The 72,089-nt window shown below is 34.0% G+C and overlaps 6 protein-coding genes, 1 long non-coding RNA gene and 1 other non-coding gene across 14 annotated transcripts; 3 read left to right on the forward strand and 5 right to left on the reverse strand.

Moving 5' to 3' along the window:
* The first annotated feature begins 10,312 nt into the window (after positions 1 to 10,312).
* Positions 10,313 to 15,866, forward strand: LOC122579212. Of its 6 annotated transcripts, none has more exons than XR_006320612.1 (10): positions 10,316 to 10,644; positions 11,418 to 11,482; positions 11,729 to 11,912; positions 11,983 to 12,120; positions 12,390 to 12,490; positions 13,106 to 13,174; positions 13,305 to 13,387; positions 13,915 to 13,955; positions 14,511 to 14,703; positions 15,614 to 15,866. It is a non-coding gene; the product is annotated as an uncharacterized LOC122579212 (long non-coding RNA). The 6 variants fall into 6 exon arrangements; XR_006320610.1 differs by having other exon boundaries at positions 10,317 to 10,644; positions 11,729 to 11,875; XR_006320614.1 differs by having other exon boundaries at positions 10,313 to 10,644; positions 11,729 to 12,120; positions 13,106 to 13,200.
* A 3,182-nt stretch (positions 15,867 to 19,048) lies between these two features.
* On the reverse strand, positions 19,049 to 20,110 carry LOC122610209 (ATP-dependent DNA helicase PIF1-like). The gene has a single exon (XM_043783201.1). It carries the CDS (start codon positions 20,108 to 20,110, stop codon positions 19,049 to 19,051), a length of 1,062 nt encoding a protein of 353 aa, XP_043639136.1.
* A 126-nt stretch (positions 20,111 to 20,236) lies between these two features.
* LOC122610210 lies at positions 20,237 to 21,250 on the reverse strand. The gene has a single exon (XM_043783202.1). It carries the CDS (start codon positions 21,248 to 21,250, stop codon positions 20,237 to 20,239), a length of 1,014 nt encoding a protein of 337 aa, XP_043639137.1.
* A 21-nt stretch (positions 21,251 to 21,271) lies between these two features.
* LOC122610211 lies at positions 21,272 to 22,495 on the reverse strand. Its single transcript, XM_043783203.1, has 2 exons — positions 22,441 to 22,495; positions 21,272 to 22,368 (listed from the first exon to the last, which is right to left on the reverse strand). Exons 1-2 carry the CDS (start codon positions 22,493 to 22,495, stop codon positions 21,272 to 21,274), a joined length of 1,152 nt encoding a protein of 383 aa, XP_043639138.1.
* A 12,127-nt stretch (positions 22,496 to 34,622) lies between these two features.
* Positions 34,623 to 39,642, forward strand: LOC122578281 (PHAF1 protein At3g51130). 2 transcript variants are annotated; one of them, XM_043750205.1, is made up of 15 exons: positions 34,623 to 34,852; positions 35,315 to 35,397; positions 35,496 to 35,570; positions 36,515 to 36,582; positions 36,939 to 37,044; positions 37,145 to 37,205; positions 37,288 to 37,454; positions 37,920 to 37,982; positions 38,098 to 38,145; positions 38,227 to 38,340; positions 38,415 to 38,514; positions 38,598 to 38,674; positions 38,850 to 38,954; positions 39,159 to 39,214; positions 39,308 to 39,642. In XM_043750205.1, the coding sequence occupies exons 1-14, from the start codon at positions 34,753 to 34,755 to the stop codon at positions 39,207 to 39,209; spliced, it is 1,218 nt and encodes a 405-aa protein (XP_043606140.1). In that variant the 5' UTR covers positions 34,623 to 34,752; the 3' UTR covers positions 39,210 to 39,214; positions 39,308 to 39,642. The 2 variants fall into 2 exon arrangements, with proteins under 2 accessions (XP_043606140.1, XP_043606139.1); XM_043750204.1 differs by having other exon boundaries at positions 34,626 to 34,852; positions 39,159 to 39,219.
* An 810-nt stretch (positions 39,643 to 40,452) lies between these two features.
* Positions 40,453 to 40,525, reverse strand: TRNAE-CUC. The gene has a single exon. It is a non-coding gene; the product is annotated as a tRNA-Glu (tRNA).
* A 1,936-nt stretch (positions 40,526 to 42,461) lies between these two features.
* On the forward strand, positions 42,462 to 44,658 carry LOC122578126 (fructose-bisphosphate aldolase 1, chloroplastic-like). The gene is made up of 6 exons (XM_043750014.1): positions 42,462 to 42,680; positions 42,762 to 43,031; positions 43,132 to 43,241; positions 43,320 to 43,410; positions 43,822 to 44,091; positions 44,172 to 44,658. The coding sequence occupies exons 1-6, from the start codon at positions 42,513 to 42,515 to the stop codon at positions 44,448 to 44,450; spliced, it is 1,188 nt and encodes a 395-aa protein (XP_043605949.1). The 5' UTR covers positions 42,462 to 42,512; the 3' UTR covers positions 44,451 to 44,658.
* Positions 44,659 to 45,336: 678 nt separating this feature from the next.
* LOC122578125 (probable serine protease EDA2) lies at positions 45,337 to 49,266 on the reverse strand. Its single transcript, XM_043750013.1, has 12 exons — positions 49,077 to 49,266; positions 47,647 to 47,772; positions 47,403 to 47,558; positions 47,105 to 47,287; positions 46,913 to 47,029; positions 46,775 to 46,828; positions 46,611 to 46,682; positions 46,329 to 46,522; positions 46,155 to 46,249; positions 45,988 to 46,062; positions 45,772 to 45,855; positions 45,337 to 45,682 (listed from the first exon to the last, which is right to left on the reverse strand). The coding sequence occupies exons 1-12, from the start codon at positions 49,230 to 49,232 to the stop codon at positions 45,567 to 45,569; spliced, it is 1,428 nt and encodes a 475-aa protein (XP_043605948.1). The 5' UTR covers positions 49,233 to 49,266; the 3' UTR covers positions 45,337 to 45,566.
* Positions 49,267 to 72,089: the final 22,823 nt, after the last annotated feature.

Genomic DNA, 72,089 nt, shown 5'->3' on the forward strand with positions numbered 1-72,089 from the left:
TGGCAAATCATGGAAGTGAGGGTGACGATATACGTACACCCAGGTTTCTTTTCTTTCTAGGTCACCAATGCATTGCCTAGCCCCCCCCCCCCCCCCCCCCCCCCCCCCCAATGAGGTGTTAGGCACCACCCTAAGTCTTACACACTTTGTGTACATGTAACGACTAGTTTTCCTACCTTTGGTTGCTGCGTTTATTTTCCATTTGCTTTCATTGAAGGACTCCCAAGAGACGTAACATCTGGAAAGTCATAAATCAGTCATAAAAATATATATAATTCTTTTTTATAAACCAACACCTGAAACCTCTGCAAAAAAAGAAGAAAATAGATGCTTGATACTACTTCATTCAAGGGAGACGGGGTGCATGATGCTCTTACCCTGATTAATACCACCGCTGCACGTGATGCATACAAAAACTGCCTGCCTTTTACTTGTTCAGGGAACATAAGTAACAGTAAAAGTCTGCTTTTTACAAAGAAAGTAACACACGATGCATTATTCTTCAGTAATAACACAAATCAAAAAACTTTACCATGCTATACAATAAGATATTTTTTTTACCAGATGATTCATTTTATGAGAGATCACCTCCAAGTTGATTGACCTAATAATTACAAACTTTGTGCATGAAACGATGAGTAAAATGCAAAAGCCCTATTGTTACCCATATGTAATATTCTAAATAAACACCAACACAATCGCACAACCATGATGAATCATTTTCCAGGTTCCATCAGCTTTTCGTTCACAAATGAGTAATTATCTACCAGTTTCCATCATACAAAATAACTTACAACCATAATGAAAATTAGGCTAATTTTAGTGAAAAAGAAGGTTACCTGGTTCGGTCATTAAAAAAAATATAGTCAAGTTCACCCGGTCTATCAAGAAACCCGATAGAGCCATCATCCTATATTTCATGCATCTAAATCCTCAATCTCTTGACAGCTTCTACAACTCCAACACTAAAAAGTAATATACCATATAATGTTATAAGAGCACAAAATAAGTAATTAATACAAAAACCACAAAGTTGATGATCACAATTCACAACTTATAAGAGCACCCAATCTATACTTATTCCAATAACTTCTGAATATCATTGTTTTCGTGAGCAATTTTTGCTATCTTTCCAACTAAAAACAGATTGGAAATTAGCTACAACTGCCACAGATTTGCAATGCTTCATGCCCCCCCCCCCCCCCCCCCCCCCCCCTCCCCTCCCCTTTCATCAAGTTAAAACACACATCAAAAAAAATTACCAAGAATATTAGAGGAAGCGCATGTAATTTTGGAACAACTATTGTGTAACCTTACAAAGATCGCATTCATGTCAAATATATACACTCATACACACACACACACTCATACATACATACATACATACCTATATTTACAAGAATCTGGCTCAAAAAAATTAAAAACCAATGAGAGAAAAGAGAAACTTGTGTGCTTGTGAATAAATGTGTGAATATTGAAAATTAAGTGAGTGTTTTTTAAAGACCAAAATTGCCGAGTAAAATGCTAAAGGATACCGAGTTATTGGATCTTTCATATATCAGACCATTAATCACCCACAATGAATACAATAACACCTCATTTAATATACAGGCATATGAAGCAACGATTACTTGCAAAGGATATCATGAATATTCGTTTAACCAACCATACCAATACCAATATATACACTAAATCTTGAATACCGTCATAAATTCTGGCCTAAAAAACCTTAAATTACTCATTTAATGATACAAATTAGGACCTATACACACACAATTTTATGAAGACTCGAAAGTATGATATCCAGTCAAGAAACCCTTAGATGTATACATATAGTATTTACCATCACTCAAATTTATCAAAAATCAGTTACAACTCTTGAACAATGAATGAGAAAGTCAATTCACAACACACAATTAACACTTACATTGAATATTAAAATCATAATTTGCCTCATTAATACCTTGATCAAGTTCTTTCACTCAACTTTCAAGAATCATAAACAACATACAAAGATGATAAACGATTATAATTAAACATAATAATATCAATGCATTAACTTACCTCATGAACTCCATCATAAATTTGAACACAACTTTTGTGCTAAATAACTTAACTTTATATTATATATATATATATAGATATAGATATAGATAATTTATGTCTTCTAAAATATCCAAAATACCCCTTTTTACAATTATCCACACAATCCAACCTCGTCGTCACCACCAACCCACCACAATTCCATAAATCGTTGTAGTTGCATTGCAATTATCCTCTTACTACTCCCTTATAAATCATATAACAAAAGGGTCCTTCAATTGTTAGATGGACAGGGACAAGTTTAGAGGCTAATTTTAAACATATCTTAACCGGCGTGAGTTATTTTGAGAGCCCCTAAAATAACAATAATTCAAGAACCATTCTGGACCACACATTCTTTACCTTTTTCTCTCTCTTCAATTAAATAATAAAATTCACCCAAATCATTCAAAATGTTCTAACTCACAAACCGTAATTGTTAGATGAAACAAAAGCATGGTAGTCTTAAATTTCATCCTCTTTCATTAGAGATCCATTCGATATACTTTTGACGACTTTTTAATTTTCGTTTTCTTTCTGGTAGTTACACATAACTTACACATGTGTAGGATGAACCTACACATGTGTAGGATGAACGCGATGGGAAAAAAACAAAAATTAAAAAGTCGTCAAAATTATATCGAATTGGAACCCTAATGAAAGAGAACGAAATTTTAAGATTACCCATGCTTTTTGTTTCGTCTAACGATTTACAGTTTGTGAGATAAAACATTTTAAATGATTTGGGTAAATTTTCTTATTTAATGGAAGAGAGAGAAAATATAAGAAAATAAGTGGTCCAGAATTATTCTCGCGTTCTTTTTTATTTGTGAGTTCTCAAATAACCCTTCCTCTATCTTAACCTTTGATTTGAAATCAACGGTTAAAATTTAAACGCCAAGTTTGAATTTTGACTTATGATTTTATTTCAAAGATTGAGATCCTTCTAAATTTACCTATAAAGTGTCATTATCCATGTTATATATATATGGAGGGAGTGAATGTGTGAGACAACACCACTTAACTTGGGTGAAAAACCCCTTACATCTTGATTTTTTTATTCCATAAAAATCAAGGGTCCATCATTTATTCATTAATATTAAAATATTAATATGTGAGAGGGTTTTTACTCAACTTAAGTGTGTGACAACCTCACACTCACTTTTCCATATATATATCTATTATAATATAAAGTTGAAGGCCTGATTGTTTTTTGACACTTCACTTATGATGTTAATTAAGGATTACATTAATGAGGTTAATGTTAATTTGGAGGGGTATATTTCTTTGTAACCGGTTCATATTTGAGATAATGATGCGCATGAAGTTTTGCATTATTATGTGATGGTGTGTTTTTAAATTGTTATTGATACATCGACAGGTATATATGTATGGTTGCTGGTCCTTTGAGCTTCTAAATTGAAAGTGCTGCATTAATTCTGGTTTGTTACACCCGTATGCATTTAGAATGAAGATATATAAATTAAAAGAATGACGGTGTAAACATTAAAGTGGGAAGTCTTATAGTCTTCTATAGGCTTGACGGCATAAAGATCTCCCCCCTTTCTAAATCTATATCATATACCCACTCAAAATTTCATTATTCAACCTCTTATTATACTGATTCGATTTTCATTATTTTCCCAAAAATTGTTATTAAATATAAATTTGTATTGTATTATTAATTAGTTATAGATTTAATAACGGCAATAATTTTGCAGGTAACTAATTTTTTGATTGGATTCGATCAACAATTCCTAACTGCATCTGTAATTTATTCACTCTATAGAGTTAGTGTTTCTCTATTTGTTACTCTCTTCTTTCATTACATTATCATCATTTCTCTTATTTGTATAAGATAGATGTTTCATATATTGAAGTAAATTCATGTGGTTAATACTGTATCATGAGTTCTTGGCTATGGTCAGCCGGGAAAATAGTTGGGGTTTGATTTTGAACCATAGAAAAATTTATTAAGGTTTTTTTTTGAGAAAAAAATGGGGGTTAATGCTCTTTCGCCGATTTCAGGTGAAACATTTGTTTTTTTTTTAACCAAGATTTCATGTCTCTGTTATTGTTTTCTAATTAGATGTTTGATGTTTGCATTTATGAAAGATGATGAATTGAGATGATGATATAAAGTGACTTTCAGTAGGAAAGACACCAGCACCATTGTGAGTACTTTCTTTGTTCTATTTTTATAAGAAATTTGTAGTTTTGACATGTTCTATTTATGTATGTATGAAGTGTTTGCTAAAATGCTTGAATGAATATTTGCAGTTAGACAAAGTTACATCAAGGATAAATGTTACCAAGGAATAACTCGAGGTTTGTAATATTAGTAGTAACTTTTATTTGCCAATTTAAGATTTGCAGTAGTAGTAAGATCATTTTTGGTACATTTTCGTTAAAAGAATGGTTATTGGAAATAGAATGAGATTTAATATGTTGGTTGTGGTGAATTCCTACAAAAGAAGAGAAAAATAGAGGATAATATGAATCATTGGGTATCCGTTATATGTCATATTTGAGCAGAGGTTTACAGATAAGTTTAGTGATGCATTAGATATATCGGGTTATTTAGCTATGCTTGATACAAACCATTGGGTCTGTTTAGTTAAATTTAATTCTGGAAAAGCATTTTTTATGGGGATTAGTTTATAATGAATAAATAGGTATTTAAGCTGGGTTGAAAAAGCTTGCTAGATTATCATGTCTACTCTTTTGAAGGTTATAAGTTGCTATAAACTAGGAGGGCTTCAATAGTAGAAATGACCTTTCAAAGTTACTTTTGTGAATTTTTGGCGGTAAGTGGTTTTGATTTTGAAATGAACAATATAGCTGAACATATCTAAAGATAGATGGCTCATGAAGAATATCTTTACCCAATATCTACCTGATGATGTGAAAGCATATGATAACTTTATTATTGTGAAAGGATATGATAACTGAAAATGAAGCTAGATCTTATGTAGGTGAAACTGTTCTGGGCTAATTGAGTCCTTTCATAAACATAACTATATTCATAGGTTATTACAACACTTTCTTTTTACATCCCGTTATACAAGTGCATGATGTATATTTTTCCAACTTTGCAGGGATATCATACGTGACAACTTGATACTTGATAAATTTGGTAGTTACAACACAAAAGTGAGCCGTAATGCTTAAGGCTTGGCACAATTGCAGCAAATGGTTAGTTTCTTTGAGATTTGACATTTTAATCATGCATTGCTATGGAACTATATTTTAATGTGTAATGCCTACGTCACTTCATACTTCATCGTTAGAATAGTGTTATGGGTTACTTGACCTGATCGTTCAGTTTTGGCCATAAAGTACATGTTATGCGTCCTCATCCAACAATGTTGGCCTGCCCATTGCCTCTTATGTAAATTAAGTTGAGCTTTGTATATGCTAATGTTACCAAAACACTTTAGTTTTAAAAGTTTTTAGCTGCTTTATTTTGCATCAAAGAGAGAGAAACATGTTCTTATGTTGTTGAACGGAGGGATTATTATAAAGTATAAGCTACAGGCCCGGATTAACAAAATTTTTATCTGAAATTCTTGTGATAGGAACATATGAGCTCGGATGGCATAATCTTCATGGCTTTTTATCGAGCCCATCAAAATATGCAGGGACTTTCCAGTGAACGAAATCTAGGTGCTCCTAAGGTTAGTGACTTTTATTCATTTTTCATTTTGAATATATTGGTTTCACACACATACGCACCACCCGCTGTGTCTAAACAACACATGATCCGAAAAATCTCCTGAATTTCTATAATTCTTTAAAATCACAAGAAAGCCCCTTTGAGGATAAACACACACAATCTTTCCTATTACTATCATTATCAATATCAACATGATTTAAAAGGCAAGTGGTATTAAGAAAAACACCCTGGTGGGTGGCCTCATTGTCAATGACATTGCGTTCTATTTTCTTTAATCACAAGAAAGCCCACATTGAAGAAAAACACACACAATCTTTCCTATTACTATCATTATCAAATATTAACCTGATTTAAAAGGCAAGGGGTATTAAGAAAACGCCCTGGTGGGTGGCCTGATTGTCAATGAGATTGCGTTTGGCGAAAATTAGTTAGATAAAGTGCTATATTTCATTGGGTGGCCTGTTTGTCGACGAAGTAATAAATTAGCTGACAGAGATACACGCGTATTTTATCACGTGAAGGTAAGTTTTTCTAGCAAAAGTTACCAAGAAACAAAGGCCAACATGGGAGCCACAACCATATGCTACTTTATGTTACAGCTGAACATGGTCCTTTAAAAATTTTTGTGCCATCATAATAAAATTTGACCCTTTAGTGTTAAAGTACGGACATCTTCTTAGTAGGTGTCAATCCTGAAAGTTAATAATTTTGCTGGTTTCCAAACAGTTCGTTTATGTCTTAATGGAAGCTGATGAAGGCCCTTATTAATCAACATACAAACCAAATTACTCCAGGGGAGGTAATTCTAGACAATGTGAACTTATCAGTCATGGGCTTTGATAAGATCAGTCACAAACATTGCCATAAAAAAAAAGTATGAAGGGCTCAAACAGAACAGTACACCCGCTAGAGCCTTCACCAAGTATGGTAATGATTCATGCATGTTATACAAGAGAATCAACTATCCCATATCTGTATAAAATAGCATCTTCCCGTCGTTTGCCGAGTATACTAAGTTCTATGTAAGGGGGAAAAGGGAGGGTCAGATGGGTTATACAATGGGGTCAAAATGGGTTGGATCAAAAATGGATACTTTGATAAGGGTAGGTGGTTTCTGACTGGTTGAGACAGTTTTATATTTAAAAAAAAAATAGTATGTCAAATATGATCATTGGTATCTGGATTTCAAGTATTTTTTTTTAAACTAAAGTGATTTAGGAGGTTTACCCAACAATTAAACTTTCGACAATATGTTTCTTCCGTTCATCCCATTGGTCTTGTTGAGATCAAACATAACCTCAACTTATCCATTCAATAGTTAATCAATTCATAACTAAAAAACAAGACGTATTTATGCTCTACTCTTTTTAAGAGTTTGACCTGATATGTATAGTCAATCTATATCTAAGGGAGGAATCACGAGATGTCAATCTACAACGTAAGGTAGGAATCCACTTGCTTGCTAAAAGATGAGTATGTTATCCACCTGTATATTTGTTTTTAAATTTCATCATTTTTTATTTTGAAACTCAATTTTATTGGTTGGGACGATACCTTTCTGGAATGTGAAGTTTTTTTGTTTTGTTTTTATGGTGACCTTTAATTAGACTAGGTTGATAGTCAATCCTGGTTACTACCGTCATTTTGATGTATGTTGGTAAAGGTACACCCAGGTAGCTGTCTTCCATAAGGTCACCTCGAGGTCAAATATGATCCCAAAAAGCAGTAAAAGAACTCATAGTATAAGTCTTGGTGAGATGGGTATTGAGGTCGGTGATGATTATATACGTTGACCCAAGTTTATGACCTGAACACCTTTTTGCCACCTCCAAATAGTACTTGGTATGCAAGTTGAAGTAGTTCAGGGTAATGTTTGTTCGAATTATGAACAATAAGAAGCAATTTAAGCTTGTGGGTTTTACCCAACTACTCAAACCCATTTACCGATCCTTCAGTAATGTATGCTCTGCTCCTCTTTTTCCATCTCAATTTCCATGGAAACAAAGTAGTTAAGGGGTTAAGTTGGTTAAATCTTCAACCAGTTTTAGATTATGGTTTCATCCTGCTTCTTCCACTTGCATTGAACCATTTTTTTGATTTAAAGTTATAGAATTTAGATGTTGGTATTTGTATTGGTTAAATGTTAACAGAATGAAATTAGTTCGATGTCCCTCCTATTCTTCATATGCTAAATTGCAACCGGTTTAGACCATTGGCAGTTATTTGGTTCAGATGAGCTATCAAGCAAAAGCACGACTTTAAGAAGAATCCAAAGATTTAATACGGGGTCAACCCCTAAAGTTTTTGATATAATTGTTTTATAATCTATCGATATACGTATCTAACTTTTCTATCAATCGATTAGTCTAAATATTCCGTTAGATGAGTTGTCTAAATTCACTTGGTTATCAGTTGATAATTACTTATCATTTGCATCAACAGGTTCTCAAATCCTGAAAAATAGACGTGGATTCCAACTGCATACTTAGCCGTGCAACGCACGGGTCTTCACTCTAGTATATATATATATATATGTTAAAATGAAAATCTTTTACTTTAGCAAATAACAAATCACTTTAACAAATAACAAATCGCATATATGAGCAACAAAATGAAAATCAATTAATATAAGTAAATTCTAAATAATCATTCATTTATGATATTGCCAACACCAGCCACTACACAAAGCTGATGTACTTGTCGTACGTTTTCTCACAACATCAATTCAAACAAAATAAAATCAAAATTCATGAATTTGCTCGTACATAAAATGGGACCAATATCACATAATAACACATTATAAAATGTGCGATATCAATTTTTAAAAGTTTATATGGTTAAAAATGTAAACTTTAATAAGTTGTGGATGATAGACTAGTGGTGACAATGCGGAGGTTGGTAGAGATTAATGGTGAGTTTTTGATGTGGCGGAAAGGGATTTTCTAATGTAACATCGACAAAAGCTAATGATGGATTAATAGTTAAGAGAGCGCTCTAAATGCTCTTGTAAGGATAAACATAAAATGACACGTGTATACATAATAGTTGAAATGTAGATCACTCAGCCATCTCTCTTCCTAATAAAACAAGGTTCCAACTTAAAGTTTATTTAAAAAATTAACAGGTGGCAGGCTCCCCTTTATTCCAAAAAATTCCCGTAAAAGTTTACAAGAAAAATAAAGACCACTACTAGAAAAATAGCCTTTAATGACACCAAAATTATGACACACACATTTTAATAACAAGCAAAAATGTGTGTCATAAAAATACTGTCATAATTTATGAAATCTAAAGGATTTATGACACGCAATTATTAGTGTCAGAAAATGTAATGTAACACGGGATACATTTTCGTTGCGTGTCATCCTAAAGGGTCGTCTTCTATTTTTTTTTTAAAAAAACATATATATTTGCTGATCCAAAAAAGACCCGAATCAACAACCCTAATGGCGCGTTTGGTTCGTGGATTTTGAAGGAATCTGATGGAATTGTAATCTAATTCCATTCCATTTGTATGTTTGGTTGGAAAATTTCAAATGAATCAAATTCTATGGAATGGGAAGATTCCTTTATTCACCGAATTGTCATTCCTTAGGTAATATGGGTGGATTTTGATTCCATGGCAACCTTTATCTTCAAAAGACTATAATACCCACATTTAGCCAAAATATAATCCACAAAATTTTGAGCATCGATGATAAAAACTTTATAATAATGATAATAATAAATAATAATAATAATAATAATAAAAATTATTAATTATTATTATTATTATTATTATTATATTATTATTATTATTATATTTTAAAAATGATGAATTCTTGGATAAAATTAAAATATATATGTGGTCATAACTACTCATTTTCGAATTTTTTCATGATAAACTTTTTCAATGTTTTGTTGAAGTAATCTCAAACATGAGATTTTTACGAAGATAGTATTTTTAAAATTTATAGCTAGATGGTGATTGCATATGTTGTTATATATAAAAGAATAAATTGGGAATATGTAACAAAAATCCTAATAGAAAAAAAAAAAAAGATGGCGCTTAGCTGTAGGTCGATTTTAATGGAGGACAACGGTGTTTGCCAATTTCGTTGCCGGAAAAATGAAGCGGTGGTTGGCAAACGCGACCTAAGGCACGACTAGCGACAATCTTTAAGTTGACTATTTTTAGGTTAATTGATAGCTAACAAGCAAGTAGCCATGGAGGTTGGTGATGTGGTCGGGAAATTTTTGACCGGAAAATAAAAGAAGGGAGGCTGGGATAAAAAGGAAAAGGGAGATAAATGTTTGGTGAATGAAAGTATTATTGATTAAATGGGAATTTGCTTTTTATCAAAAATGAACTTTGTTACTTCTGTATATAAAGAAAAAGGGCAAATATGTCATTTTAACAATTATGACAAAACATTCCTTTTATATTTTTGTAAACCAAACACATTGACTGATTTTAATTCCATTCCATTAAATTTCATTCCATCAAATTCATGATTTTGAAAAACATTCCACGAAGCAAATGCTACCTAAGTGTTCAAATTGAATCCATATTTCCCCCAAAATCGAGAGAGAGAGCGAGGTAGTGTTCCTATTTATGGATTTTATGATTAAATCTCAAAAAAAATAACTTCAATATCAGGCTAATTTTATGATTGTTGTTGCCGTCGTTCTTTTATATATATAATATAGATATAATATCAATCTCAGAAAAATAACTTTAATCTTAGTTTCGTCTCTCTCTCAACGTTGCTCACCATCGGATCTGTACATCTATGTCGCGCGCCGTTTGATCCCGTACATCTCCGTCGCTGTCACCCGCCGTCGGTCTCCGTCAGTCGCGATCAGCTCTCCGTCGTTTTTTGCGTTGTTGCTCATTGTAGATCACTGTAAGTTTTTCTATTTGTAGATTTCATGCTTAAACATTGTTATATATATATATATATCTGTGTGTGTGTGTGTGTGTGTAATGTATAGGTAGAGTATATGATTAAACATATATGTCATATTATCGATCTCATAAGTGAATTGTAGACAAAGTGTTTGATCTAATGCCTGAATGAAAATACACACTGCTAATTCTTTGTTCAGTCCACTAATAACTTACGTAATCTGCTTTCACTTTGTCCAATAGGATGAATAATGGGTGTAGTCTGCTTGTTACTAAAAAAGTTGAATTTATGTCATTTTGTATCAATTTTACTCATTTACTGATTAGGTTAGGTGAATTACTCATTTATATATTAATATTGTTTTGATTTTGGTGTTTTTACTAATAAATTTACTATGAAATATCGTAACGAGGCTAAAGCCAGTTGTCTAGTGAATGTATCAAATTCAGATATGCCTCTTGGAAAACAGCTCACATTGGAAAAAGATATAATCAGTGTATGTATAATGTATATGTATGTGCTTAGCCAGTGGACTACAATATACTGTTTGAGTTTTGGTTCGTTTGCTATTAGGCCAGTTCTTTTTCATGCCTGTGTAGTGAAATTCTCTTATTAGTAGTTTTTATCTTGTGTGGCCAAATCCGTCTCTCGTTGTTTTTGTTGTTAAAAGCCTAAAACTATCAAGTATATGAAAGTCGCGTTATTGTTATTATCATTATGTTCAAATGGTTTTACTTATATTGCTTTTATTATGTATGCATTTGATTCAGAGTCCCAACTCTGCCTCCTCTCGTCAGCCCCACTATGAGGCCACCTCCCCCACCATCACGTTCAGGTTATTAACTATCCTAGTTTCTTTCCTGACTGTTTATAATTAACAATTCCACTTAATTGAAAGTCCTTATTCACTTACCTGGTCTGCGACTTTGTGGTTCAACATTTGCAGCGACTCTATTAGCTAATATTTTATATAAGTATTCGTACACCTAAACGAAAAACTGTACCACTCTCACTGCCGTATACCTGCTGTTTTTTGTTCGTGTTCCTGTATTCATCTTTGACTTTGATCAGTATATAGCAGGTATGGAACTCTAGATCAGACTTCATATGGTGTTGTTTTCTCTGAATCAATCACCATAGCATGGATAGACAATCTGATTTACATGTAAAGATGAGTGTATGAGATCTCTATGGGTTCAATAATAAATGGACCATGTATTCTCATTTGGTGAGATGTAACATTAAGCAAGTCGAATTTAGTGAATGTAATTTTCGATTTCAAAGCTGCAGGGATGTAAAATGGACAGTTAATTCATGGTTTGCTGTTTTTTTCAGCTTATGGTGCTAGTGGATTATGCGGCTTCTAGTTTACTGGCTATTTCACATGCCCTGTAGAATGGTCTACACTTAGCAGACTTTGTCATGCCTATGTTTCTTTTCGTTGATGGAGTATCTCTTGCGATTGTATACAAGGTAATTAATGCTATAATGTGAAATGTATTTTCAACCCTGGACATGTCAATTATGTTACCTCATATGACTTTTTCTCTCAAGTTGGTCTGGCAATCATCCTCCTTTAGGTAGTTTCTGGGGGTGGTGGTAGGCGGCCAAACGACGATTTATAGTATCAGTTATAAAGTCTGTTAGTGCGAAATGTATAGATCGATCAATATGTATCTTATATATGTGTTTTCATAATGATAGTAACTGAAGCTGAAGTCTTTTTCTTTTCTTTCTTATAGCATCAGAAAGTTCAAAACAGATACGAAGCCACATGGAAAGCACTAGTAAGAGCAGCGAAACTTTTTCTTCTTGGTGTTTTTCTTCAAGGTAAATGTTGCGGGTGAGTATTTCCACCCCATATGACATTATTTTGATGCGCTTTGATCTTAAGCATGAAAGTCTTCGACTCTTCGTATAATTTCAATATCTTAAGGTTTTCACCTCCCAAAGTTTGCTGATGGCACTAATTGTTCACTTAGAGAGAAGATTCAAAAATAAGTAAGATAAGATAATTAAAATTTTATCGTATAGTACAGAGATCTAATGAATGAAACATGTTCTATGCATACCTGCTTTAGTTTAACCTTATACATATCTGCAGCTATGGATATCATATTTGAAGATGATTTGCCTTGTGTTCCATTAGAATTCGAAATTTATATCCGTGATAAAAAAAATGCAAGTCATAGTATTATCCAAAATTTGGAATTAATTTTAAACTAGAAAGTGCAAGCAAAATAGGAAAGTAGCTGATAGCATTTAGCAATATTTCCATGGAACTAGTGGAAATAAGGTTTTAACAACACAGTATTTCTGTTTTCAAATTCTGTGACCCAACTTACTCTGTACCTTGACCTTGTTCACAAACTGAATTCAGATACCTTAACCGAACAGTTTGATAGCTAGATAGTTTGTAAAGTTACGGTTTTTTAAACACCTTTATTTGTTTTTACAGAGAGTTGATGAAATCCAAAGAGAAACAGAAAATGCTCGATTCTGGAACTTTCAGTGTGGATATGGGAGGGTATGCTCTCGATTCTGGAACTTGCAGTACGTAGTATTTTTGTGATGATCTTTGAGGCTTCTATTTTTGTGATGATCTTTGAGGCTTCTGTCTTCCTGTGGCACGCTTAATTTCTTAATATAATATGCAGGTTAGAGGTGCAGTATTAGCACTTAGATATAATGAGCAATTTCCCAGGCTTCCGGGTGATTTTGAGGTTTCTGCACGACGTAGGTTAGACATGTTTGATTTACTGCAATTTGTGTTCGGTTTTTAAATAACTTGTGGTTGTATGAAACAAATTGTTTTGATATATATGAAATGCGCTCTTTTGCTATTTGAGTATTTATCTGTATTATGAGATTAACTATAATTTAATGTGTGGATATTAGCAATTTTATAAAAAATATTTTTTAAAAAAAAAATAATTGAACCATGACACGCAAAAATGGTGTCATAAAATAGTGTCATAAAAGTGTGTCGTAAAAGCGTGTCATAAATTCATGACGCGCGAAATGCGTGTAATAAAGCTTTATGACGGTTCGATTTATGACACCAAAAAGCGTGTCATCTGACCCCTTTTATGACACGCATTCGGTGTCATTAAAGGCATGTTTTCTAGTAGTGGACTCATTATCATACAACAAATTACAATGAATCAAATAATTTTTTTTTTATAAAGGAATCAAATAACAATTGCTTTTACATCATCTTTCAACAACCTACTGATGGGAGGCTGACGATCGTTTTTCACTCTGCAGATCTAGGGAGGCCGACGATCATAGATCATGTATTATCCATGGTATCATTTTTATTTAGGGTTTTATTTTTTAAATTTTCGCTTTTAGGGTTTTTGAATTTCAATCCATGGATATCCATGGTATCATCTTTATTTAAATACTTGTGATCAATACATGTTGCTAAGGTGAATTTTTTTTGTTTCTTGATTCATTAATGCATGACTTGTGCGATTTATTTCTTCATCCGAATAAGCATCTGCAGTCACTCACTTTAAATTCCTGAAATAAGGGAAAACTAAAGATATATGTTACTCCTATATGGTTGAGCTTATTTTGTTCAGTTTATTCCTATATCCGGTGAATTATTCTGCTACTTGAATCATATGCTAGATTGGAGCAGTCTCACAATGTGAATTGAAATAAATCACATTATTTTTGAGGTGTTAATCTGAGTTTTTGGTGCTAAAATCGGTTTCACTAAACGCTTACCAGTCTTTGCTTACTACTACCATCTTAATTTTCTGACATGTAGTCTGTATATCCATAATTAAATTCCTCTATCCTTTTAGATTCTTACTTACCAGCTTTTTCTGATTCATTATTTGGTATGCGTTCAGAGGTTAATATTTGAAAAGGCAGATAGTGGGAGAGGAAGATAGTGTTGGCTACGAATATTGCTGAAACCAGTATCACAATTCATGATATGGTTTTGGTAATTGATTGTGGCAAGGCCAAATGGGCATCGCATATGCACTTAACAATACTCCTTGCCTTCTTTCTTTTGGGATATCCAAGGTTTCTCCTAAACAAGTGAGTTTCTTTTAGTATCAATTCTAGATCGTCTGTTTGAGAAGAAATAATATATCAATTATTTACTTCCATTTTTGGTTTATCCCATCTTTCTTTCGGTACTTTGATTTTGAGAATTCTTTAAGTATAGAAGGTGTAGTTTATGTTTAATTTTTCTTTCTTACAAGGGAATCAAATCTAAAGTTAGAGAGAGGTTCTTAAGCTCTGCCTAATTATTATTGAAGTTTGCTATGCCTAGGGTTGTATATGGATCCAATAGGATCATATCAGTATCTGTCACCATCCGTGTTGGATGTTGATTTATGTCATTCTTGGATGCGGATTGGGATAATGTAATTGGTTGACGTTGACTCATGTTTGATGAGATTTATATGAATAATGTAGTAAGAATACTGAGAGAAAAAATAAAATGTAATAAGTAGTATGTCAAAATTAATTTGACATGTAGTTAAGCATTCATGTAAATTGTAATTGGCATGGAAAGCCATACAAGACTGGACAGTGGCTAAGCGGCATCAATTTTTTTTTTTTTTGTTATTATTGGGCATTAAGTTAAGAGGAAGAGTTGGTTGTGTTTGGAGAGTGTTACCATCAATATCCTAGATGTGTGTATGATTCTTTTGCTGATTATCGATTGCCAAAAATATTGAGAGAACACCTTTACAATCCCTTTGTCTACGAGTTAAACGTTTGAATCTTGGAAGCATTTCTGGATATTTTTTTTATACCCAAGTCTTGCAGTCACCTGAGCGGCTGAGCCCTAACGGAATGCTCACTTTATTTTTACATAGTTTTATCATGTTTTATAGTTTATAAAGGACATTATCAAGTTCTCATTCTGTTTGCTAAAATCTTATAATTTCTGCAAATTCACAGAGTATCTTATCATTGAATATCTATTTGATTGTAGGTTCAACATGCTATTGAATATATGAAGAGAATTGGTCCTTTGGATGAGAATGAAAATTTGGATCTATCGGGTATGTTGGGTCATATGAGTAAATTCATACTCTTCTATCTGGGCTTTGCAATAGATTGATCAAATATAGATATTTTATTTTGGATTTGATGAGATTTATGATATCAAACAAACTATAGTTGTATACATTATTATCTAATTTTTTTTGAACTTTGATTTTGTTATCAAAATAAAATTTATTGGTATTTCTACATGTATCAGCCGAGTAACCTGTATGTCAATGTATTTAATCTTTTAGTAGTTTCAGGATTGGCAACTTCGTGGAAAACGAAACTGCCGCAAGGGTTATGCTAAACAACTAACATTTAGGCAGTCAGCAATCAAAAGATTTGCGGATTGTTATGCCTTAGCTTGGTTGTTAATGTTTACTAGACTTCTTATTCAACTCTATTAATGTACTCAGCTATATATATATATATCTTTTGTTTGCAGAATGTTAATCAAAAGACCCGGGTTTTCTCGGGTCAAACCCGGGTTGATTAGCTAGTATATGTATAATTGCAATAACATGATTTTCAATCATAATATTATTAAGGGATTAATCACGCTCATATGTACACAGTTGCTCATTATATTTTTTTATTGATTAGGTTTACTCAGAAACTTTTTTTTATGCACGGTTGACTCATATTACCGGTAATCACCCTTTTTAATGACGTGGCAACCACGTGGACTTTTAATTAAGCTGGTTTTCTCTCATACTAAAATTTTCAAAATTGTTTCTTTCTCTAAAAAGAAAACCCATAAATTTTAATAAAAAAAACCCAAAAGATTGTCAACCAAATGAGATAAATTTCTAAATCAAACATTTTCTACTTATGTATATAATTGTTGGAATTTTTTTTATTAAATTTTTTGAGTTTTCTTTTTAAAGAGAGAAGCAGTTTTGGAGATTTGAGTATGAGAAAGAACCAGTTTTGAAGAATTTGGTCAATCATGTATAAATTTTAAGAGTTTGTTGGTAATACAAATTAATTAAAAAAGTTCAATGGCCAACCATATACAAAAGGAAAAGTACAATAGTCATTCATAGATTAAACCTGTCGTTGTGAATCTATGTCAGATTTATTTACCGACTATAACCGGTAAACCGGTCAACTATGGGTTAACCGTGTACAAAAAAAAAAGTTTGTAGGCAAACCTTATCAATAAAAAAGTATAATGGGCAACCGTGTACAAATAGGAAAATACGTTAATCTTCCCGTGATTAATCCCTATTATTAATCACTCTGGATGACTGGATTATAAAACAAATAGTATACTTTTAAATCGTAAACATAAATATGGTTTCAGCCCGGAACACGTAGCTTTAACAGCATGTCTATTGTTGAGCGAAAGGAAGCTCATATTATGATATTCCTATCTTTATTTTTCTTAACGCATTCTTAAATTGAAGCAATCCAGACAATGCATGCAACTGTGTTGAGACTTGAGAGATATCTTTGGAAAAGTTAGGATGATAATTAATATATAGCATGAATGAAAAATGCAGGGTGGTATAAGATGTCATCGCTGAGCCCACGATCATCATTATTCCCGCCTTGCATATTTTCCCTCGTTACTTCTTTATCTATGAAGTTGTTGTAATTTTTTTTTATTGTTTAATTAAGAATAAAAAAGATTTTGCTTTTTATGTTATCTAGATTTATATATAGAGGTTAGTTTTTGTAAAACAACTATTTAGGTCAAACAAAATAGAATATGATCTTGCCCATTAGATTATCATCAATATGAATAAAACTAATACACGAAAGAGCACAAGTAGATACAAAACCGATGCATGAAAAGTCACATAATATACATTCGTTTCGATCCATGGTCTAAGGTATTTTGTAATTTATTCAAAGAAGAATAAACAAATACAATCTATGAAAGTACTACGAATGAAAAGGAAAAACCATATATAATCAATTGACACATTATACCGGTATTATATAAACACTGTACTTGTACGAGTATAATTATATAAAGACTAGTGTTATACCCGCGCGATGCAGCGGGGAATAAGAAAAAAAAGCTGGTGGTTTGATGGTGGTTTGTGGGGCGGCGGCGATGAAAAAGAAAAAAAAATAAGCCGGCGGCAGTGGATGGTTGTTTGATGGTGGTTTTTGGGGCGGTGGTGGATGGTGCTTATGGGGGATAGCGTACATAGAAGGTGGATTGCGGCGGTGGATGGTGGTATTTGGGGCGGTGGTGGATGGTGTTTATGGGGGGAGAAAATCAAAGAAGGGGGGAGGGAGAGAAAATCAAAAATCGGATGAACGTATGTGTGTGTAATGAGCGTGATAGAGAAAAAATAAGGTAGTGTAAATTAAGAGGGCATAAAAGACATTTTAAAGGTAGAGGTGTTAAAAAGGGGTGGGTAGTTTGCTTATTAATGGAGTATAGATTACTAAACTCCATATATTATCTTTACTAGCATGGTACCCGCGCGTTGCAGCGGATACGATGGTACAGGTGGTCCGTGTGTCTTGGTGTGTCTTATAAGTTTCTGTATGTGTAGCTACTTCATTGAGAAAACCATCGAGACAATGTATAGCTACATACCAAGCCATGAACACATGAGCGATATGAGATGATGACTATAATTGTAAACCATGCGCTTGTAATAAGTTCTAAAAATTACCATGATACGTTGACAACAAACAAAAGGAATATGAAATTACCATGATATGTCGCCAACAAACAAAACGAAGTAAATAATCACATAAGACGGTGTAATTACCAACGTTGTGTTGTTAATAAAAAGAAACTGTTTTGATAACGTAAACACATGACAAAGAAAAATTGCAGAAAAAAAATACTTGTTTCTTAGATAACAGATCCTCAAGTGGTCCAATTATATCGTCTAAAGAAAAGGTTTGGTTGGCTGCTGAAGCAAAGGAGGGCTAGAAACATCAACGACGTTGGCATTGTTCATCTCTACAAAGTGAAGGAAACATAGTAACCTGAAAATAAGCAGGTGGATGGAACTATTACAGACGTAGTTCACAAAATAAAACCGACATATAACCTCTTACTGTCACAGTATATATAAACTGACGCACATTTGAGATGAAATGCACAACTGGCATATAACCTGTACAGTCGTAGTACATTACCCAAAAACCCGATCCATTCACTTCGAAACATGAAAAGAATAACAGTAGCAACCATTACGTATGCAAACAGTATGCACTACAATTTCCGTAAGAATGAAAGATGAAGCTAACCTGAACAAAATGATCCTGAAGTGGTAGATGCGCCAAGTGAAGGACATAAAACCTTGGATTTCGAAAAATGAAAAAGTAAACATTAAATTAAGATTAGAAAACTGTACTGTATATATAAATTACTTGGTATATAAATCCACGCACCTTACATGAGCTATGCATCATGTAGAACTTCTCTATACACCACATTTGAGGTGTATACGCCGGGTTGAGGGAAAAGTTGGGTAGGTTTAACCAACATCTTCACCCTTTCACGTGATATCCCTCTAGATAGTGCCACGTAAAGCTGGCCGTGTGAGAATACCGATTCAGGTAGATAGACACCAACGTGTGGCAACGTTTGGCCTTGGGCTTTGTTTATTGTCATCGCAAAGCTAAGTCGTACCGGAAACTGTTTTCTTTTCAACTTAAAGGGATACATATCATTGTCTGAGGGACATAGGGGTATTCTCGGCAAAAAAACTCTTTTCCCGGCGTTCGGGCCAACGGCTATTTCCGCATCGATGACATTTCGTTGAAAACCTTTGCATATCAACCGTGTGCCGTTACAGAGTCCGTTGGATGGGTCGATGTTACGTAATAGTATAATCGGGCACCCAACTTTGAGACGTAGACGATGAGGGGGCAAACCAGCAATATTAAGAGAATTTAAGAATTCAACCGGATAGTAGCTGTTAACGTCGTCTTCCGCCTCATCAAAGCTGTAATATATTTGCTCCTGGCCAATAAATCTATCAATCAGCTCCTCATTTATCTCCTCGACATTTTCATTTTTAGTTGACAGTATTGCCCTGAAAATTATGTACTCCGAAGAATTCCCATTCACTTCCATGGAGGGGAATATGGAACTTATTAAATCCTCTTTCGATCCTGATTCGGCATTGTATGGGATGGTCATATCATCAGGTATGCGAATAAAGTTGCCGTCAATCACATCTTCTTCTCCGTCACCGACTCTTAAAAGGAAATCCGAAAACCATGGATCTGTCCTTGCTCTCATATTTATAGTTAAACGAATCTTTTTAGTCACGGACCAAAGTGGCGACATACGAAGGCTCGAGTCGACAATCTGCGCACGGGTCCCTTTCTTGATTACTGGAAACACCTGTCTGAAATCACCGCCCATAACCATAATTTTTCCTCCAAATGGCTGCCTTATGCCTATGATATCCTGCATTGTTCGATCTAGTGCCTCAACCGCTTGTCTCTTTGCCATCGAGGCTTCATCCCATATGATTAGCTTTGCAGTACGAAGTAGGTGAGCGGTACCACTTTGTTTACTGATGTTGCAAAGAGAGTTATTATTCAGGGTTAGGGGAATCTTAAATCTCGAGTGAGCTGTTCACCCACCGGGCATATTATTTGCGGCTGCTCCAGACGAAGCAGTGGCTATGGCAATATGTCCACGGGAACGAACCTCAGCAAGTAGAGCATTATACAAAAAGGTTTTCCCTGTTCCACCGGGGCCATCTATGAAGAACACTCCTGGAATATTACAAACAACGTGCCTCATTATGGAGTCGTATGTGAACCTCTGATCAGGGTTTAGTTCATGCTTGGCGCGCAGATGATTGTCTTTGATGGCTATGGAACTTTCTTCGTGTAACTCACGAAAACCCCCTGATTCGGCATAATTGGTGGTCATATGAGGAAGGTCAAAATCATGCAGACTCTTACCCATAGATTGAAGAAATACTGAGACATCTCTAAGAACCATATTTAGAACTTGATCACTATTTCTAAAACGACTTATATAGTCTTCCGCAAGTGAATCATAATGGTCATCCCACAACTTTCGGACATCCCCCGAGTTACAAAATATCAATATAGTGGCAAACAGTCTTCTCAATGAGTGTGGGAACTGAAACACGGTAGCCTCTGTAAGGCATTGTGATAAAGAGTCATAATTCTCAATCAAACCTCTTTCAAGTGCTGACATTCGAAACGTTGTGTATGTAACACCGTTGGCTTTGTAAAGATCATCAAAGCTCTGAGGTCCTGGCACATGCATTAAAAGCACCCGTAGGTAGTATCGTTCACCTTCTGCTGGGTTAGCTGAGACAACCCGCCCCCTTGTTGAATGGTTTCCACCGCGAGGCTTCCATCGACATTTGTCTGCAACCCACGTGAAGTGTTTTGGGATATCTTTGTATAAATGTTGTCTTACAGGCTCGAACTCTCTATTGAGATCAAAAAATGTAGTCAACATTGATCTTCTATTTCGCCCCCTCTCCATAACAGCTGTTAGTCGTTCACTCTCCCTAAATCGAACGTAGTGCTGAAGTGGAAGATGGAGTTGCAATGACATGACACTCGGGTGGATTTTAGACCGTGGAAAGCTATATATACGCCACATTGCCTCGAGAGCCGACACATATCATGCGTCTTGAAACCGTTTAATCTCATTAATCACGACTTCTTCTTCTCCATCAGGATCAATATGAACAGATTGTTTGTCGTGACCCTTGTAGATGTATTTGAACACATACTTCACAGATTTTATGCTCGAGCAAATCTCTATATTCATGTGACAATTGAACATCATCAACAACGTCGGGTTGTACGGTACGACCCATCTGTTATCAATATCGTGTTTCCCTTTCTTCACTTTGATACCGTTTCTTCTCCTCCGATACAATGGATATGAGTCATCTCCCTGCACAGTGTGTTCATTAAACTGTCGAGGATAATGAAAACGACATGCTTTTGGTTCTCCCTGCATGCACGGGGATTTGTCATTTAAAGGACCACATGGTCCGTGAATCATGTGTTGAACAACCCGTTCATGCAGTTCGGGATACCTTGAGGGGTCGGGGATTTCAGCACAAACTAACTTGTCGTATTGGTCTGGAGAGGTAATCTTGTGTGTTGGTTTCATTATCAAAAGAAAATGTGCGTAAGGCAAACCACGTTTCTGAAACTCAATGACATAAACATAAGCACCTACCTCACCGAGAACATGCTTCTTGAGCAGCTGTTTTTTCAGATCCTCGAGTTTCGCCCGAAAGGCTCTTGCAACCAAACCTGGGCGATCTTGTGCAGTTTGTCCGGGTAAGAGTTTTTCAGTGATTTCCGGCCAATTTAGGTTGCAAGTGAACGTAAGGAATATGTCAGGCTTACCGTCATCTTGTACCAACGACATGACATCTAAAAAGCGTCGACGCATATCACGCGAACCCCCGATGAAAGACGCAGGGAGCACAATTCTTCTTCCAACTCTATTTGAATTAACTTCACCAGCGTTGACACAATCCACTATACCTTGATAGAAGTCAGCCCTTATCGTGTCCTGGTTATGTTCATAAAACTGTAAACGTGACATTTCAATCTTTATGTATATGTTTACAGAAAACTGTTGGAGCAACCTTCCACCCAACAAAATTACGTTCTCAGTGGGGCGAATCTGGAACTTGTAGCAGTAATATTCGCGCATTGATACTGTTTTCTTACTGTTACCTGTCCTCGCGTTTGATCCTGTGACAATGGTAAGGTGTAAATTACTCCAGTAGAATGAAATAATAAATATTTAAGTTAATGTTATATTACCTTCCGCATCTTCATCTTCTCCAAAGTTATCTTCGCCGTTAACAATGTCATCCATGGAAAAACCAGTTTTTGGTATCCTGTTGTGCCATCCAGATTCACCGTTCGGGAAAAACAAAGGATAAGACAGTGGATCGTAACAACCAAAATAAGGTTGAATCCGTTGGCAACGTTCAGACCTTCCTTAAACAACAATGCTTCTCTTGTATGCAGTGATTTCATCATTTCCTTCAACCCATATACCAACAACCTGTGTGCTATCAAAATCATTTATCATTTAAGTCATTTAATGTATAATTAAAATGCACATAAACTTGTAAATCGACAGAAATATAATGTTGTATTTAGTACCTCTGATGTAGTAGGGCGGTTGTACACCCTTTGGTCAAGTTCAACCGATGCATTCAAAGTAACCCTGTAGTTGTCTAGGGGTCCTAATTGCGCCATGTTGCGAAAGGTTCTTGCGTAAGGATTTGCAGCAAGGGCACGTGTCAAGATACGAAGGATGTTTCTATCAAGATTCGACCACTGTGCTCTGAGAGCAAACTCATTTTCTTCATCATAAAAATACATCTGTAAATACCTGGGTTGTCCATCCCTCGGCACCAACTGATCAATAGTGTGATATATTCCCCCGTTAACACGAAAGGTATATACTCCAGCAGTCTTATTTGCCAGCGTTTTATCCAACTTGACACCCATTGACGTGAATGAGAAATTTGTATTGTAGGAACGTATGTGTTGCCTGAACGTCTTCCCTAATTCGGTCTGATCCGTGAAGAGATTGTAGAGTTCAGTTGGGACATTTGTCGGCGCCAACCGTGTCTTCCCCCCCATACAACAAAAAGATGGAAATTCAAACTGAAACCTCAATGCTCCACAATGGCGACATGGGGCCTGTTCTTTCAACAAACGTGGCTTTGTAGAGACACCTCTGTAAACAAAGTCGTAAGGATCCTGTTCGACCTCGTCGTATAAGGTGGACGAATTTAGATCAGACTGCGTATGCCTCCCTGCTAAATTTTCATAAGAAGTGTAGTTTTGAAAAAAAGCGCAATATTTTGGGTCAAAGACATTGCTTATATAGATGATGTAAATTAGAGAATAACCTCTCGATGATTTGCCGATAAATGTTGTTGTTCCTGCGATGACCGTTGATGATTGAGTGAGGACATGTTCAAATGTAGGCTGTAGATTGGCAATCTCACTTTGAACTTCTACAATAACATGCAAAAGTGGAAGGAACAATTATTAATAACTATTGTAATTGTTGAAACAGACAACAATAAGTCGAGGCATTTTAGATGCAAGTCAACATTTATTAAAAAAGACATAACAGTTTGAACGTAAAAGTTTGATATACAAATGATGTAAGATACAGAATAAACCTCTCGATGATTCGTCGATAAATGTTGATGACGCTGTGATGATTGGTGAAGATTCAGTGAGCACTGATTCAAATAAAGGTAGGAGATTGCCATTGTCACATTGAACGCCTATAATAAGAGGGAAAACATGGTTAGCTGGTTATTAATAACTATATTAGAACTCAAAAGGAATCGAAAGATACATGATGGATACCTTGGAAGCGATGTTGTGTCACATCAGAAGAAAGGTTTGACGATCCATCTAGAAAGGTAACACTGGAAGATATGTTGTTGTACATCGGGTCATTGTTATAAGACGATGATGGATTTGAACTACGATTGGGTAAATCTCGTAAAGGGAGCCTTTGAAATGGTTGTGTATTCAGATGAGTGATCGTAGATGCGGTAGACGGAATTGTGGGAGGAATGTTATGGGTAATGACTTGGGGGATAGGAGCAGATGATTTTTTTTTCTCCTTCTGACGTGCGTAATAGGCTTTATTGTATTGTCTTTTTCTTTCTCGAGCAGCATTATTAGTGGTGTGTGTAATAATGGGGGTGGTCTGGTCGTTAACATGTGGTTGATGAAGCTGCTGTTTAGCCCCAGATATATTTTCTTTGTTACCAAAAGGTGTGATCCCTTGACATGTCGGCTGGGTTGAAGTCAACATCATCGTTGGCGTTGCAGTAGTATAATCTGATGAAGTATGGTTGCCACGATTTTGCAACTCAGCTAAGGGTACCCTCTGTTGGGGAGGAGTATACATTTGACTCATACCAGCTCTACCAGAAGGAGTAATATTCAGTAGTACGGGATTGCTAGCATTTTCACTTGAAGTTTTCCTTGCCTTTTGTCGTGCATAATAGTCTTTGTTGTATTGTCTTTTTTTAGCTACATTAACATAATTTAGTATTAGAATAAATTAAAGTAGGGATGATTAGCAGCAGCGGGTACAACACACATATAGCCTCATCGAGGATCTGTACATACCTTTAAGCATTTCCGTGTTAGTTCCTTTCATTTGTTGAGCATTTAAAGTTGACCCTTGTACCTACGACGTGATAACAGATGTTAAAAAATATGGAATTTGTAGTTTTTAAAATTATGTCTGAACGATATCTTAAATATTTATTGAATTATACACAAAAAAAGAACAGGTCCGGCTAGCAATCCAGAATTGAAAGAAAATATGTCATTCGTTGAGACTATCTGGTACAATGTCAATCCTACTCAACTCGAACAAAGATTAGATTATTACCATGCTCCATAGTTGTCCAAGGGTGAAATATCTTCAACGGATATATTCTATTAGGCGGTCAACGGTATAGTTAATTAGAAAAGTGAAGTTCTATCTAAATGTTATGTCGATGACCATGGATGTGATTTTGTAGTGCCATGGAAGACCATGACTTTGTCGAATTTTAAATTGGACCAAATATCTAACATAAGATGGAAATTAAAATAAGCAAATGAAGAAAATTATTGATATAAATAAAGTTCAAACATGAAAGCAAACATATGAAACTAAATCAGATAATTTAAAGTTTTTGTCCTCTTAAACCCATTTATTGACTATAAAAAGGTGCGTATTCCTCTCCAGGGTCGGTTTCGTAACCTTCAGCCCAGCTTGGAATTTGTTGTGTCGGACGTTCGTACTCCTCCACGGGTTCGATTTCATATAAGGCAGCCCAGACCTCCTCATCTGTCTGAAGTGCGGGTTCATCCACAGGGTCAGTTTCGTGACCTTCAGGACAACCCGGAAGCTGCTGTGACAGACGTGTCTTTTTCGCTGGAGACGGGTTTGCCAGTGGATTAATCTGTGCAGCATTAGGTTTTCCATCATCCAGCACGTGGGTATCCCCAATTAGGTGGCCTTCTTGGAATAGTTGATCATACAACAGATTAAGCTCTTCATCAGTAGGATCGTCAAACAGGGGGCTAGTGAGAGTCGGGGGTTCTGACCGTGGTGCAGGAGGTATAAAGACAGATGCATGATTTGGAACAGTAGGGCATGAATGGACTGCTGGTTTTATTGCAAATGGATTTCCACAATTGATGGTCTGAGAAGTGACAAACGTAATATTAAAAACAATAATATATTTTGGTGTGGAAGAGAGAATTATTATGTGAGTTGTTTGTCTTCAGCCTTGATTTTATATAGTCATGTATATGTGATTAAGAATTATATAGTTCATGCATACGTGTCCACACAGTGTGCGTTCATGTATATGTGCCAAGAAAAGCGAAGGATGTTAAATTGAACATTGTGATTAAATCATTTAATCCATTGCACGAACACATAAATTTATTAATAAAGGTGGGAGATGAACGAATTTCAGTTCAACGTACATACGAATTTCACGAAAAGACAAAACAAAATGGTTTTATTACACAACGTAAACGGGGCAAACCATGAAGGTTTATTATTAAAACAGCATGATATCATAGTAGCTAGTCCTCATCATACAACCTAAACATCCTGTGCCGACTATAAACGGAAACCCAATCACGTTTCTTACGTTTGACCCTAGACATATCCAAAATGTCATCATCTGATGAGCTGTCACTGCTTATGACAATAACATGTCGCTGTAATAGAAAACCGTATATGTTTTAGATGTTAGAAACAGGTACATTTAGGGGAATTTTATGTTGCTGTACAAAGTGTTCAATCAATATTAACATGTTATTAGCAGCATGAAATATTAAAATGCAAAAACTTTCCCCCTTTGATACTCATTACGCGTCTAAAGATGGTTAAGAAGTTACAGAGTTACCTCGACTTCGGTTGCAGGCTGAGATGGATGCATTTACAAGGATGAAGTGACAACAGCAGGACCGGCATTAGGAGTGACAGCAACAGCATTGCCAGGGGTCGCAGCAGGGACAGCAGGGGGGTCATCAGCGGGGTTCACGGGGACAGAAGGTGTTCCGATAACAGTGGAAGGTGAAGAAAGTGGCGAAATGTCATCATTGACAACGGCAGGGGGGGGGTTGTATTTGCAGTAGGCACAGGCGAAAGGGGAACGATGGCATTGGAAACGGGCATTGGAGAACCGGGCGATTTGACCTCGGGAGAGTGAGAATCTGAATTCGACATTTGCAGTGGAAAGGGGTTAGTATGTGATTATTTGAGGTGGTGTGAAATATGATTTGAGAGTTTTTTGTTTAGACAACCTTTTATAGAGATTTGTGGGGTAGGTGGTCAAAGGGGTGTCATGAATGTTGTCAATGCAAATCTTATATTTTTTTTCCAAGATTTTGGTGGAATGAATTATAGCTATACTTACTGTCATATAGTAACTTTACAATTTATTAGGAAAACCATTGACCTCCATCATCGAATAGTCAAATGGTGTAAATTAGGAAAACCATTCTATTGATTCTTTTCTTATATTATGACTTCCATCATCGATTAGGCAAACAATTGCCAGCCAATTATTATGTAATTAGGTTAGTCAAATGGTTAAATAGTCAAATGGTGTAAATTAGGAAAACCATTGTATTGATTGTTTTATTATACTATGACCTCCATCATCAATCATCAATTAGGCAAACCATTGCCAGCCAATTATATATGTAATTAGGAATAGATTACATTTAGTTAGTTAGTGATAATCATTGTATTGATTATGTATATCCTTTCCTTATCTCATGGATGTATTCTTGCGTATACATTACAACCTCATAAAAGTTATAGTTTTTTTTATAGTCAATGATGTGAAGTTGTTAAAGTTAATAAAGGTTATTTATAGTTTTTTTTATAATCAATTAATAAGTGAAATCGACACAAACAGGAAAGATTTCAATCAATATTGCAATTGTGTCTAAAGTTTGATTTTAAAAAACATTCTGAGAATCACAATTACATAATTGCATGATTTATAGAATTCATCCATTTGAGCAATTGTGTCTAAAGTTTGATTTTAAAAAACATTCTGAGATTCACAATTACATAACTGCATGATTTATAAAATGATAACCGGTGATGTCATTGTATTGTAAAGATGTGTTATATGTCGTTTGAACTTTGGTTAATAGACTGTTTTCTTACAAATCATAACCAAATCAACCAATTGTAAAAGTTATACATTATGTTTCAGGCGCGCAAATTTGTAGCAATAGACCATTCGGTATGAACTTTGGTTGTATTAGGTAATTTCTATAACTTAACTTGTATTGTTGTTTCAGAGAATAAGTGCTTAATGAAGCATATACAGGATTTAATCGACCATTTGTTTTGTTGTTTCAGCTACATAATGGTAATGATAAGAAAGTTATACATTGCGTATACATTATGTTTCAGGCGCGCAAATTTGTAGCAATAAAGCGGACAATATAACCTGGACAGAATTCGGTATTTATAACCTGGAGAGAAATCGACATGGTATTGAAATTTTGGAATTTAATATATAACCTGTTGTGTAGAAGTCTAATATCCAAGTATAGCAAACAATAAGCAAACGTAAACACTAAAATTAACCAAACATGGTAATCAATAAGCAAACATAGTTTATTTAAAAATAACCAAACATAGTTTATTTAAATCCCAACAGGGTATAAACGACAATCAACAAACAGAAACACTCAAAAGAGCTAACATCAATCATATAAGTTGGCATATGACTTATGACTTGAGATAGACATGGTCAAGGTGCTCCTTCTGACGACGGATCCTTATGAAAATTGAGTTAAGTTCATTGATACATTCTTCCATTAGCTGGATATCACCATTGATTTGAAAGTATAGCTCGTCAAAAACCCTTGCCCGACCAGGACGACGATGAGTCCCCTACATTGGTAGATACATATCCAAAAAAGTAAGATCACACATTATTAATCAATTTAGTCTTACAACATTAAAATTAGGAAATAAGATATCTAAAAATGTTGTACAGAACTTATTGATTAAAACCATGATAATGTAGTTATTTACACACTATAATCTGTTGCTGCATTAAATGCTAGAAAGGCAGTTACTGAGATAAATCTAACATACACATGAAGGCATGAATAACGAAGATGAGTTCTGTATATGTGATTAAGAATTATATAGTTCATGCATACGTGTCCACACAGTGTGCGTTCATGTATATGTGCCAAGAAAAGCGAAGGATGTTAAATTGAACATTGTGATTAAATCATTTAATCGATTGCACGAACACATAAATTTATTAATAAAGGTGGGAGATGAACGAAATCAGTTCAATGTACATACGAATTTCACGAAAAGACAAAACAAAATGGTTTTATTACACAACGTAAACGGGGCAAACCACGAAGGTTTATTATTAAAACAGCACGATATCATAGTAGCTAGTCCTCATCTTTTTTAATTTCCTAATAATGTACAAATGATATTTTAACAATTGCATAACAAAGGGAAGTGTTATTCAAATATATTTATCTACGATTCATATAACTATAAGAGTTGCATACATGGTTTGGCAGATTGTTATCCATTATTATAGATTATATTGGCTAGAATCGCAATATTGATTGAAAAGCATTAAAGCAAAACTTAGGTTGTCCTGTTATTCAAACTTATGTTGGGCACTTTAATAGTGAACGGGATACATTTAAGGAGAAAATTTACCAACAAAGTCTCAACAGGCGGTGGAGTAGGTGCAACAACCGGGACTGGCGCGGCATTGGGGGCTGGAACAGGCGGGACTGGCGCGGCATTGGGGGCTGGAACAGGCGGGACTGGAGCGGCATTGGGGGCTGCAAATGGTGGTGGAGGGGATCCGTACGTCCACCTATGTTGAGACCGGTTGTGTGAGCGTCGGAAGCGTCTCCTATTGCGAGACGAAAAAGCATTATTATACGGACCTGTGTTAGCCATTTGAGGAAACAATTAGTAGAGATAGAAAGGTTTTCGTGTGTGAATATATAGAATGAAAGAATTGTGATGATTGAAAGGGGTTTATATAGAGGATTGGCACTGTGACTTTTGTTTATGGAAGTTATATTATATCTCCCCATGATTATCAAAACAAATATATTAATTATTAAAAGTATTTAATTAGGAAAAAATAATTACCAAATATAGATATGAAAAGATAAACATATACAAAATCATTAACAAAAATAAAAGATGTGACTAATCATAATCTGAATTATTATTGATTTATTGAAAACTAAATGATGGTGATAATAGAAAGAAAGACCTTTGTTGATGGCGATGACCCCGGCGGCGGACTCTATCAAAAATCTGCACTTGTGAATCCGGTGATGGTCGAGTATAAATTTGCCAATTTGTTAATGGGGTCTATCACCAAAAAATCTGCCAAAAAAAAATATAATAATAATCAAACAATTAAATAAAAAAACCCCTTGTGAATCCGATGACCTACAGTAAGAAAAAATCAACCTTTTGTTGTGGCGGAAAGATTCCGGCGACGGTATGATTTAGATCGGTGATGGTGATGATGACGATGAATCCGGCGTGACTCGGTACCAAATAAACCGTTTGTTGCGACGGAAAGAATCCGGCATGGATGATGATGATGATCAATCCGGAAGATCGAGTTATGGGTGATGATGATGAATCCGGCGATGGTCGAGATGGATCTTCTGGCGAGAGAGGGGGCGCAATAGAAGGGGCTTGGGGAGAAGATCAGCCGAATCGAGTTTGTGTGTGTGTTTTGTGTGTGTGTTTTGTGTGGGCGCAATAGATGGATCGAGTTTCTGTGTGTGTTTTTTGGTGTGGGTTTGTGTTTTGTGTTTTGGGGAGAAGATACGGAGGAGTAAAATTTGTGATAAGGGTATTTTCGGTAGATAGTTAAGGAGGGGTAAAATACAAAAGAAAGAAGGGGGGTATTATGGGAATGAAAAATATTGTTGAATTAAGAAAAGTTCAATACCCTTTATAAGGGTTTATAGATATATATACAGACAACTGACCTAATATTTTATTGACCAATCACATCGCTTAATTTTATCAAATTGATTTTCACTGATGACACTACGTATATAAATTAATCGAATAGCTAAGCTAGCTATAAAAGTGCTTATCAAAAAGAGTTCCATGTAAATTTAGATAACCATGGTTTATTATATTATGTATATGTATATTTTTTAAAAAGTAATGAATTAATCATTTAATTATCTATTTCTATTGTTTCTTATATATATATATATCTAACGAGTATTATGGTTAGTGTGTTTGTGATTTCAATTCCCTTCGTATCAATATCTTACAGTTTATTTATAGACATGAGTTAACTAATTAATTAACAAAATTGATTAATTCGTATCAACATGGTTGATATCTGTATGATATATTTATTAATAAAAAAGCTTAAAACCAACTTGAAAATGAAAGTAGTGCGTAAATTTATAACTATTTTCTTTATATAATGTTAAAACTATACCTTAACTTATGTTTTTCATAACTATATAAATCAGAAATATTATAATTCAGTAATAATATCGATTTTCATGACATACGAATGTAACCACCTATTACAAAATAATTATGTAATGTAGTGTGGTGACCGATAACCTTTACAACAGGTAACACAATACATCACATAACCTAAAAAATAAAGAATCTTACATTATATAACCACTCGAATAAGTCACTACATTACATAATCATTTTGTCGTAGATGATTATATTTGTGTGCCATTTAAATTTATATTATTTTTATATCAATATTTTATTTTTTATTATTTTTATTGTAACGACAATAACTTATTAAAAATATAAATAAAATATATAGCAAAACTAACGGCATTATCAATTGAATATATTGAATATATGTAATTATCATTATAATCTAGATATCTCATATACATCATTTCATACTGCAATATATGTTCATGTATTTCTATAAATTAAAATTTTTAACACATGATTAAATTAAGATTGTATTTAGAAATTAAATTAAAAGTTTTTGTTCCATATAGTAATTCTTATATATATCATGAAATCATGATGTTGTAACACCTGTGTATTTGACACGGGTCTAAAATCTAGTTAATTAGTAAATAACAAATGAGCAATTAGCTTAGCTATACATAACCTTTTCACAAAGTCTCCTAATGATGCAGATTCAAGTCATGCAGAGAAGACAATGTTTTATCCCAATTAAATGTCGTTTCTTCGGACGATTTAGTTGCAGGTTTTCTCCTACAAGGTATTGATGGCGAGAGAACTCTGTAGCATGAACCCGATTAAGACATTGTATGCTAGATTCTTTGATGCGAGTAATCCACAATACCTTTCAACAACAAAAAAATAAAATTGGTAAATATATATGTAGAATAGACCCCATGTTAAAAATTAGTAATTAATTTATACTCCTTATTAAAATGAATAGACCCTATGTTAAAAATTACAGGGGTAGAATTTTCAGAAATACCCTCAATTAAAACAACACACCCTAAATACAATATACCCCCACCCTAAGTGAAATAAATACACCATTAGTCTCTCAGCTTTTTAAAATAACTATACAAACGATTATATCAATTACATTTACATCAATAAACTACATCAATCGTCGTCACCACCATCAGTCGTCGCCGCCACCAGTCTACGACCACATTGACGCCATCGTTGCGCATTGCACGGATATTATGCTAGTTAAACATTATAGAGTTAATTACTGAAATGGTACCTAATGTTTGCGTCATATTACTGGTTTCATACTTTTCCTTTCGAAATTACGCTGATCATACCCAACGTATGCAAATTTCCACTCGGACCATACTGAAAGCTGACGCCGTCACGTGGCCGTTAAAAACAACCCCACGTGACTTGCACGTGAGGGGTAAAGATGTAATTTCACGTTTCCTAATTACTTAAATAGTACCTAACGTTTGCACGATATTTCTGATTTCATACCTAATGTTTTTCTTAATTACTTAAATGGTACTTAATGTTTAGTTATTAAGTTTTTTTATTTTTTATTTTTTTTTCTTTTGAAAGGTAAATTCCATTTTAAGTCAATGTCTTAAAAACTGGTATTTTAGTCATACTGGTGTGGAAAATTTTTGGGTATTATCGGTATTACCGGAAATACTGGCCGGTACGACTATTTTTAATTTGTATTACTTTTCTTTTATGAAAATTTTTCAAAACTTGTTACAATTTAACGAAAATAGTCAAACTGTACTTATAATCCAGTCAAAAATAATACCAAATAAGTTTTTCATAACAAAATATAAGTTTAAAGTTCACAAATAACCAAAAATAACATTAAAGTATCATAAAAATAATTTTGTAAAAAATTCAAATTTTCTTTTTTGAAAATATTAGGAATACCGCAATGGTAATACCAGAAATATCCAGGAATACCAGAAATATCGACCGGTATTTAAAACATTGCTTTAAGATTTGTGTTGTAGTAAATACTGACTGGTATTTCTGGTATTCCTGGAATATTCCGGTATTACCATTGCGGTATTTCCAGTATTTTCAAAAAAGAAAATTTGAAATTTTTTAAAATTGTTTTTATGATACTTTATTGCTATTTTTGGTTATTTGTGAGCTTTAAACTTATATTTTGTTATAAAAATCTATTTTGTATTACTTTTTACTAGATTATAAGTGCATTTTGACTATTTTTGTTACATTGTAACAAGTCTTGAAAAATTTTTATAAAAGAAAAATAAAACAAATTAAAAATAGTCGTACCGGCCAGTATTTTCGGTAATACCGATAATACCAAAAAATTTTCCACACCCGTATGACTAAAATACCAGATTTTAAGACATTGACTTTAAACGGAATTCACCTTTCGAAAGAAAAAATTTAAAAAAAAAAAAAATAGTAACTAAACATTAGGTACCATTTAAGTAATTAAGAAAAACATTAGGTTTGAAATCAGCAATATCGTGCAAATGTTAGGTACCATTTAAGTAATTAATAAACGCGATATTACATCTTTACCCCTCACATGCAAGTCACGTGGGAGGGTTTTTAACGGCCACGTGATGGCGTTAGCCTCCAGTATGGTCCGAGTGGAAATTTGCATACATTGGGTATGATCTGCGTAATTTCGAAAGGAAAGGTATGAAACCAGTAATATGACGCAAACGTTAGGTACCATTTCAGTAATTAACTTTACATTATATTATACATATATACCAATAAACTAAAACAGGATTGAGATATCTGTGAAATGACATGTAGCGTAATCTTGATCGACACGTGTTCTTTTAATTTATTTTCTTTATTAAATTAACTTTTTTAATTGTATATAGATTCAATTTAGTTATTAGATTTAGAATTTAACTCTAACTCAATCTTGGCTTATTAATACAAAAGACACTATAACCTTATTTGATTGATCATTTCTCATTGATAAATTGTCTCTTTTTTCATTATCAAATCTTCAACTCCTATTACTTATATTATTTATAATAAGTTATTAACATGAAACCTCAAAAATTTGAGTTTATGATCTGAAATCACAAGATTATTTCTTGTCATCCATTATGCTTACAAGTTCTGTTTTTTATATGTTTCTAAAAATTTAATGTAAATTTAAATCTTTAACTAAACATATATTATATTTATCTAACTGTTTATTATAATTTAGGTTCAATCATCTACTAAAATTTATTTTATACTCACGAATCATGTATGAGGCATATTGATATCGTAAATATACGGGTACTAAAACTAATAAAGTTAATAAAAGAAATTTACAATGATTATTAGTCTAACTAAAAAAGGTTATATAATAAAACTAGGTTACAACTTCCCATGCGCATAGTACATGTTACACATAAGTACATTCCGTGGCGTGTAGTGGTTGACAACTGAAATCAAACAATTAAGCATCATCTTCAATCATCTGATCATCATATATCCCCCCCTGAACTCAAACCCAATCAGCCAAAAAATAAAAAATAGAAAAAGTAAATAAATCTTATCCAAAATTTAAATTTAAATTTGAATTTAGATAATAATAAATATTATAAATAAAAAGTATGTTGCAACAGAGAACACGCAGAAGGTGTGAAGGAACAGCCATGGGTGTTATTGTGCTTGATTTTCGTCCTGGTCTCGGAATTGGTCCTTTTTCTCTCGGTATATTATATCATTTTATTTATTTTATTTTTATTTTCTAAATAATTCTAAATTTATTGTTATATTTATATGTCTTTTTTTGAAGTTATTATTATGACTGAATAAATATATCATGGATGATGATAGATTTATATTTACATTTACAATAATAATAATAATATTTAAAGTTTATTACTTTGTTTTTTGTTGATTAAATGCTTTAAATTTAGGGCTTGGAGTACATTTATTTTAAGTTTTTAATTTTACATTTATATAGTTGTTTGTATATATCTATTATTTAATTTAAGTTTGTATTTAATGCTAAGTTTGATGTTGTTTTTTATACATGTATATGTGTGTGTGTTACTTATTAGTTATTAGTTATATATATATATATATATAATTCAAGTTTATGTAATGTTAGTTATAAGTTGTTGTTACGAAAACGGCGATTTTGATGATTTTATGCGGCGGTTGTTATAGGAATGCCTATATGTGAAGCGTTTGCACAGATAGAGCAACAACCTAATATCTATGATGTTGTTCATGTCAAGTATTTCGATGAGGTTTGTAATGTCCACAGCTAGTTTTTGTTTCTTTGTTCGGTATTTATTTTTCATAAATTTTTATTATGTTGTTGTGATGGAATATATGTTTTATTCAGGATCCGTTGAAGTTGGATGTTGTTATAAGCTTTCCCGATCATGGTTTTCATCTTCGTTTTGATCCCTGGTCTCAGGTACTTTGTAGCTTATCTATATATACACATTGAAGGATTTAGTATAGTTTGTGTAGTTCGATTCTGTTTTATCTGAATATGGTTCTTTTTATGGCTGCAATTTCTTGCGGTGGCCTGTTATTATGTTATTTTGATTAGAAAGGGAGAGACTCTTAATAAGATAAACAGTTCAATCAACACATTATATTAACTGATTTTTGATATTGCTAGATTAAGACTTAAGAGAATCAAGTTATAGGTAATAACGGTTAACATTAGTTAGGGTCAAGCTGGAAGCAGGATCTTTACCCCCAGGTAGGGCTATATGTCTACATCCCACCTCCCCCATACCCGCCATTGGCGGGATTGGGTATTGTTGTTTTTGTATTATGTAGTGTTAAGATTATTAAATGCCTGAATTGGGATCCACATGTTCAAATCAATTATCGCAAACTTGTAGAATTAGGATAAGGAAAATTAGATGCTTAAATATTCTAAGTGCTATATTAAGTTGTTTCTTACAACAGCTTCATAATAGCCCAGCCAAATCTGATTTATTTATGCCCTATGAATTCAGAATTGTCCGGAGCGTAACTTTTTGTTTTTCAAACCATCCATGGTGATTACGAGTGTGACTTCAAGTGCACTTTAATGCATATCCAAATACTCCCTAAATTAAATTTTTGATTGCTAAATCTTATAGTTGCACAGTAATCATTCTAAATGCATATTTAAATACCTCCTAAATCAGATTATTGATTTTGAAAGCTACCTTATGATCATTAAATTTATTGATTGTGTTGAGTAGAATGATTGATGATGTCTTTTCGGTGTTCAAAAGTTGAACTTGGCTTACATTTCTCACTCTTAATTTTTAAATATTATTATATATCCGGAGCTTACATATGTTCACTATAAACTGCTGGGAAAGTCTGTATGACATGTGATTTTTCTTATATTGTCAGCGGCTTCGTCTTATTGAAATCTTTGATGTGAAACGGCTTCAAATGCGCTACGCAACATCACTCATTGGGTAAGGATGATACACCGAGTTGTTTAGTGTTGTTGAAAATAGATGTCGCAAAATGTGCGTGTTGGTAGTGGGTCAAAATTGATACTTTAGGTACGGGCTGGGTTGACCCTTTACGTCCATAACCTCTTTATATAGGCAGGTAGTGTGTCAACTATGATTTACAATCTATTTTGCTGACTAATAGTATAGTTTATTAAATACAATGAGCAATCAAAATTACATTTCTGGTGTCTCACAATCCCTTTGGCTCGTTTCCTTTTAGACTTTTTTTTTTATTTAACATATTACCAAAACATAGGCCGGGTATTCCCACCTCTCTGTTTTGACTAATACTTTGCTTACTATATTATTTGCAGAGGTCCGTCAACTCCAGCTACTTTTGTAGCTGTTTATGCTGTTTTTGGCCCTACATTTCCTGGAATCTATGACAAAGATAGAGGTGTTTACACTCTCTTCTATCCGGTATGGTTTGGTTCTCAAATCACAATTATATCATTCTTACTTAACCTAGGTTTTTTTGCTCACACTGTGTTTTGTAATACTGGATGGCTGTACTTTGTAGGGGCTGTCATTTGCTTTTCCTATTCCCTCTCAGTACACAGATTGCTGCCACAATGGAGAAGGTATAAGCTTTTCCTTGGTCTATATATCATTACATAATCTCCCAATAATCTGTAATAACTTTTCATCATTTGAATATGAAAGCTGAATTACCCTTGGAGTTTCCGGATGGCACGACTCCAGTAACATGTCGTGTATGCATATATGACAGTTCAACAGATAGTAAAGTTGGTGTAGGGTCGTTGATGAACAAGGCTTCTGCTCCTCCATTACCTGCTGGCAGTATCTACATGGAAGAAGTTCATGTTAAGGTTCGTTTATATTCGGAAAACGACCATGCTGCTGGTTATATGTTTATTATTATTATTATTATAATATAATGTGTCGAAATTCTCCAATTAACATTTAGCAGGTTGGACGTTTATGCAATTCTTTATGGTCGTTGGTGGCCCCTTTTATTTTCCAAAAAGCAACAAAGTATTATATTGTATCATATAAGTCTTACACATACAGAGTTGCGGTAGTCCAAAGCATGAGTTATGGTTAAAATACACCAAACTCAAATACACCTAATATTGCCTCAACATAAATACACACACACATGCTGTGGAACAGACAAGAAGTAAAAAAAATGAGAAATTGGTAACCCCGAGTTTCACCATCATCCACCTCAACCCTTTAATACGTCAATAGGTCCAGCATGCATGCACACATCCAATGCAGGGGCCATTCAAACAAGTGTTCCTGATTGTGGTCATTTTGTTTTTTTTTTATAGCTAGGGGAAGAATTATGGTTCACCGTAGGTGGACAACATATCCCTTTTGGAGCTTCTCCACAGGTGGTGCCAGCTAAAGAGTTCTCTCCTTATTGTTATTCAACTTTTCTTTTCGGCGTATTTTGAGATTATGGTATTTGCTTCTGTTTTTCTTAAACTCGTTTTATTAAATACACAGGATGTGTGGACAGAATTAGGACGACCTGATGGAATTCACCAAAAGCAGGTTCTCTCAAGTTAACTTCTAAATTATATATGTTGCGAGGGAATCCCTTGTATAACTAATTTATGCGAGGGGATTTTGCAGGTAGACCAAATGGTAATTCACTCTGCTTCAGACCCACGACCAAAAACGACACTATGCGGTGATTACTTCTATAATTATTTTGCTCGTGGATTTGACATATTATTTGATGGACAGGTAATATGTTTCATTTCTTGTGATTTCCATCACTTAGTTGAAGTTCTCACAAATTTATTTATTTAATTTTTCAGACTCATAAGATCAAAAAGTTTGTTTTACATACCAATTACCCGGGGCACGCTGACTTCAATTCTTACATAAAGTGCAACTTTGTTATCCATGCTACCGAATGTAAGTCATCTCATCACAAAGTACCTTTTTTAATCCATTAATTTTGTTAACTGATGTTTTTGCTTGGGCCTATTTACATGTAGTTGATGGTTCATTTCACCAAGATCTGAATTCCTCAAAGAGTAGGATTACACCTGGCACAAAGTGGGATCGTGTGAAGGTTAGTATAATTTCCTGCTACTTCAAGCTTACAAAAATTTTAACAAATTTAGTGGCATGTAGTACGAAAGTCAACTTTGGATGATGTACTAATGTCCCGTATTGGAAACCTGTACCAAATCTGAATATCTGATTGCATAAATATCAATCTTTAAGCTTTGATTATCTCTATATAGGAGATCCTGGGAGATTGTGGGCGAGCTGCTATACAAACGCAAGGCTCTACAAGCAATCCATTTGGATCTACTTTTGTCTATGGGTACCCAAATGTAGCTTTTGAGGTAATTCCTTGATTGTTTAATTAAAAATCATTGCATGGCTATCGCGAAGATTGTTATCATATCCGTGGCATAGTTTCTGTTTCTTTTTGTCGCAAATCTTGTTATATCATCTACTTGAGTAATAGATTAATGTTATTCACAAATATTACATTTATTCCCCTGATATAATCTATACGATTTTTTTGTGTGTGTGGCTATGAGTAGGTTATGAAGAATGACTATATTGCCACCGTGACTCTTTTTCAATCATCCTAAGTTGTGTATGGTACATCACTTCTACACTTCTTTTATATTATTGTACATGCCGTTTAGCATTATGACATTCAACTTACGAGTGTCACCATTATGTGCAGAATATAAACGATGCATGCTTTGTACAGTTCTGAGCTGCAACAGCAGCCAGTGTCTCACCATATCTTTCTCCTCCCTCGCCCCAGCAAAAAAATAGCAGGCGTGTAACAACTTAAAGTTGTAATCTGTACAGTCTTAAGTTTTTAGAGATTGACATTTTATCGCCAATCATTGTGTAATTTCCCTGGAAAAAAAAGAAAAAGAAAAGGAAAGGAAGCAAAGAAGTGATATGATTGTAAAGGGTGTTTTCTGCACCAACCTTGTTTACTAATGATTGATGTGGATGAATACTAATTTACAACTTATGCAATGTCAACCTATTATTATTTTTTAAAAATTGGTGCTATTAGTCAGGTGGTCTTCTTTAACCTATATATAGTTTGGTGGCTCTTTTGAGAACTTTCTTAACCTCTTTAGACTATTACGTGTTATCTATCTTGGGATGTATGATTATAACAGTCAACATTTTGCTTTCTTAACCTCTTTAGATTATTATGTGTTATCTATCTTGGAATGTATGATTATAATAGTTAACACTTTGCTTGCGTGATAGGGATTTGTCTATTAGACTGTTAGTACCTATTGAAGGCTACAAATAAAACATAATAAAATGTTTTACATAAAAACAACTATGCTTTTTGAATAAATTTCAATTGTCGTGTCATGTATAATTTTTGGTACACCGTATCTATAAGTTTTAGGCCTATTTAGTTCATAATTTTTAAAGGTGTTTAGAATATTTGTCAGCTTACCTATATATGAACAATTATTATTTGAATGGGCGATGATCTGTACAATACCTGTTTTTGATCGTACACTACTAAATGCGTTTTAGAGTATTGTACCGTATAATAGTATATATCAAAATCTGGTGCTGTATTATCAAAATTTGATGCTGTATAGATCACTTCACTTTATTTTTTTAATGTATAACAATGTATAACAAGGCGTGAAAAAGTAACATACCATTATTTTCAAGGTTGGACATCTAATTCGCTACCTTTTGTTTTAGCTATTCATTCATACATACAATCATAAGATTTGGCCAATAACATTATTTAGTGAAAAGGTATTTAAGATATACTAGGGTCATGTTTTCAAAATAAAGAATTGCGAGTAAAGGGGAAAAAAGGCTATAGATTAAAAATTCCGTTGCCGGGACTTGAACCCGGGTCTCTCGGGTGAGAGCCGAGTATCCTAACCAACTAGACTACAACGGATTTGCTAATTGCATTTATTATTAGTATACCTACCTAGATTGATATGTGAAGCTTAAATTACGAACACTATTATAAAGCATAACAAGTTAATGTATCTGTCCAAACTCCAAACTTAACAGTGATTTCTTTAGAATAAAAGTAAAAGTTTTTCAGAATATATAACATAATTTTATTTTTTACAAATCGGATATATACGCACATTTCATTTTTCTTCAAATCACTTAGACCTTGTTTAAGTTATCATCTGTTACCGATTATTAGCACTTTACCTACTACATTAGCAATAGTAGTAGTAATGAAAAAAACAGATCGAAAGCTTCGAAAACAGAATCCACTACACGTTGGCTGGTACGACCAACCGCCCTAGGTCCACATTAGAACCGGTACAATTGATAAGATGTTAGTATGAAAACTATAATACAAAGTAATGATTTAGTAAAACGTTTCAGCATACTACGGGGTGTTTAGTTAAATTACTATAATTGTGAGACGGGAAATGATATTTCCTTATAATAAATAGTATAATAATTCTTTTAAAAACCTTAAATCATGATAAATGTAATCCACTTATTCACTTTCCTAATCTCATCCTTTGATTCTATCAAGTGTTATGATCAAATAGTTAGGAGGATTTTTAAAAAGATTATTTAGGAGAATTTATCATATTCCTTGTGAGAATAATAATGGGTATTTAAACCACCACTTCACTTGGGTTTGAGACATGCCTAGGTTATTGAGTTTAATTTCCAATTTATATGGTACCTATTTCTATACTATCCTTTCAAACCTACGATCCAAACACACCTTTAAGTTAAACTTTGAATGTTGCGAGGTAAACCCAAAAATTGTACCCGGTTCTGATTAATTGTACTAATTTTATTTATATATAAAATACATTTGTGTGGTCATTATCTTGAAAAAGAACCAAGTACATGAATCCATGCCCACTTATTTTTCTCCCCACATTCACGTTCACAAGATTTATTATCATTTGTCTGTTCGTTCTTTCTTTTGCCCCACAAGTCATTCTAATTTAAGCTCAATAAAGCTATGCTTGTATCTATTTCCACATTCGAAATAATTTCCATGCCTACTGATTTTTTGATTGTTAATGGAATCATTATTAATGAATTAATAATCTTATATTGATTGGGTAGTGTAAACTTAGAACATATTTTTATCATTTACAACAAATACATTACAACGGTATAAATTATTGTAGATGAAAAATATAAATTATTGTAGATGAAAAATTTATGTTATAAGTTTATCACTAGCCATATGCCCATATCGAAAACTTTTTCAAACCTAACTCTAAAGATAGTATCCCACCATCAAAGCCCACTCTCAAAATAGAGTATCCCACCCTCAGAAACCAATGACTTAATAAAGGATGTTAATAAATTTTACATGGATGACATATATGATATACCTATTGGGACACAAATGCTAGTATGATACATTACCATTTGCTATTAAACTACATATCTAATTAAAAAGGGTGTTCCTAACTTCACATAATCACATTAAAACTATTGGAATTTGCAAGATGTTCAAATCGCAACCTCAAAAGTTAAAACTGGTAGGTCCATCTTATTATTTTTTTTAAAAGCTCATGATTTTGGTTATTCTGTGACACAATATGTTTAAATGAATAACAGCCATTAATCAATAATCATTCCCACACCCTGAAATTCCCATAGGGCCATTTTCATCCCCTCATTACATATCATCTCAAAGTTTGCTAAATTCCAACTGCCATGTCAGCAAAGTTATCAATCCACGTGTCACTCTCTAATATGACAACCCATTATGGCCTTAAAAAATATATCTTTTGTTACCACAAATGATAACTATAAATTAAATGAGCCCAAACATAACGAGTGGTCTTAAATTCAAAAAGATATAGAAAGACAGCCCAAAAGCTTCTTTCTTTTTTTTTTTTTTTTAAGTTCTATAATTTTTTTTTAGAACTTTTTTTTACAAGATGGCCTCAGCAACTCTCTTCCAGTCATCCCCAGCCATTCTTGACAAGTCTGAATGGGTCAAGGGTCAGACTCTACGACAGCCATCGGTCTCCGTGGTTCGGTTCAGCCCTGGTGCACCCTCTGCACTAATTCGTGCCTCATATGCCGATGAGCTTATTAAAACCGCGGTATGTGTTTTTCTATCTCTACATTAAACAAACTAAAATGATGGTCTTTTAACATAACTAAACTTATTTTTCATAATGTAGAAAACCGTAGCATCACCAGGACGAGGAATCCTAGCTATGGATGAGTCCAATGCTACCTGTGGAAAGCGGTTAGCTTCTATTGGTCTTGAGAACACTGAGGCCAACCGCCAAGCTTACCGTACCTTACTCGTTACACCTCCTGGTCTTGGCAACTACATTTCCGGTGCTATCCTCTTCGAGGAAACGTTATACCAATCAACCGTTGATGGCAAGAAGATTGTCGATATCTTGGTTGAACAAGGCATTGTCCCTGGTATCAAGGTTGACAAGGTAATTACCTCATATCAGCCTTCAGCACTCAAGTAAACAACATCTTATGTATATTATTATATTTAAGAAATGGAAATTGATAAATGTTTAAATACTACAGGGTCTAGTTCCATTGGCTGGCTCGAATGACGAATCATGGTGCCAAGGTCTTGATGGTCTTGCCTCACGCTCTGCAGCGTACTACCAACAAGGTGCTCGTTTTGCTAAATGGTATGTCAAATCTCGTGTCACGTTTGATGGATACAGAATACTTAAGTTGCTTGCTAACCCGCTTTTTTGATCTTGCAGGCGTACAGTTGTGAGTATTCCAAATGGGCCATCAGCACTTGCAGTCAAGGAAGCCGCATGGGGTCTGGCTCGTTACGCTGCCATTTCTCAGGTAAAAAGACTTACTGATTCCCAAACAGTTATCTAAAACTAAAAGTGGATAACTGAACGGGTTGGATAATGGGTTCAGATTGTTTTGTGTTAAATTAAGAAAAATTTAGTACGGGTTAAAACGGTTAGACTTGGGTTGATTGGTGCACAAGTGCTTTTTCTGCGTTATACATGAATTTATTACGTGATATAATGTATAAATATGATTATCAAAACTTTTTTAAAGAACATATTGATGTAATCTTTGTGAATGATTCACTTTAAGAAGTTAAAACGATATAAAAACCCATCTGACTTGTTCTATTATTAACAAAGAGGCAATATATAACATGGATTAACGCATATATACCTAGATATATGGGTTGAATTTTATTCAGACGTGGATTGTAACATTTAACATGTTATTTATCAGGACAACGGGTTGGTGCCCATTGTTGAGCCTGAGATTTTGCTAGATGGTGAACATGGAATTGACACAACTTTTGAAGTTGCAAAGAAGGTTTGGGCTGAGGTCTTTTTTTACCTTGCTGAAAACAATGTGTTGTTCGAAGGTATCCTTTTGAAACCAAGCATGGTTACCCCTGGTGCCGATTGCAAGGAAAGAGCCACACCCCAACAAGTCTCTGATTACACTCTCAAGCTCCTGAAACAAAGAATCCCACCTGCAGTTCCCGGAATCATGGTACGTTTACTTCTAGCTTTTATTATGTTATAAATAAATAGATGTGCATTATAAATAACTAATGTATACCTGTAATGCAGTTTTTATCTGGAGGGCAATCTGAGGTGGAAGCTACACTCAACTTGAATGCGATGAACCAAAGCCCGAACCCATGGCACGTGTCCTTCTCATATGCGCGTGCACTTCAAAATACTTGCCTGAAGACATGGGGAGGAAGACCTGAGAACGTGAAGGCTGCTCAGGATGCTCTGCTCCTCCGGGCTAGTGCCAATTCCCTGGCCCAGCTCGGGAAATACACCGGTGAGGGTGAATCTGAAGAGGCCAAGAAAGGAATGTTCGTTAAGGGCTACGTCTACTAAATGGATTCAAACTCACACAAAATGATTATTATGCAAAACTGATAGATGTGTATTATCTAAAGAAAACCGAGAGTGCTCTTTTGTTCATAGCATGTACTGCTAGCAACTGCATAAGTGTTTTGATGTGAAATGATGTATAAGGAAATGATGTATAAGGAGCTGTTTGTTTGGCTCTAAATTGGCTAATTCAGTCAGCGTCTAAGTTAAACTGTTTCCTAAAGATAAAATGCAACTCTATTTTAAATGATAACGGCTAAACAACATTACTCATTAAGGGTACCTTCCCATTCAGAAGGCGAATCTTTCCTGATCTACCCTCAACATTACCTCTCTTCTTCTTCCCTTTCTTGAAACCCGTTTCCAATAATAGACGAGAGTTCTATAACAGGGGTTAGATCATCTTCATTTTTACTAGAGAATAACAAACGTGGGAATTTCAGGCATACTCTGTATTTCTGATTTACTTCCATCTGTATGCTGATCTTTCTATATATGTTTAGTTTTGATTTCTGCTATTTTGTGTTTCTGTGTGGCACTGTCCTCGATCCTTATTTAGAGCTACATTTTCGCCCACTTTGTACATCCTTTGTTCATCCTATAGTAACTAACCCTAAGAAATTTTTTAGCTTTTAAGTGACCATGTCTAAAGGACCTCGTGCATGACTTTTAGAACAGGAGCACCTCCTAGACTCTAGAGCATCGTAGTTAGAAAATAAGAATTTATCACTCTAAATACTAACAGAAACAGTGTAAGTAGATCATAATGTGAAATGAAACAATACTTTCCATGTATTCACCATTGAAGATGTGAGGAAATTTTAGATTAGGATACCCTGAAATAGTTTAGACAGGGTAAGCCGTCACCATGAAAAGAGAGGTTCAATGATGCCTGGAAACTCTAACTGAGCAACCTTATCTATTAAATTGAAGCCGAATTCAATTATTCTTTGGAGATTTTTGTAAGGGAACCCATTACATTAATGCGATATCTCTTTACAGTTATGGCTCACAATGCAACTCGTAGTGATCATATAGATCAGATAATAGCAACTATAAATACATTGCTTTCACGAGAGATTGCTAACTATTTGTTAATCGACATGCATTACTTCAGATTTACATTGAGCTCCTGCCTTCAGAGTGGCATTCAGACAACCACAAGTCTATATATCCTATCATTTGCTCCCTCACTTTGTTGACTGCTTCAGGGTTACTACAGTTTTTAGAATTTCCTGCAATATAATATATGTATTTACTTGATGCAGAGACAACATTGTCAAAGTTGATGGTTAAATGAACAGTTTTAGTTGTCCAAACTTACCTTTAGGAACCAAAGGGGACTGAGGGCATCCTCTTAGATCAGTCCCATGACCACAATTATCACACGTAACTATGTATGATGGCACTACATATAAAATAAAAAAATAACAAGTGAACTTATACTCTGATAAATTAAATGGGACTGAATGCATCATCTTCGGTTTGTTATTATGGTAAGGGAAGGTAGAGAACACAACAAAAGATAACGACAGCTTACTATTTGAAGAGGAGACTTGCTTGGATGCATGCCGCCATGGATCTTGTGATCCATTTGTAAAAACTATTTTAGAACCTGTATGCAAGATTTAGAAGTTAGTATATTGATCAGAAAGGTGTATGGTTATGGGTGCTTGTTTGCATGCATAAATTAATCAATGTTTATACCAGCAATGTCTTTGCCCCCATAATACAAATTTGTAGAATTAACCACTGGATAGACACCTTCTCCAAAAACATTTTTGCATAGGTCCAAGTGATACCTGCGACATATTAAATCAGATATATGAATAGCCGTAAGATGGGTCTTGAAATATCATGAGCCTAGTTGTGTGAGCATGCCTTAAGTCGACCTTCAAAGAGCGGATACTATCATTAGCAGGTGCCACTTGAAAATATGCAACTTCAGTACACACCTGGAACCACCATAATCGGTCTCCCACACTCGTATTCTTCAGGTATTGTTGAGTATACGATTTAATGTTAACTCCAAAACTACCAACATAATATTCGTTTACATATTTGGCATATGCATCCTGCAGAAAATTTGTTTGAATGATAAGACTTAAAAGATGAAAAATGCTCAATACACCTTGTTATTTCACAAAAGTAAGAGGTGATTACCACTAAATCCTTTCCATTCTTTTTAGCCTCAGTCATCGGTATACAGAGTTTATCCGGATTACCATACTGAATCTGCAAAATTTCATATATATATATAAGCATCGTTGAAAACCATGTGTATAAATAACAGCAACAAAGTTATATATAAAATGTAATAAACTTACAGCTACAGCTGCAGCATCTGCTAGATAATACATGAAGTCACCATCGACCTTCAGCTGATATTATATTTCATAACATCAAAAAAGAAGTTCACAGATCCAATAACACTAATTTTCTTTTAAAAAACATCAAAGATATACCTCGGCAGCACCAAATTTGGTTTTGATTGCTTCACCATTTGAATCAAGCTGTTCTTCAACAAGTTTGGTAACTTCTTGTAATATAGCTTTGCATTCTGGCCCTGTCGACTCACCAATCTGGCACAATAAAAGTAATCACAGACCTGTGAAAGGAATATAAAGTAATATGCCCACAAATATATTTTCATTCACCTGCTGATCATATTGAGTGAAGTCGAGAATAGCATTAACCACCCCAGAACTTGCAACACTACCACATGTTAAATGTGGAAACTTAAGGCGAAACCATGCACTAAGGGCTCCAGCATACGAGATACCAAAGACAAACCAAGGGTTCTCCAAATTTTCTCTATTAAGCTTCAAATTTAAAGATTCCTGCGATATGATTAAAGAAAATACACCCATTAGGTTACAAAAAAAAGGCAAAACATTTAAAGGTTCTCCATTTTACTGAAGTCCTCACTTTGCAAGTCAAATACGCACAAATTACCTGATAAAACTGACGGAAAGCAGCCAAGTCAAAGAGTGCCTGCTTAGATGAAAGAAATTTAAGATTTTCTGTGGTAAAAGATTTGTAAGGTGAACTCTTTCCATAGTAACGATGCTCAAGAGTAACAATAGCAGCTCCAAATTTCTTTGCCAAAACCTGAAGAAAATTAAAGCTTATGAGCAAAAATTATTTTTAATTTAATTTGGGAATTTTTCATTAGCTCCGAAAAGCTATTGGGACATACAGTGATATAGTCATCAGATATCCCACCACATGTAGATTCACCGCATATTACTAAAAAGATCGGTCCATCAGGAATCCTGAAATCATCCAAGTACTCATAGTAGCGCTGTTGAAATTTACGATGATCCTGTACATGCCAAAACCGCAGCAAGTATAAAGTCAACATCTAACTCATTATAGGTAAAACAACTAAGCACCAGATGTGTTTTATTTAGCTCAACATCTCAGATAAAGGTCATTTAGTCAACACAAGTTTTCCTTCTAAACCATAAAAACATCAAAAATCAAAGTCAGAATTCAAAACATTTTGTTAACATATATTTGTAACCATGTATTGTCATTATTAATACAAGGAGTTCAATCTATTACAAGAAAAACACTGATGAACCTAATAATTTATGGCAATCCTTACATCATAAGCTAATATCTAAAAAAAGAACCGGGCATGATTATGCTTAATAACTTATGTTTTATCTAAAAGCCCCAAGAATGGGACTAAAGCTTTTTAGCTTATTCATCTCACAGCAATTAATGAGGTCTTTTATAAAGAATAAGTGTTTGGAAATATATTTAGCTTCAGTTCAAAGTGCATTGTATATATCCAACTCAGTATGCTTCCACAGTATGTATTCAGCACCAATCCATCAATAGATGGAGTGGTATCCGTTACCAATGAAGCTTGAGCCCACATGTGAAGTTGAGAGACACGGGTTCAATCCTCGGGAATGCCCAAATCATGTGGGTATTGAGTGAAGGTATTTTTACCGGCATCATAACCCTTACGGGGTGGAATGATCAATGATGGGGATCCAATGTGGTTCCAGGGACAAGGTGCCATCCTATGTATTCAGTTTTCAAATATTGTTATCGTATGTATCTGGCTTTACTTTTGATGGCGCGACAACTAGTATGGGTGCCATTTGACACCTTCTATGGATGACTAATCACCCACATGATACATACAATAACAATATTTGATAGTTATTACATACAAAAAATAAAAAGAATAAAATTATATATATCTCCAGGCACTTGACCCTCTTTCATAAGAGCCCACCCAAACACTTGCAAAGGAACTTAATAACTTTAAAATAATGCTATTAAATTAACCCCATATAGAAAGGTAACCTAAACATCCCCCTAAATCATACTTTCAAGACAACTACTAAAAACAACATTTGGAAGTCAAATCCTACTATAAAATTCCGAGAATGATACTAATTCATCACTATAACAATCTTTGAGTTCCAACCAATCACATATCTTAGTTAGATTACAATGAACAACAGCATGTTAAGTTTTGAAGCAACCCATTTAATCATCTCAAAATGGGTACTCTTAAAAATCACAACTTTCCCTATGCATCAAATTATCCAAAAAATGCAAGATAATACATCAAATTAATATGTTATTAAGGAAGAATAGACATACATAAGGGGAGAAGTGATCAAGAGTCTGATTGAACCAAAACACATCCTTGCTTATATAATTGCTGCTGCCATGATACAATATTTTAGATGTGAATAGCCCTTTACTGACATTGACAATTGCCAGCAGTGATACAACAAAGACTAATAAACTTATCATTTTCTTACTTTTTGTGTGTGTGATCTTTTAGCGGTACTCACATATTGATGGGCTTGCTTGCTTATCGAAAAGGTGTCTGCTTTGACCGGGTTAATGGTTATTCGACCCACCCGTATCTACTTTGACTTATTTTCCAACAGTTCTTTTTTTAGAAAGAAGTGTACGACTTTACGGTATATCAGAAAAAAGATTACCACTAAACATTAGGTCAAATCGGATTGGGATCTTAACTTTATAGGTGAAAACTATATTGTTTGTAACAGTCCTTTGAGCGGATGAGACAAATATCTAGTATCAATGTATCAAATTATCTTTGCAAGTAACTCTTTTTGATAATATAATCTCATATCTCATGTAACAAAATATGTTTTTAGTTTCATCCATTGATAACATGTTGATTCGGAGCCATATATTGCTAACACATTTATAGAAAAATGCAATATCAGAGATATGTAGTAGTATTTGTAGCACTAACAAGATACATAAAAATCCCATTTGCGGCTCAAGGACCGGGAAAAACTCAATGAGTAATCTTTCTCAATATTGAAATTCTTTGATCTTTCGTCAATATACTTGTATAACTGGACTAAATTCCCATTCAATTAGTGCTTGATTTTTTAGATAATACAAATCTAAGTTGTAGTATATCCATCTCTTCATGAGATTAATTATATGAATTTCGACATCCATTCTTTAATAATCTATTAATCTCCCCATTTGATGTCCAACTTGCAATATTATGCCTCGTTATACACATATCTCGTTTCTCCATATAAGGACATAATAATCTTAAAACCAATATTGTTCATAAGAACCATTTATATAGTTGATCATTAAAAAAAGGATACATGCTCCAAGTATTTTATATCCATGTAAAACTTTAAGCCATTTTCGGGCTCTAATGATAGCAAGGAGATACAAATAGCTATTTGTATACCACGGTATTCAAATCTATCGATAATATTATCAACCATGGGGGGAATATATCTAGGTCTTTGCGAAAATCTATTGTAGCATCAATTACGCCATATAGGTCAATATATCAATTTATCATTTCGCTTTAGCAAAGACCGACTTATATAGAGTATGCTACACATTCTTATGTATGGATTTCATGTCCATAATTTTGTGCATGATAAGAGACTTTGAATATTCGGTAGCTGATGAGCGTCCATTTTGTGATTATTTCCTATATCATTAGGTCATGTTTTGATGTCTAAATTAGTTAAGAAATGTAAACTTTTGGTACTTAATGGGATAACATGTTATGATAGGTTCACAAGGCGTGCAAGTGAAGGCAAACATCTCTACTCAACTTAAAACGAAGCCACAAGACTTTTGGACGAAGACTAGCAAGCGAAACATGAAGATTTCGAGGCCAACATGAAGCATACGACCATGTGTTAGTATTTTGGGCATAACTTCTTCATACGGACTCCATTTCTGACGAGTAAGTTATTCACGGAAAGGAGAGAGAAAGATCTACAACTTTCGTGTTGATGTCCAGGACCAGCGCCGCTTACATAAAGCTCTAGCACCGCTGGTGACCATATTGTATCTTGTTGGCATGATGCAAACTCATATTGTATAATAACTTTGCCCAGAAATATAATTCGGAGTTTTGCTCTCATAATCATTTAATTTGCAATATACGCTTAATAAGCGCTTTAAGATTCACCACCATTTGCGAATGTTCGTATTTTTATTAGCCAAGCCAATATTGGCACAACTTCATGTTGCTCTATTCACGACATATGACCATTTTGGACGATGCACATGTTTGATGTATAGGCCTACATACATCATCTTGTATCATCTTTTGATATACGAGACAAAGTACCCGCGCATTGCGGCGGTGAGATAAATAATGAGTGGTTGAGATTTGGGAGAGAGAAAAAAAAATGAGTGGTTGAGATTTATTTTAAGGGTATTATATGAATGTTGAATGGTGAATATTGAAAAATTGAAAGTTCAAAAGTGGATTTGCTTTATAATATAGTATAGATAAGGGAATTAGTCCCCACTTGGCTACCAATTGGTGAATAATTGATATTTTGTGAAAGCATATAAACATCATGTAATCTCATATATTGAAGAATCCACATATTCTTAACATAATATTTTGCATCATAATGACCCGGAATGGTCTCACTGGTCATGCCAAACAATAATTAAAAAATCATGATTCATAAACTTCTAGTTATCACCATATGTAATTCAATTTCATTATGCATTGTATAATTCATATACAATGATGATGCCAAAAATGAGTGTATCATTCACTTTTAAATATTGTTCCTTTTGATTATATTAGCTATCTAAGTAGCTTTTTAGGAACCATCATAATGTCAATAATATGACAATCTTTAAAATATATATAAATAATTTTGAATTGAAATAACGACAAATAAATTCATTATATGAGCGCCTTTATGGACAATGCATAATCGTTTTTCTTTAGTCACTAATAATTTGGTCACTCATTGTTACAACTCGTGTTCATAATACAAACACTATAATAAGTGAACTCTCATGTTCATTTGATCATATAAAAGTCGATCATTGCTAGTGTCATCTTGTGTTCTTAAGAAACACTTTGATATTGACATTTCCATGACCATGACACATATTGATCATTCCGATCGCATGTAATTGCATTAACTTTAGTGAATGGATACCACACCGTTAGACGACTTTAGGAATTTCTATTAAGTTGATACTTAATGAGCATCCATACGAAGTTGTACTCGCTTATATTTTACCCATTTTGCAACTTCACGTGCAACTAGTTATAGCGAGACTTTAAAATAATCACATGTTTTGTGATTTTCATAAATTTCTTATGACCATTGTCAAGAATTTTGATGTGCTCTCATATTGAGCTCTTTTAAAGATTCTCCATAAATATATAGAGTTAGATGGATCATATAGACAATAGTCTAAATTACCAACAACGATGAATTTTACATAGCTTGATTTTTATAGTCAATCATTAGTCAAAGAATAAAAGATCAAAGAATAATAAGTATATAAAAATATTTGAATATTATATAACACTATAATATTAAAAATATATTTATAAATTTATGACTTTTCTTTTCAAGAAAGAGTTATTACAAACATCTATTTGTTTGTCATTTATGTATCAAAATTTTGTCTTTCAAGCCATGAAATTCATATATGCTAATTCATCATGGTAATGCATGTCAAGTATTTGACATAAGTGCATGATATTCAATAACCATGTTGCGTAATAAACTGATGTTATTAGCAAATCATAATTCCATCATACAAATCGGTAACTTCTGATTTAATGTTTTTTAATCCAACAAAATAAAAAGTTGTAGCCATGTGTATAATAGTTATTAGTTATGATTCTCAACGAAGAATCATTAAGACCTTTTGAACTACATGAGGTAGTTTCTTAACATGACAAATAATGTCAAAAATCAATGACCGATAGTTATTTTTGCTTTGAATGTATTCAAAGAATCACAAAAAAACTAAGTTTTTTTTATGAGTATCTAATATTATTTTGTCAAAAGGAGGGGTATAACCTAGCATTCAACTTATTTCGTCAGATAGAAAAATACCTTTTCGTATTCAAAGAAACCAATTCCCGAATCTGTTTGTTTTACAATGACTATTTGACAAAAGTCAATGATAGAGTTTGCCCATGCAAATTGGTTTTTACTTGAGAAATCTTATCTTTAGTTATAGTCAGTTTTATATTGTCGTTTCAATAGTAAAAAAAAAAAATGCAAGAACTGAATGTTTTGATTTTTGACAATAATGACAAAACTACAAATTCCTTGAAAATATGTTAGTTTCAAGGATGTTTTTTTTATCTATAATTTATTTTATATTTAATCTTTTTTTAATTTAAATTAACTAAGCAACACTTTCTTTGTAATAAATATTAAATACCTTCCCTATATTGGTCACTCGTTATGAGATCCAAATTTTATACTTTGAGTTTTTTTAATTGTACATTTTATGAGTTTCATATGAAGGCATATTTATAAATTCTACAAATTAATTTTATAAAATCAATATAATGGCCTTTTCTGAAAAAAAAGCCATATGAGATGAGACATACCTAAACCTGTTTTGTTGACTCAGTTGCGAACCGCCCGTTCCATTTATTATGTCCCAGAAGTGTATTGTAACATCCATCATTTAAAAATAAGGATTTCCAAAAACTTTTGCCTAACGGCGTTAAAAGAATGCGGAATTAACTTTAAAAGTCCAAACCAGCAAAATTTATTTGGTTTATTCATTAAATGGTGTTACTAGTCATATCATCAAAATATGTCTAAATGGAAATCCATCGGTTGCCCAACATTAAACAACCGAGTACATTATCAATACAAGCCATTAATATCTAAACAATAAGCAAATGTCTAAAGTGAGCAGCCACTATGGGTAAACTATAGTCAGCTTCAAGATCATCTACCCATGCCTCACATCTTCTCATATCTACCTGCTCACTATTGTTGGACCTGAGGGCACAACACATTTTAAAAGAGGAAGTGTTAGCTAACGAATTAGCTAAGTAAGATAACACATAGTTTATACAACGTTTGTCCATTTAAAATATCATATAAAAGTTATATTAAGTCGTTAAGGCACATATCATCAAACATATCATCTCACATACAAATCATAGCATCAACATCTTTCATATTAGGATGGGTCATCCTAAATGTGCCTAGTCATCTTTTGCATCTCCACATATCATATTTAAACATCTTTATAATTGTGACATAAGTCACGCATCTCATATAACATATGCATCTTTATAAGTGTGACATAAGTCACACCCGACTGGATGGACAAACCTTACGGCTGTACATCATTGTCGTTAAGGAATGGCAAGCCAATCCCGGAGTAATCCGTATGTTCAAGACAAGTGGGGCGGGTCAGACCTCCCGGATTACTCTTCACATCTTTGACCATGTTGCAAAGAGCCACCCGAGCAACCACATCTACGCACTTAGCCGGGCAAGGGAAAGTACGGGTTAAGCTTAACACTTTCACATCTAAATTACGAGCTCGATTTCACATCTCATATAATTTAGGTGTTTATATTACCTAAACATTATCACATATACATCTTAACATTTGGGCCCTTAAACGTATTTAGGGGACACATAAACCTTTTCAAAAATATAAGATTCATCTCTTATCTCATTCATATCAAAAAGATATGATTTTTGCAATATGACAACAGAATCAGTCCTTGAAATCCTTATCGTTTTTAAAGCAATTTCGATCATCAAACATACATGGCTGATACCCACGACCTCTACAGTTCATATATACCAAAATATGAATCATTTGACACTATGAAATCGTATATGGATTCATGGAGTCATTAAACACATCCGACAATTGATTTGACACCCGTTTTTGACCTAAATCGACTCACAAACATAATCGAATCCAAATCAAGCCTCTAGACCAGGTGTGAACCCTATGTTGGTCATATTTGAACATTAAAATAACATTAACAATGATTTCATACATGTAGGAAATCTCTAGATACTAAATGATTGCAATAACAATCATCGATTCACCCAAAATTGTCAAATCTAACCACAAAACGATTGAAATCAACCATTACTCAATAGATCCAGCTATGAACGAATTATATGGATGGAAATGAGTGATAATAAGCAAGGATTACCATCTGTACCTTGGAGGATGATTAACGGATCGAATACGTGCATCGATTGATCATAAATCCACCCGAAATCGCAATAAACGCACTAGGATTGCTCAAGAGAACAAGGGAGCGGCTAGGGTTTGAATAAGAAGGAGAAGAACTGATTTGTGATGCTAATTAGGGTCTACTTAACCCCTAATCCCGTTTTTAAGTTTCACCCTATGTCAAAACTCGTCCCTGAACTTCTATAGAGCTCATATTTAGCTCAAAACTCCCTTTGGGAATACTTATAACTCATTAAACACTTTAAACACCTCTAAAGGCATTAAACTATACCTTTAACACTTATTCACATCAACCATTAAGGCATTAAAGCCTTACACCTATAGAACCTTCATCACACATAAACCAATTAAGGCATATAAACTTGACGAAACTTAACGTTGACTAACGGTCAAGTCAATAAGTCAATCTTGAAAAGTTTGGGATGTTACAATTACCTCCCCCTTAAGAGGATTCCGTCCTCGGAATCATTTCAGCATTTAATAGATGAGGACAATTTCCCGAATCAACTTTCATCATAAATAGGATTCCATCTCACTTGCACAAGCTCAATTAACTTCTTACGAAACATCTTTTACTTCTAGCCAAGAATCTTAACTAGATCATAGACAATCATTTCCTGGCATCAAAACTCATATCTTTCAAAGGAGTCACATAGGCATATGTTCAAGAACACTCACGAAAGTACTATGGATGTCATCTAAGAGCAATTCACGAGCACATATCATATATCTTCAAGAGTTCACCCTCTTATGAAGATCCAACACATTAAATAAAACATAACTCCATGCCTACTTCACCTTTATACAAAATGGCAAGCTCTGCCATGTGGTCATACACACGAATAACGAGAAAAGAAGCATTTCTTTATCAATTAGTCTATAACGACTCATATCACGTCATTGCCCTTGGGGTTATAAACAACTTCATCATATAATCCGTAGTCATCATATAAGTACATTTCTGCTTCGGAACAATCAATTGTTGCATTTTTCCATATAGCGTTCGGTGCTCAGGTTTGACTTGAGCACAAGTCACACATTTTTGTACACCCACTATCACATCACTCTTGATATTTGACCATCCTAAAATGGGCCTCAAATCAGCATACACCTTTATATCACCTGGATGAATATAATATCACGACCTGTGGGTCTCTTCAACTTAGCATAGCCAAACTCATTGAACTTTTTACATACCCTTTTTCTACGTTCACTTCACATTTCATCTGTTTCACCATTTCTTTGGTTCAAATTTTTTTTTTATCATGACAAGTAACCACCTCATTTCTTCAACCTTCATAAGTAGTACACACATTACATTTGGCGATTAAGCCCCTTACACACGTATCCTTATTAACATGCTACCATAACTCACATGTTTCATTTGAACTAAGGGTTGACTTTCCATAACTCTTGATGCATATCATATCTTACTAATACCTCACCTTTCGACTCAAAGCATTCGCTACGACATTAGCTTTGCCCGTATGGTGCTTCACATAACTTCTTTTTCATATATCATTTCCTCCATGTCTAATGTAACGGTGCGGTTGTGCACCAAGAGTAAGCATTCATGGACAACCTGCTTACTAAGGCTCATATCATATCAATACTTTTAGCTTCCCACGCAGCTTTGTCTTTTGGTCCATGATAACGTGACTCCTCACTTCTGTTAAGGATCCTTAAACAATTACTTTCTAATAAAACTTTCAGTGTCTAATATCGGCTTTTAACCCTATCACACGTCAACATATAAACTCTACTACACCTCGTTTCATAGTAGGTCGTATCACATTTTAGGGACATCCAAATAAGCATGTCGCCACGGTTCATAAGTCTCCCGGTGATGAAAATCGTAATAACACTCTTTACACAAATACGATGTTCTTCGTCATACTTAGATTAAGCAATATTATCATCACTAAACATAATGACTGAACGATCTAAAGAAAACTTTAAACTTTATCCCTTAAGTTCATGACATGGTAAGGACCATTCGTTCGCATGCAGGTGCTTCGAGAAACTCAATAGGGTCATAATGAGAGTAGAAATAACAATAGCAGGACTTTCATCATCAACAAATGCTAACAAAACCCGTAAACCTATATTATAGAGAGAAAATACATCACACAATCGAAGACATTTACTTTTTCCTTTAAGTGAGAACAAAACAGAGGGTGCACTTGCATATGGGTAGCACTAGTCACACATCAATTGAAGGTTCGATCTCACGATCGAAACGAAACTGAGAACTTCATTAGAACGTCTCAAAACTACGTGTAGTCTCAACTTTAGAAATATAGCGTTCGCCTTTAATGGTTAATCACATAGGCGAGAAACATGTCCAATTCGGAACCAATAGCTCTTGAATACTTTTACTTCATATACTTTAAGAAACTACAATTATAGGATCTCAACATTACCTTCACATTCGTGCAATATAAGCAAGATTCTCCACCTGTAGATACTCGTCCCAATCGCCATATACCGTCCCGTAGCGAAATCAAAACTAAAACGAGTATGAGGTCGAAATATAAGCTGAACATAAAGTTTCATGAAGTCTGGGCATCAGGTGCGTCGCACCTCCCCCTTTGGTGCGTCGCACAAACTGGTCAGAAATCTGATCAGCTTCAGATGGTCAGCAGGTGCGCCGCACCTGACCTCAGGTGCGCCGCAAATCGGCCCCAAGGTTTTCCCAAATCTGCCAGAGGTGCTGAACTGCAGATCAATTCTAAAACTTCTTCTAAACGATTCACATTCATACGTGTCTATTCTTCCCGCGGTTAAACATGATACCAATATGTGATTCCATCATTCCCATCTTTACTCCATTCAGATCAACATAGACACAGTCTCACAAACACACACATGTCGGGATACATTTACAATTACGTTCGCGACCGAAATTGTAACTATATCCTTTCATACGTATGCCCGGTAACCCTTCTATGCGTCACCTACTTATAATCCTTCAAGTATCCAGCATCAACTTTATTTTTCAAACTTCAAATCCATGTCTTTTAAACTAGTAGACTCGACTATATTGACTACCAATCAATTCGTTCCACTTCATGTACATCATCATTCATCATAACATTTCATCCGGCTATCATTTTCCATCTATTTTCACACATTTCCACATACTTGAAACATCAACATCACTAAAGTTGTAACACAATGTTTACTCTTGACAAATAGGGGTACAATCCATAAAAAGTCTCTCCCACTTCATTACTTTGTACACCGGTCAACACAAGCATGGTCATACAAACACGCTCGCGTCGTGATACGCTTGCAACTATGTTCCGGACCATAATTGTAAATGTATCCTTTCACACGCGCGTTCGTTTCCACATTTGTGTATCATCTTCTTTTCGCCAAATCCTTCAAATTTTGTGCATCACAACAAAAGTCCGTGTAATATGAAGCACAAGTCATCAAATTCGAATAGAGTATTAGCACCTTACCTTTTACAGGACGTCTTTCATAGCAATATAATAGTTGGCGACGGGAAGCGCGAGAAACAGAGGAATAAGGACTACACAAACACGAGTATACGCATAAAAACACATCAAAGAACTTAAAGCCTTAATCGTACATTCTCACTCGTCCCAACCCGTCGTAAAAACATTTCATCTCAAGGGCTAAACATACCTACTTAAGCCTACATTGTTCCTTATCAGTTTAAGTCCAATTCCTATGGCATACCTATAGTCCTTGGTTCACTTAAACCATTTCTCTGATACCAACTTGTAACACCCATCATTTAAAAATAAGGATTTCCAAAAACTTTTGCCTAACGGCGTTAAAAGAATGCGGAATTAACTTTAAAAGTCCAAACCAGCAAAATCTATTTGGTTTATTCATTAAATGGTGTTACTAGCCATATCATCAAAATATGTCTAAATGGAAATCCATCGGTTGCCCAACATTAAACAACCGAGTACATTATCAATACAAGTCATTAATATCTAAACAATAAGCAAATGTCTAAAGCGAGCAGCCACTATGGGTAAACTATAGTCAGCTTCAAGATCATCTACCCATGCCTCACATCTTCTCACATCTACCTGCTCACTATTGTTGGACTTGAGGGCACAACACATTTTAAAAGAGCAAGTGTTAGCTAACGAATTAGCTAAGTAAGATAACACATAGTTTATACAACGTTTGTCCATTTAAAATATTATATAAAGGTCATATTAAGTCGTTATGGCACATATCATCAAACATATCATCTCACATACAAATCATAGCATCAACATCTTTCATATTAGGATGGGTCATCCTAAATGTGCCTAGTCATCTTTTGCATCTCCACATATCATATCTAAACATCTTTATAATTGTGACATAAGTCACGCATCTCATATAACATATGCATCTTTATAAGTGTGACATAAGTCACACCCGACTGGATGGACAAACCTTACGACTGTACATCATTGTCGTTAAGGAATGGCAAGCCAATCCCGGAGTAATCCGTATGTTCAAGACAAGTGGGGCGGGTCAGACCTCCCGGATTACTCTTCACATCTTTGACCATGTTGCAGGGAGCCACCCGAGCAACCATATCTACGCACTTAGCCGGCAAGGGCAAGTACGGGTTAAGCTTAACACTTTCACATCTAAATTACGAGCTTGATTTCACATCTCATATAGTTTAGGTGTTTATATTACCTAAACATTATCACATGGCAACTTAATAAGTCTAGTGAACTAGATGAACAAGCCATGTAGTCATGCACATTTTACATATCATCAACATATATCACATCTCAATTCATCACAAGACATTACATAGCATTTCAAAGCATATCATTACATCGCATACATTGTTACATCACGTACATCATCATATATCATTGCTTATCGTATATCATTACAACATGGAATATCATTAATCATCTTAGATCGTACATCATTTCATATCATCTTTCATTTCATAACATAGTTCATCACATAACGTATTTCATAATAACTCAAAGCATTTTTTATCATATCATAATGTCACATATCTTTGGGGTAGCATTTCAGGCTTCAATATGCATATACATAGCCCATATCACCTCCCGTATAATCCCGAATACCCATAAGCAACCAAGATATCATTAGGGGAAGTTATTATATGAAAACTATGTTTTTGTTGAACCCTCAGCGTGTCAAAGTAGTGCATCTTACCTCGTAGAAGCGTACGCAAACGATAACTAAAGTTACCGGGCAATCAAGTATTCCCGACTACCTATAACAAACATAGGACAAATCAACGAGTGTAAACGAGGCTATACAACCTACATCTATATATATATATGTCAAATAATAGTCTTTGTTGACTACTTCCCCTATTTGTAGACTACTAGTCTATATCTGACTTCTTAAATCCTTTGTAGACTACTATACTCTTTTGTAGACTACTTTCGCCATCTATAGACTACCTAACACACTTGTAGACTACTTGACTCTTTTTGTAGACTACTTTCATATTCTGTAGACTACTTTCGTATTCTGTAGACTACTTTCGTATTCTGTAGACTACTTTCGTATTCTGTAGACTACTTTCGTATTCTGTAGACTACTTTCGTCTTTTGACTGTATTCAGTTTTGTAGACTACTTTTGGCATACAAGACGACCAAATGGTAGAAAACTTAGTTCTTATGAAATGCAGGAAATTCAAAGACCTTTCCAAGGATATAAAGTTTGACTCTTGAAGTTTTCCAAATGAATGATTTATGACGTTTGCAAGACAGGTCTGCAGAATTCGTCCGAAACCTGACCACTTCTGGAAATCGACATTTTTCGCATATCTCTAGGCAAAATCACAGGTAACTTTGTTCATAACGTATTTAGGGGACACATAGAACTTTTCAAAAATATAAGATTCATCTCTTATCTCATTCATATCAAAAAGATATGATTTTTGCAATATGACAACAGAATCAGGCCTTGAAATCCTTATCGTTTTTAAAGCAATTTCGATCATCAAACATACATGGCTGATACCCACGACCTCTACAGTTCATATATACCAAAATATGAATCATTTGACACTATGAAATCGTATATGGATTCATGGATTCATTAAACACATCCGACAATTGATTTGACACCCGTTTTTGACCTAAATCGACTCACAAACATAATCGAATCCAAATCAAGCCTCTAGACCAGGTGTGAACCCTATGTTGGTCATATTTGAACATTAAAATAACATTAACAATGATTTCATACATGTAGGAAATCTCTAGATACTAAATGATTGCAATAACAATCACCAATTCACCCGAAATTGTCAAATCTAACCACAAAACGATTGAAATCAACCATTACTCAATAGATCCAGCTATGAACGAATTATATGGATGGAAATGAGTGATAATAAGCAAGGATTACCATCTGTACCTTGGAGGATGATTAACGGATCGAATACGTGCATCGATTGATCATAAATCCACCCGAAATCGCAATAAACGCACTAGGATTGCTCAAGAGAACAAGGGAGCGGCTAGGGTTTGAATAAGAAGGAGAATAAACTGATTTGTGATGCTAATTAGGGTCTACTTAACCCCTAATCCCGTTTTTAAGTTTCACCCTATGTGAAAACTCGTCCCTGAACTTCTATAGAGCTCATATTTAGCTCAAAACTCCCTTTGGGAATACTTATAACTCATTAAAAACTTTAAACACCTCTAAAGGCATTAAACTATACCTTTAACACTTATTCACATCAACCATTAAGGCATTAAAGCCTTACACCTATAGAACCTTCATCACACATAAACCAATTAAGGCATATAAACTTGACAAAACTTAACGTTGACTAACGGTCAAGTCAATAAGTCAATCTTGAAAAGTTTGGGATGTTACAATTACCTCCCCCTTAAGAGGATTCCGTCCTCTTAAGGAAATCTGGATTCCACCAGATTCGTTCACTGGACTTCACTCCAGTTAAGATCTTTCCACTGAAGAACATTCTCACTGAAGTCGAAGATTGAAGTCTGAAGAAAGAAGTCTGAAAAATAGCGGAGCTCGCTGGAAGACTTACCAAATCTCCTGACTGGAGTCCTTGTCAGTGTTCTAGACCTTACAAGTCTGAACACTGATTCCGAGGAATTGACTTTATGCCTTTACATGCCTTTAACCGGACAATCCATTTGTCTTTTGTTAAAAGTTTTACACGCATGTAAAGGTGGTTGGTTAATTAGAAGACAAGTCACTATCATGTGACTTTATTCTTGTACTTTAATCAATACTTTTAAGGAATTAAAGTAATTTCCTTAAATGCATGTAACCATATTTGTATGGCAAAAAGAATATTATATTTATTCTTTTTGCCTATAAATACCAAGTCACTTCCTCGTCCAAATTACATACTTTTGCAATTTGGTGCCTTTGCTCAAATACTCTCGATCTAAACAGTCATACTTCACAACTTTAAGTATTTCGATCAAAGAGTTTATTTAGCAAAGATTAGATCACTTGTAATTCATAGGTTGTTTAGATACTTACTTTGTAATATCTTGTTCCGCAACAACCTTGTATTTTATTTAACGTCAATAAATAAAATACACTTGAAAATTAAATTGTGTCTCACCATTTACTTACTTGCTTATCTGTATATTGCTTAAGTACGTATTACGTTATATATATTCTTGCATTTATATTTATCGTAATACTAGTCCAATCTAGTGCTTACTTGACGTTTCATACTAGTCCTATTTAGTGATTACTTGACTTGTTATTCTACACTTGTGGGTTAACCATCGAGTGAGGGACTTCACAGTATCCACTTTAGCCACGTACTCTTCTATTGTTGGACAAACAAGGAATAATCAATCGTGCCTTCATCGTACTTGTGGCCTCCCTCGTACAGCTGCACATTCTTCATCGTCCAATAAGAGTATGGACACGCATATGTATATCTAACCACCAACCTGGATCCTAGGATTCTTCCTAGTCACATCATTTATCCTTATCTTTAATTCAGGTTGTTATCTTCACTTGATTGTCAGACACAGATTGGGCTGTTTGTCAAAGCACCAATCTGCCTAAGTGTTCCAAGCTGACTGCTAGTTCCAAGCTGCCTTCCACTACCAGCTTGGTCCTCTATCTTCAATCATCCTCTTCGACTTGAATTGAATGCTATGTACTTGTTGATGCAGCTTGAAAAACACTTGCTTCCATAACATATTACATTACAAAGTATGAAGCATGATCTGGGTCAGTTATAGATCGCAAGCTGTATCAGCTTAGTCTAACCCAGATCAGATTACAAGAACCAAAAGCTTTCTAAGTGTTTATAGGTCAGATTTGTCATCATTAAATTTACATTTGTCATTGGGACTCAACACCATTTATATGGATTTTTGGTTTTGGTTCAACTTTTCTATGAGAATTGTGACTAAATAGTAATAAGATCAAGGAGTTATGAGCAATCAAGTATTTGAAGGAGGTCAACCAGTTGATTGCTTTAAGTATCCTAACATAGTTGAGTGTTCATATAATGTGGTGGTATTTTTATAATGGGTGATTCACTATGTCTATTTGGAGTAGGTTTTAGTTAGTGTACGTGTGTATGTGTCCAATATGTTCATGCATATAGGCATATAAATACGGGCTGGAAAAGGTTAGACATATTACGAGGTTATGTTCATAAAATCATAAAAAATAGATTTATTATTTGTTTCAACTATAATTTGCTTTCAACAAGGGCTATATGTGTTTAAACGAGGTAGTATTTTGTAAAAGGGGACAATTATCTTAACATATACATTTAATTGTAATGTAATTTCCTATGTTTCTATAAGTAAAAAAAAGTTAATATTTCAACATCGTGTAGGTAGGTCACTCTAATTCATATTTGATGCAAATTATCTTTGCAATGAGCCAACAATTAGTTATTGTATTCATTTATCGTGTTACTTATAGATTATTGATATGTTAGTTATTGGAACCACATATCATAATGATGTATACACATAGGAACTGAAATGCAAAAAAAATATTTTTTATTGATACACAACCACTTTGACAAGAGACTTTTAGCAAAACCTAAAGACATCATTTTCTCAATTTATTCTAAAACTAATAGTAAGTGGAAAAAGTTAGTCCTAAAACGAAACTCATTTTGTCTTCATTTTTTGTGTTACTTATGGATTATCGATATCTTAGTTATTAGAACCATATCATATGATGTATATGCGTAGTAACTAAAGTGCAAAAAGTGTTCATGGATATACAACTATTTTGACAATACTTTTTGCAAAACCTAAAGACATCATTTTCTCCCTTTATTCTAAAAAGTTAGTATGGTGCAAAAACACCATTTAGTAATGAAAATCGAAGAATATTCAAGGCTATATGTTTATCCAGTAATTCATGTCAATATCAAGTAATGAAGATAGATCTAATGAGGATCGTTTTTTAATTCTTAACAGTCTTTTATCTAAAAATGCTTTAAAATTTAACACCTTTAGTTTTGTTGATATTTTATTTTTAATTCCGTATGAATATGTAATTTATTATGTGCATAACTTTTTACTTGAAGTTTATATTTTTTTATTGCATGTCATTTACAATGAATTATGTAAAAAATAAAATAGTCTGGTGCAACGCACAAGTTTCACCTAGTTTTTTTCTATGTGCATAACGTCTAACTGATGACGAACAAGCAACTTCTTCCAATATTTAAGTTAAAAAATAGATTTTTTATGCCAACATTTAGCTCTCTTATCGATATTTTCTTTTGTCTTATTTGGGATTTTCTTCTTTGGCGATTTCTTCTTTGACATTTTCTTCTATGATGTTTCCTTCTTTGACTTTTTCTTCTGCCCCCATGTATTCTTAAACCCCTCCAGATAGTCATTAATTTCTTCACCTGATAATGGTTTTTTAATAACACCGCTCTCTTGTTCATTGTTGAAATCTTTTTTTTCTTTTACGAAGAGGATGCGTAGGCGGGAGGTGTATTCTATGCCCACGGAAGCATACCTTTTTGGACATTGGCAGCCATTGTGAACATGTATTCTCTGTGAACATGTATTCTCTGAACATATTGGACAAGTGTTGTAACCTTTGGTAACACACCCTGATAGGTTAACATATGCGGGAAAGTCATTTATAGTCCATACTAATACTGCTTTTAGATTGAAGTATTCTCTCTTATAAGAATCAAATGTCTTAACGCCAGTTTCCCACAAGAGTTTAGATCTGTTATCAATGGTGCCAAGTAGAAGTTAATATTATTACCAGGTTTCTTTGGCCCTGATATTAATAAAGTCAACCTCATGAATTTTCTTGACATACATAAATAAGTGGGTAGGTTATAAGTTATTAGGATAACCGGCCAACAGCTATATTTTGAACTTAATGACTTATAAGGATTGCAGCAGACAAAGCTAATCTAAGATTCCGATCTTTTTTTCCAAATTCTTTACACTTGTCGTCAACAAGCTTCCAAGAGGGGGAATCACGAGGATGAGTTAGCTTACTGTAACAACCCTCATTTTCCAACTAGGACAATTTACTTGGACTTATTTAGACATATAATTCTAGAGGATTATTGAGAGGATTTGTCTTCTAGACATTAAGGCATAGTGATACTTTCTCTCTAGTTCAACGGAATGCCCAAAAATAGCTAGTTATCTTAGAAATGCCAAAACATGAGACAATCTCAAAGTAAAGAAATAATGACAATCTTATAAGAATGTAACCATAATCAATCGAATCAACTTCAAGAATATGTAAAGTAACAACGAGTTTATAAGTATTTAATCTAACAAACAAGTCTATATGCATCCAAAATATAATTAACAACTCAAATATAGAAGGTACATCAAGAAAATTTTATAAAAATTATATACACATGACATACATATATATGCATGTATAAGACATACAACTAATAAAAGTGTAACCATAATTTATAACTAGCTAGCTTACATTTATAAAACTCTTACAACTAGTTCATTTATTCTTAAACTCTCATATTTTACATGAATTCACCATCAAACGTATCAACTAATCCAAAACACACCCACATTTTGAACTTAGACACCATTTTGGACCAAATACACCTACACCACAACTCCACCACTTGAGCTAGCCAATGAGGATCACCATACCACTTCACTTGACCAATAAACACTCTCCCAACCCATTTCCCTGCCCTCCTTCACGTGATGAAGGCTTGGGTGAACCATCACTCTCTCATTTTACACTCAAACAACTCACACACACTCCTAAAGATGCTTTAAACTCTCTCTCTTTCTCTTTTTGGTTTCCAGCAGAAAAATGGGGCAAAAACACCCCTAAAACTTAACAATAAATCATCAAACAAACAAGTGATCCTTTCTATAATGTAAGGAGCAAAGCCATGAAGGGTTGGAGCATGGATGATGATGCAAAATCAGCCCCCAATAGCCTTAAAACTCACGACTAGGAGGCTGTCCGAACAGCCCTCTTCCTTCTTGATTTCGAGCCACACGCAAGCCCAAACGGAACTCAAATTTAATCTAAACTATTGTAATAATAACCCTTCTTGTTGATCTATCATTGAAAATCATGCATGAAGCCGATTTGGTGGTCACAAGTCTCAAAAATCAGCCCCATCACCACCATATTCGATCCATCTAAGGTTGTTCTCTCAAAACCGATTTCAATACATATTTATCTATAAATTTTTCAATGATCCATTAATGCTTTTGAGTTTAATTATCAGTAAATATGTGTTTTACAAGTAAATAATGCATATTATGTTGAGAAAATACAAGATCTTTACATGCATGTTGTTTTTAGGATGATCAAGAGATGTTTTGGCAAGAATCATGTTAATCAATTATGTTTTGTATAAGCTCAGTTGAAAATGATGATGAATGATCTTGAAATTTGTTTAAAAGCTGAATAATTGATGTTAAGAGATACAAAATAAAGTGATAATATTGTTAATGGCAATTTAGAGGCTAAGAAAAGCAACCAACACCATTGGTGAGTTGATATAATCAAGAACATTCTGACAGAAATAATGTTCTATCTTAAATCGGGTGAACTGAACATGTGAGGCAGATTCAAGAAAAACTTTCAAAATAAAAGTTGTAGATAAACGAGTTAAGTTTAACCTCCAACTGGAATTACTCAAAAATACTGAACCAAATGAAAGATATGATTTTTCTACTGAAACTGGTCAAAACTCTAATTTGGTATGAATATTTTATAAACTTTAACAATTTTTATCTCCTAAACCAAAAGTCTTCAGGAGGTCATACTTGGTGGGAAGTAATTTCAATGTGACCTGAACTGAAAATAAAATCATGGGATTTTTCCAACAATTAAAACCCCAAGAACTTTTATAAAACTTCTGATGTCGCAAGCAGTGCCCATTCGGGACAGTTTGTGTTTGGATAATTTGTAAGGACACCAAACATCATCTAAAAATTCACAAAAATACTAGATACATATAAGTCACTGTGTAAAAATCATGAAGGTCCAAATAATTCGGCTTGACCCCAAAATAGTAGCCAACATTTCATAAAAATCTGAATTAAAAACAGAAAATTTGAAAGGAAACTAACTATTTGTATAATGGGCTAAAAGATGCACTAAAGACCATAATGGGCTAACCCGGCCCAAATACTAAACCCATAGAACCATAAATCAGTAGGCCCACTTGGCCCAACAAACCATAAAGTCCAATAACCAATATAACCCATTAAGCACATAACCCAAATAAGGTTAAGCCCAATAATTAAATTAAGCCCAAGTCACTTAAAAACCCATCACATTTTGGCCCAATTGATAATGGCCCATAACACTTAAACGAATTTCATGAGATAAGTGTAATCAAAATAAAACAAAGATAATTAAGTGAGATAGACATAAGTAATTATGTTAACCAAGCTATATATTGATACACAAATGCTAATTCGCGCTAAAATCGGTTACACAACAAATGATGAATAAGGATAACATAACTCAATATGGCATTTCTATATGATAACCTAATATATCAAGTGAAACCACAAATGAAGCCAAGTTACCGAAAATCTAACAACTTATAACTACGCATGTAATGAAAGTAACCTTTCTCACCATAAATCTCTACAACCAAAATGATGCGAATGTTATCAATATACTTGGATCCCACAATTTATAGCAACATAATGAAAGTGGCATTTCTAGATAATGGCTTAAGATAGGAACTTATGTATATTAGTCATCTCGTAGGGATAGTCTTGGCTTTGAAATGTGGATGAGGACCATGATGAAATATATGATCAAGGAAGCAATAGATGGGAAGTACCCATTTTGGATATATAGATATAATGCTCGGCATATCAAGGTGAGTCATAGCCCCCTTTCAAACTATTTTATGTGTTTAACTATCGGGGTGAAAAGCATGATATATAAATTAAATTGCTTATATATATATATATATATGAAATGATTCTTGATATAATGATTATGAAATGAACTTGTTTCGTATGTTCAAGGTGATAAATGTTTTATGATGAGCTTGAGTTTTGTCAACCCATTTTCTTTCGGTACACTACTATTCCGAAAGTGGAGGCCTGTAGTTAGAGAGTTGCGCAACTAGGTTTCGTCTACCCACCCATAAGTGTAACGCTGGAAGGTTGGTTGCCTTCGTGACGACCCTCACTTTCAGTCCGACCATAGTGGTGCTCTAGCTACTTTGAATTTGAATGGTCGTCTCCATGGCACGACCCTATTATTATTAATACGGCACTTGTTGACAGCTTGTGCTATGAAATGAATTATATATATATTATTGGACTTAATAAAATGGTAGTAGTAGTGGCTCAAACATTTACTCATCAAAAAAATTACTTGAATTATTCCCTTGTGGCTAAATGAAATTGATATTATTATGTTGAATATTATGAATTGAACATACGGTTTGGGTATTAGACCCTATATGGAATCTTGAAAGTTGTTGAATTTGGTGATAATGGAATCTTGATAACCGAATGATTTTGAGTATGATATACGATAAATCGATTGATATATTTTCTCTCATAATGATTTTGATAAATGAGAACTTTATAAGTTACCATGGATTCTTTCAAGTCTTGAAATGACATTATAGTATTTGGAAAGCTTGATGGTTTGATATGAGAATTTTGTCGGTCTTATGGTTTGGGAATTTCGAAATGTAACAATAATATACTTTCTAAGTGTTAAAATGGGCATGTACCAAGATTTATATAAAAACCTATGCACTCACCAACTACGTTTTCGTAGTTGACACTTTTTCTTCATGTTTTTCAGGAACTAAGCTTAAGCATTGAGGATTTATGTGCTTCCTGATTATTTGCATTGCACTTTGGAGTCAAAGATCAAACCTTGTGATAGGCAATGGAATCCGCCTTGATCATTGTAGTTTACTATTTCATATGCTTGTTATTTGGTTCGTGGACTTAATATCCAAGTACGGTGGACGCATTTGTACTTGGAAATTGGTTCACATGTTTGTACATTGTAAATTCTTTTTATCAAATAAAGCTATGGTGAATGTTATTTATAATCCTTTGTTTTGAATACTCGACTTTCTGTACATCTCATTGTTCCGCCTTAGTTGGGGTGTTACACTTACCATCATTAACTCGACCTTGTGCATGCCAAATTAAGTCTTATACAACTTTTGGTGACGAAAACATTCTTCTAAATCTAGGGACAGGCGGAAAATACAACATAACTTTTCTCGGCACGTCTTTGGTATTCTTCTAGCTTCCAACGAGATGTGCCCCAAGTTGGACAAGTAGAATTTGTCCTTATGTTCATTCCAGAATAGAGCACAATCATTTTCACATGCATGAATTTTCTCATATTCTAGAGTAATTCCTTTTAGCAGCTTCTTGGCCTCATATATCGAGTTAGGAATTGTATTGTTTAAAGGCAAAACATCTTTTAGAACACCAAACAAAGCATCAAAACTAGTATCTGACCAACCAATTTGACCCTTCAAATGTTCGAATTTCAATAAACCATTAAGAGTATTATACTTTGACCCTACGTATAGTGGCTTATCACATTCTTCAAGAAGTGATTTCAATGAATCAAGATCATTCTCTTCATACGTGAAGGCATCATGTACCATATCCTTTGTATAATCAAACTCGGGAGGCCTAGATTCATCAGGGTATGTAGAGAATGATGTAACATTAGAAAGATTTTTTTCGTGGAAAGACCAAATTTTACAATTTTCATCGAAACCGTGGGCAAACAGATGATAACGCACAATATCAATCGAGTAGTGAATCAAATTGATACAATTCACACAAGGACATGGAATAATTCTAAGTTTTTATCATTACTTTGCGCAAACTCTAAAAAGGCTTTGACACATTCGTCATAGGCCGTTGATAATCTATTAGACGAAATCTATGATTTATCCACGACCTTTGCATTAAAAAAAGAAACTAAAATACAAAAATTTAAACCTTTTTGCATTAAATATAGACACAGATAATAGATATATAGATACAAATACATATAGATATATTTTTGCATTCAATATAGACACAGATACATATATATAGCTATATAGACACATATAAATATATAGATATCAAATATATTTGCATTCAATATAGATATACAGACACAGATACATATATATACATGTAGATATATATACTATAATCAATATATATACATATATACATATATAATCAATAATAATAATTTTTAACAAAAAGAGAGTGAAATTAAAATTGAACAATTGAACAATCTGAACAGTAAAGAGGATTTTGCAGCAGTAAAGAGGCTTCGTTCGTCTTCAATTATTCGTCTTTAACGGTAATTTTAGGGCTTCGATTTGTAGCAGCAAAGAGGATTTTGTAGCAGTAAGTAGGATTTGTTATGAAAATGTTCATCTCATCTTTAAATTCTTCATTGTTAATCGTATGATTTGTAGCAGCAAAGAAGGTTTTTTTTTTTTGTGAGGGGGGGGGGGTTGTCAATAGTGCGCGGGAAACAAAATAATAAGACGACATTTAGGATGACACGTAAAGAAAGTGTAGCCCGTGTTACACTACCTTTTTTTATGACACTAAAAAATGCGTGTCATAAACCCTTCAGATTTTACAATTATGACAGTATTTTTGTGACACACGATTTGCTTGTCATTAAAATGTGTATGTCATAAATTAGGTGTCATTAAAGGCTATTTTTATAGTAGTGCCTTCACGCTAATATACAACATGAAATCTGCCAAATTATAATTGAAGCTCATATGATGTCATTGATCTGTTTGACGAAATGCAAGGAGATTTAAAGCATCATACTACTTAAAAGAGCTCTTCCGAATCAATATACTATGTTGTGCTCATGTAAAAAGGTATGGATGAGCAATTGAGCATGAATTGGTTTGGGTCGGTTTTGACTCAAAATCCATACCGAAGGTTTTAGTTTTTTAAAAAAAAACAAGGAACTGTTGGATTTGGTTTTGGTTTATCGGATCGGTTTGGTTCATTTTTTGGTTTAATTAACGTTATTTTTTTTTATTACGTTTCATGTGATATACGCCAATGATTGTGCCTTTCAACCATGATGTGAACATGGTTTATTATGCAACTAGATTATATCCCGCGTAATACGCGGATAAACATATATATAACTAATAAAATACTAACATTTTATGATATCGTATATTGATACATTGTAAATAAAATGTGCTGAAAAACAATAATGTTACTGGTTACATTAATGTTATTTACATATAATTAAATGAGTTTAAATATATATAGAAAAAGACATTCATGATGTATATATATATATATATATATATATATAAATAATTCTCCACATACTTAACTTTCATAGTAAATTTGTATCATTTTTTAATTTAACACATATAGATAAAGAAAAATGTTACAATTTAATGATGTTTTCATTTTTATAACTTTTTTTTTATGTTTTATTTAAATACCATAAGATATTAACGATATAAAGTTAAATACTTATAATTATAATCAATATTTATTACGTTATATGATATAAACATATATAAAGTCATAATTTAATAACTAAAAAAATCAAAAAAGAAATTTTAAAAAAAAATATATAAAGTTTATGAATTAATTTTTCATAATTATATCATTAATTTAAAT

The sequence above is a fragment of the Erigeron canadensis genome, chromosome 8 (genome assembly GCF_010389155.1).
Source record: "Erigeron canadensis isolate Cc75 chromosome 8, C_canadensis_v1, whole genome shotgun sequence".
In the NCBI taxonomy this organism is placed as follows: domain Eukaryota; kingdom Viridiplantae; phylum Streptophyta; class Magnoliopsida; order Asterales; family Asteraceae; genus Erigeron; species Erigeron canadensis.

Bases quoted from the DNA above. Each gene is read 5' to 3' on its own strand.
- LOC122610209 (XM_043783201.1), bottom strand. From the start codon at position 20,110: ATGGCAAAGAGACAAGCGGTTGAGGCACTAGATCGAACAATGCAGGAT.
- LOC122610210 (XM_043783202.1), bottom strand. From the start codon at position 21,250: ATGTGGCGTATATATAGCTTTCCACGGTCTAAAATCCACCCGAGTGTC.
- LOC122610211 (XM_043783203.1), bottom strand. From the start codon at position 22,495: ATGGATGACATTGTTAACGGCGAAGATAACTTTGGAGAAGATGAAGAT. The intron at 22,369-22,440 runs GTAATATAACAT...CCATTGTCACAG, and splicing joins AGAAGATGAAGATGCGGAAG to GATCAAACGCGAGGACAGGT.
- LOC122578281 (XM_043750205.1), top strand. From the start codon at position 34,753: ATGTTGCAACAGAGAACACGCAGAAGGTGTGAAGGAACAGCCATGGGT. The intron at 35,398-35,495 runs GTTTGTAATGTC...TGTTTTATTCAG, and splicing joins ATGTCAAGTATTTCGATGAG to GATCCGTTGAAGTTGGATGT. The intron at 35,571-36,514 runs GTACTTTGTAGC...TTATATTGTCAG, and splicing joins GTTTTGATCCCTGGTCTCAG to CGGCTTCGTCTTATTGAAAT.
- LOC122578126 (XM_043750014.1), top strand. From the start codon at position 42,513: ATGGCCTCAGCAACTCTCTTCCAGTCATCCCCAGCCATTCTTGACAAG. The intron at 42,681-42,761 runs GTATGTGTTTTT...TTCATAATGTAG, and splicing joins ATGAGCTTATTAAAACCGCG to AAAACCGTAGCATCACCAGG. The intron at 43,242-43,319 runs GTATGTCAAATC...TTGATCTTGCAG, and splicing joins GGTGCTCGTTTTGCTAAATG to GCGTACAGTTGTGAGTATTC.
- LOC122578125 (XM_043750013.1), bottom strand. From the start codon at position 49,232: ATGATAAGTTTATTAGTCTTTGTTGTATCACTGCTGGCAATTGTCAAT. The intron at 46,683-46,774 runs GTAAGTTTATTA...GAAATTTTGCAG, and splicing joins CAGATGCTGCAGCTGTAGCT to ATTCAGTATGGTAATCCGGA. The intron at 45,683-45,771 runs GTAAGTTTGGAC...ATTATATTGCAG, and splicing joins GTCCCCTTTGGTTCCTAAAG to GAAATTCTAAAAACTGTAGT.